The sequence below is a fragment of the Cnephaeus nilssonii genome, assembly GCF_951640355.1.
Source record: "Cnephaeus nilssonii genome assembly, chromosome: 3".
Taxonomy (NCBI): Eukaryota; Metazoa; Chordata; class Mammalia; order Chiroptera; family Vespertilionidae; genus Cnephaeus; species Cnephaeus nilssonii.
In genome coordinates, this window is record NC_137074.1 from 109,801,291 (window position 1) to 109,873,379 (window position 72,089).

Genomic DNA, 72,089 nt, shown 5'->3' on the forward strand with positions numbered 1-72,089 from the left:
CCTGGGACTCCTGACTCACAGCACATTCACACTAAGAGCCATCGACCCCAATTGTTGGTGCATGCACACACAGGGACCCTGATTCTCAAAGAGAAACTGCACAAGGGAAGAGAGACTCTGACACTCGATTCTTGGTGCAGACACAGGGAAACTCTTGACTCCTGGCACATGCTAAGGATCTCATTTTCAGCACATACCAAAAGTGTGGTGCAGACAGGGCCCCTGATTCTAAGCGTGCACACGAGACCACATGGAACACTGGGGACACTGACCCTGGGTAAGTCTGTTTCCCACCAACCAAAGGCAGCCACACGTCCTAGTGTCAGAGCACTTCAGTGAAACTCGGGTGGAGTGGAGTCCCCACAGCACACGGCCCAGGTCCACGCAAACTGAAGCTTGAGCTTTCTGGTGATAGCCAGAATGGGGAAACGAAATAACTCACAGAGGAAAGAAAAAAAGGAGTCGCCAAGAAAGGAAATTAGTGAAACTCAAGCTTGCAACATGACCGAAAAAGAGTTCAGAGTAATGGTCGTGGAATTTATACATTGGATGGATGAGAAAATCAACAACTTATGCAAGAATCAGGAAGAAATGAAAAGTGATATAGCTACAATCAAAAACACCAAGGAAAGTTTCAACAGTAGACTACAAGAAGCAGAGGACTAAATTAGTGAGTTAGAAGATCAGGTATATAAACAAGCTCAATCTGAACAGCAATTGGAGAAAAGAATTAAAAAGCAGGAGGAAAGCCTAAGGGAGCTTCGGGACAACATGAAACGAAGTAACATGTGTATAATAGGGCTGCCAGAAGGACAAGAAGAGCAGCAGGGATTAGAAAATCTATTTGAAGAAATAATGACAGAAAACTTCCCGGATATGGGAAAGATAAAAGTTACGCAAGTACAGAGAGTCCCAAGCAGGATCAACACAAAATAAACCCACACCAAGACATGTCATAATTTCAATGGTAAATATAAATGATAAAGAGAGAATCTTAAAGGCGGCAAGAGAGAGACAGAGAGTTACCTACAAAGGAACACCCATCAGATTGTCAAATGATTACTCAACAGAAAAACAACAGGCTAGAAGTGAATGGAAGGAGGTATACAAAGTGTTGCAAAGCAAAGGACTGAATCCAAGAATACTATATCCAGCAAGACTATCAATCAAAATTGAAGGGGAAATCAGGAGCTTTGCAGACAAAAAAAGGCTCAGGGAGTTTATCACCACCAAACCAGCAACGCAAGAATTGCTAAAGGGAATACTGTAAAAAGAAGAAATAAACAGGTAAGAAGGAATACAGACACAAAAATAGATATGACTACGAACAAATACCTTTCAGTAATAACTTTAAATGTAAACGGACTAAATGCTCCAATCAAAAGACATCGAGTGGCTGAATGGATAAAAAAACATGACCCATATATATGCTGTCTACAAGAGACCCACCTCAGAACAAGAGACTCACACAGATTGAAAGTGAAGGGATGGAAAAATATCTTTCAGGCAAATGGAAATGAAAAAAAAGCTGGGGTAGCAATACTTATATCTGACAAAATAGACCTCAAAGTAAATGCCATAACAAGAGATAAGGAGGGCCACTTCATAATACTAAAGGGAGAAATCCAACAAGAAAAAATAATTCTGGTAAACATATACGCTCCCAATATAGGAGCACCCAAATACATAAAAAAACTCTTGGAGGATATCAAGGGAGAGATTAATAGCAATACAATCATAGTAGGAGACTTTAATACACCAATATCACCATTGGACAGATCCTCTAAACAAAAAATCAGCAAAGAAACAGCAATCCTAAATGACTCACTAGACCAGATGGAATTAATTGACATCTTCAGAACATTTCACCCCAAAGCCACAGAATATACATTCTTCTCAAGTGCACATGGGTCATTTTCAAAGATAGACCATATGCTGGGTCACAGGCAAAGTCTCTTCAAATTCAAGAAGATACAAATTATATCAAGCATCTTCTCAGATCACAGTGGCATAAAACTGGAAATCAACTACAATAAATGCAATCCAAAGAAATCAAACACATGGAGACTAAACAGCATGTTATTAAACAAGGACTGGGTCACCAGAGAGATCAAGAAAGAAATAAAAAACATCATGGCAACAAATGATAATGAAAACACAATCCAAAATCTATGGGACACAGCAAAAGCAGTCTTGAGAGGGAAGTTCATAGCTCTACAAGCCTATTGCAAAAAACAAGAAACAATGGTAATAAATTACCTAACCCTACAACTCAAAGAGCTAGAAAAAGAGCAGCAAGAAAAGCCCAGTGTAACCAGAAGGAAGGAAATAACAAAGATCAGAGTGGAGATAAATGACATAGAGACCAAAGAAACAATACAAAAGATCAACAAAACCAAGAGCTGGGTCTTTGAAAGGATAAACAAGATTGATGGACCTCTAGCCAGGCTCACCAAGAAGCAAAGAGAGAGGACCCAAATAAACAAAATCAGAAATGAAAGAGGTGAAATAACAACAGACCCCGTTGAGATACAAAGGATTGTTACAAAATACTACGAACAACTCTATTCCAACAAACTGGACAACCTGGAGGAAATGGACATATTCCTAGAAAAATATAACCTTCCAAAAATCAATCAAGAAGAATCTAAACAGCTCAATAGGCCAATAACTATGGAAGAAATTGAAGCAGTCATCAAAAAGCTTCCAGCAAACAAAAGCCCGGGGCCTGATGGCTTCACAGGAGAGTTGTACCAAACATTCAAGGAAGAACTAAAACCTATCCTCCTCAGACTATTCCAAAATATTCAAGAAGAAGGAACACTTCCAAGCTCCTTCTATGAAGCTAGCATTACCCTAATACCAAAACCAGATAAAGACAATACAATGAAAGAGAATTACAGACCAATATCCCTCATGAACATAGATGCCAAAATCCTCAACAAAATTCTAGCAAATCGGCTCCAGCAGTACATCAGAAAGATCATACACCATGACCAAGTAGGATTTATCCCAGGAATGCAAGGATGGTACAATATCCGCAAATCAATAAAAGTGATACATCACATAAACAAATTGAGAGATAAAAATCACATAGTCATATCAATTGATGCAGAAAAAGCATTTGACAAAATCCAACACCCTTTCTTGATAAAAACTCTCAACAAGGTGGGAATAGAAGGCTCATACCTCAACATAATAAAAGCTATATATGATAAACCCACAGCAAACATCATACTCAATGGACCAAATCAAAAAACATTTCCCCTAAGAACAGGAACAAGACAGGGATGCCCACTCTTACCACTCCTGTTTGACATAGTACTGGAAGTATTAGCCATTGCAATGAGACAAGAAGAAGAAATAAAAGGCATCCAAATTGGAAAAGAACAAGTAAAGCTGTGTTTATTTGCAGACGACATGATATTGTACATAAAAAATTCCAAAGACTCCATTAAAAAACTAATAGACTTAATAAATGAATTTGGCAATGTAGCAGGATACAAAATTAACGCCAAGAAATCTATGGCCTTTCTATACACCAATAGTGAACTTACAGACAGAGAGACTAAAAAGGCAATCCCATTTACCATCGCACCAAAAAAATTAAGATACCTAGGAATAAACTTAACTAAGGAGGTAAAAGACCTATACACGGAAAACTACAGGACACTGAAAAAAGAGATAGAGGAAGATGTAAACAGATGGAAGAACATACCATGTTCATGGATTGGTAGAATCAACATCATTAAAATGTCCATACTACCCAAAGCAATCTATTGATTCAATGCACTCCCCATTAAAATACCAACGGCATATTTCACAGACCTTGAAAGAACTCTCCAAAAATTCATCTGGAATAAAAGAAGACCCCAAATAGCCACAGCAATCCTGAGAAAGAAGAATAAAGTAGGAGGGATCTCAATACCAGATTTCAAGCTGTATTACAAAGCCACTATTCTCAAAACAGTCTGGTACTGGCACAAGAACAGACATATAGATCAATGGAATAGAGTAGAGAATCCAGATATTAACGCAAACCACTATGCTCAATCAATATTTGACAAAGGAGGCATGAACATACAATGGAATAAAGACAGTCTCTTCAATAAATGGTGTTGGGAAAATTGGACAGATACATGCAAAAAAATGAAGCTAGATCACCAACTTATGCCATACACAAAAATAAACTCAAAATGGATACAGGACTTAAACATAAGACGGGAAACCATAAAAATACTAGAGGAATCCACAGGCAGCAAAATCTCAGACATATGCCAAAAGAACTTCACCGATACTGCTCCTAGGGCAATGGAAGCTAAAGAGAAAATAAACAAATGGGACTACATCAAAATAAAAAGCTTTTGCACAGCAAAAGAAATGATCAACAAAACAACAAGAAAGCCCACTGCATGGGAGAACATATTTGCAAATGGCATCACTGATAAAGGTTTAATCTCCAACATCTACAGGCAGCTTATACAACTTAATAAAAGGAAGATAAATGATCCAATAAAAAAATGGGCAACGGACCTAAATAGAATCTTTTCCAAAGAAGACAGAAGGAAGGCCAAGAGACACATGAAAACATGCTCAACGTCACTGATTACCCGAGAGATGCAAATCAAAACAACAATGCGGTACCATCTCACACCTGTCAGAATGGCTATCATCAACAAATCAACAAACGACAAATGTTGGCGAGGATGTGGAGAAAAAGGAACCCTCGTGCACTGCTGGTGGGAATGCAGACTGGTGAGGCCACTGTGGAGAACAGTATGGAGTTTCCTCAAAAAACTGATAATGGAACTCCCATTTGACCCAGTAATCCCACTCGTAGGAATATATCCTAAGAAACTGGAAACACCAATCAGAAAGGATATATGCACCCCTATGTTCATAGGAGCACAATGTACAATAGCTAAGATCTGGAAACAGCCTAGGTGCCCATCAGCAGATGACTGTATCAGAAAACTATGGTACATCTACACAATGGAATATTATGCTGCCATAAAAAAAGAAGGAATTCTTACCATTTGCAGCAACCTGGAGGGAATTGGAGAACATTATGTTAAGTGAAATAAGCCAGTCAATGAAAGAAAAATACCATATGATCTCACTCATTTATGGATAATAAAGAACATTATAAACTTGAACAAAAAGATAGATACAGAGGCAGTAAAGCATCAAACAGACTGTCAAATTACAGCAGGAAGGTTAGGGAGAGGTGGGGAAGATAAGAGATCAATCAAAGGACTTGTATGCATGCATATAAGCATAACCAATGGATGCAAAACCCTGGGGGGTGAGGGCATATATGGGAGTGTGGTGGTGGGGGGGGGCAATGGTAAGATATGTACACACATAATAGCTTAATAAAAAAAATTGGAAAAAAAATAAATAAGTAAAAACTCAAAAAAAATACCCCATTAATAACACTGGATAAATACTCTAGTCAAAAATTAGCAAAGAAACATCAATCTTAAATGACTCAGTAGATCAGATGGAATTAATTGACATCTTTAGAACATTCTACCCCCAAACTACAGAATATGCATTCTTCTCAAGCACACATGGGACATTTTCAAAGATAGACCACATATTTGGACACAGCAAAGTCTTTCCAAATTCAATAGGACTGAAATCATATAAAGCATCTTCTCAGATTACAATGGCATAAAATTAGAAATCAATTACAGTGAAAACAATCACAAAAATCCAAACACTTGGAGGCTGAATACACACTATTAAACAATGAGTGGGTTACCAAAGAGATCAAAGAAGAAATAATACACATCCTGGAAACAAACAACAATGAAAATGGAACAACCCAAAATCTTTGGGACACAATGAAAGCAGTCCTGAGAGGGAAGTTCATAGCATTACCTCAAAAAAACAAGAAAAACTGGTAATAAACCATCTAACTCTGCAACTTGAACAATTAGAAAGGGAGCAAAAAGAAAAACCCAGTGTGATCAGAAGGAAGGAAGTAATAAAGATTGGAGTGGAAATAAATGACATAGACAAAAAACAAACAAACAAAAAAAACCAAAAGATCAATGAAACCAAGAGCTGATTCTTTGAAAGGATAAACAAGATTGTTGAACCCCTAGCCAGGCTCACCAAGAGGCAAAGAGAGAGGACCCAAATAAACAAAATCAGAAATGAAAGAGGTGAAATAACAACAGACCCCATAGAAATACGAAGAATCATAAAATAAATAAATAATACTATGAGCAACTCTACTCCAACAAACTGGTCAACCTAGAAGAAATGGACATATTCCTAAAAACATAGGACCTTCCAAAACTCAGCCAGGAGGAATAAAAAAAATCTGAATAGGCCGATAACTATGGAGGAAATTGAAGCAGAAATCAAAAATCTTCCAACAAACAAAAGCCCTGGACCAGATGGCTTCACAGGGGAGTTTTACAAAACATTCAAAGAAGAACTAAAACCTATCTTCCTCAGAATATTCCAAAAAATTCAAGAGGAAGGAGCACTTCCAAGCTCTTTCTACAAAGCCAGCATCACCCTAATCCCAAAACCAGATAAAGACACCACAATGAAAGAGAATTACAGGCCAATATCCCTCATGAGCATAGATGCCTAAAATCCTCAACAAAATTCTAGCAAATTGAATCCAGCAATACATTAGAAAGATCATACACCATGACCAAGTGGGATTTATCCCGGGGATGCAAGGATGGTACAATATCTGCAAATCAATAAATGTGATACACCATATAAACAAACTGAGAGATAGAAACCATATAATCATATCAATTGATGCAGAAAAAGCATTTGACAAAATCCAACACCCTTTGTTGATAAAAACCCTCATCAAGGTGGGAATAGAAGGATCATACCTCAACATAATAAAAGCCATATATGACAAACCCACAGCCAACATCATACTCAATGGGCAAAAACTAAAACCATTTCCAGTAAGAACAGGAACAGGAAAAGGATGCCCACTCTCACCACTACTGTTCGACATAGTACTGGAAGTACTAGTCATTGCGATCAGACAAGAAGAAGAAATAAAAGGCATCCAAATTGAAAAAGAAGAAATTAAACTGTCCTTATTTGCAGATGACATGATATAAGTTTTGTGTGGACATGTTTTCATTTCTTTTGGGTGTATACTGGAATTGCTGGATCATATGGTAACTCTGTGTTCAATTTGAGAAACGACTTGAGTGTTTTCCAAAGTTCCTACACTATTTTACACTCCCACTGCAGTGTATGAGGGTTCTAATTTTTATACATGCTTGTCAACACTTGTTGTTATCTGTGTTGTTGTTTTTTAATACCTGACCTAGTAGGTAGGAAGTGGTATCTCATTGTGGTTTTGATTTATATTTCCCTGTGGCTAAGGATATTGAACATCTTTTATATGCTTGTTGGTGTATGACATGTTCTAATATTTAAGACAAACTTATCTGTCTTTCCTAAAAATTATAATTATTATAGATACACTTCTCATTAATTTAGGTTTTATGTTCAATGTATTTGTATGTCTAGATTCACCACTAAAAGTTCATTTTAGGGTCCTATCTAATCTTGCCAAAATGGACATTTAAGCCAGTATGAGAAATGTGATCCAATAGAGACTTATTAAGTCACTATCAGAGACTTTTCTGATAACATCTTTCAAAAGTCTATGTATTACTTTTGTTGCAATATTTCACTAGCTTAGAACATGGACATAAGTTTTGTATGCTGGAGCAAATATTGAACTACCAAGATAATGGAGGAAGGTAACTATGCCATTTTCTAAATTTTATTTTTTGTTGAATTTCCTAGTGTTTATACTCTTGTACAAATATAAACAGGTGAAGCATTCTAGATTATGATTTGCATGAGAATTTTTTTCTACATTAAAACAACTAAAAGATAATCGAGGCTTTTTTCTATTTACAATGTGACATCCCCATTAAAGGTCCAGTTCTTGTAACATTTTCTCAGTAGTACTGCCCTTTGTGGATATCAGGCTAAACTTGTTGAGCAGTTTTATCACATCTCTTCCTTTGCTTTTCAAGTTTTATATTGGAAAACCAATTCAGGTCAGCAGTTTCAGGGACATTACAGTGATAAGCCTATTCATGCACATGCATTTCCTTTGGTAGGAAAGGAGCAATTAAGATTCGTAAATGCTGAGGTATCCTCAGAACCTAGCAATGTGCCTGGCTATGGGAAGCATTCAGTATCTATTTGTTGAATGAAAGCAGCTTAATTTTTAATCTTTTTAGGACTATTTAGTGTCTGCTCATGGTTGTGATATCTTAATGGAGGACAACACAGTTGTGTAAGTTCTTTTGATAGATTCTGCATTGATTAGTTTACTCAACCAAATTAATTTTTGTTCAGCACTCTCAAAGGAGGTGAAATTTTTTAAATTCTGAAGATATTTTCTAATCGATATTCCTTTGTAACACAACGGCCCATTTGAAACTCGGTTTAATGTCCAGTCACTATTCTGGTAAACTTGGCAATACATGATGGTAGATTTCGGAAACCCTGGAATTAGAGGATGGGACCTGTCAGTGTGCCAGCTGAGTTCCTCTGGGGAGCAGATGGAGGCAGAGGTAAGAGGGAGGGAGGCTCACTGGGTCAGCATCTGTGCAGGAGCAGGCGCTTCTTCCACTACTTCCCAGTCACCTGAGGACATCAACCCTGCGATGCGGACAGAAAGCAGGCAACGTTGGACAGGAGAGAATGGCACTGAAACAGATGCCCAGCAACAAATGCTTTGGGCTTGGCAGAAAGGTTTTGAACATGACAGTGTTGAGCTGAACTGCACAATGATATCTTTTGCGGGCTACCTCAGAACATGACCTTGTTGTCACTGCTCCAGGTATATTGATATCGTGGCTGTGATATTAAAGAGAAGGTGAGAGCAGAGACACTGGCACTGGTGCTGGGCTTTGTGTGGATACCACCAAAGGTCCTTGGAAAACCAACTACAGAATGTACTCTTAGGAAGTGGGGGAGCTACTCCAACTCACAAATGCCAATATTTCCCAGTGGACCCCAAAGCATATCTGTTTTGGCTACTCAGTGGGAGACCAAGGAGCTCTGACTGTGCTTTAAAGAATCCTGGAAAATACAAATCTGTGTCAGCATTTGCTCCAATTTGCAATCCAGTGCTCTGTCCTTAAGGCAAAAAAGCATTTTAGTATTTCCAATTTAGGGCAGTTTTATAATCATAGCATTGAAATTTTATTTTATATATGTGGAAAATACTCTTGGCTGAAACTTCCTAGTAAACTACTTTAATTCTTGTTTTTTCAGGTGCCTGATCACAGATGCAAACGTTAAATTAAAGTATCAACATTTAATAACAATAGCTTTGTAGAGGTAAGTGATTTCTCTTAAGTTTTCCTTTTTTAAAAATCAATTCTGTTTATTAATAGAAATATTAAAGTTTTATATAAAATATTCTGGACAATAAGAGACACTTTTATCATAACATGGGTTGTGATACCTATTGTGATGTTAATGACAGCTTCAAACACCTGGGCTACCGGTTCTGCCCCCACCTGGTGCCATTCACCGGAGTTCCCCAGACTTCACACCCTGCTCGGTGCATCTGGGGTGTATGGGTCTGCAAGGGGTCAGACTGTGTGCTCATTACAGCAAGATGGGAGGGAGGCAGTTCTGCCCTTCCAGTCACTTTAGACACTATTGGAATGTTCCAAAAAGCAATATTTTAGGTCCAAAAATGTTTTAAAGTTTGGTAAAATAGTTCTTTTGGGTGTTGGTTACACATTGCTCTTCCTCCCAAGGACCTGAAGGTGCTCTCAGCGGTTAGATAACAATCCCCATCCTGCACTCCCAATGCTACTTCCTTCCAATCACTGCTAAAGGCCTCTTTGCCAGGCCTGGCTTGCTCAGGCAGGCTTGTGGCCTTAGGATGAGATCTCCCTCTGTGCATAGATCTCTGTCAGGACATTCATCCATTCCCCTACATGGAGGTCCTTAAATTTGGTAGTGACACAGGTTAAATCCTTTCCCAGGCATCTCTTCAACCCTCAAAAAAATAGGCTTGATATGGTAAAGCTCAAGCTTTAAGAAAATCCACTTGATATAAGCCAAACCTCAGGTAAACCTGTAGAGAGGTAGTTGGCCAAAAGTAGGAGGAAGGAAAAATATAAAGAAAGTGTAGAAGCTTGATAGTTATTTCTCCAAAATCCATTCCCTCCTTTCGAAATTATGAAGGTTCTGCTGAGCATGAGGCTGCCCAGCCATGAATACATGGCCCTTACTCCCTTGTACCCAGGAGTCACCATGTGGGCTGAGTTCTCACCAACAGAACAGGAGCAAAAGTGGTCTGTGAAATACCAGTGCCATTCACTTAAAATGAAATCTATACTTCCTCTCTCCCCTCATTCCCACTGAGAAACCAAGCTTCATCCAAAGGAAACAAAGATATGGGAAGGAAGGAAGAGAGGGAGGGTAGGAGCAAGGGAGAGAATGGGAAAGAGAGTTGCTTTCTTAAGCACCAGAGTTTATGGATTGAGATGAATACCTACCTACCACAACTGCTTATTAAGAGACAATGTTAATAATACTGTATTATATACCTGAAAGTTGCTAAGAGAGTAGATAAATGTTCTCCCCCCCCCACCCACACACACAGTAATTATGTGTTAACTATTAACAAACCATTTTGTGTTAACTAACTATATTGGGTTGTTAACTAATCATATTGTGGTAATAATTTCTCAATATATGCTTGTATCAAATCATGTTGTAAACCTTTAACTTACACAATGTTATATGTCAATCATATCATAATAAAACTGGAGGGGGAAGAAAGAGACACCACTGCAATCACAATGAGCTAGATCAACAAAAGTGTAAGAACATCTCATGAGAGAAAACCTCTTTCCCTGGAAGTTGAATATATGTGCTATTGATTCTTAAACTCCAATGTGAGTGTGGATCAGCTGAGGAGATTGTTAGCACAGATTCTGAGCTTCATCTGGAAATTCTGATTTTAATTCATCTTTGGTGGTGGTTTTAGGAGTACATTTCTAAAACACTGTTCTCACCCTTGCTGGTTTGGCTCAGTTCATAGAGCATTAGCCTGAGGACTGAAGGGTCCTGGGTTTGATTCTGGTCAAGGGCACATGCCTGGGTTGTGAGCTCGATCCCCAGTAGGGGGCATGCAGGAGGCAGCTGATCAGTGATTCTCTCTCATCATTGATGTTTCTATCTCTCTCTTTCCCTCTCCCTTTCTCTCTGAAATAAATAAAAATAAATATATTTTCTAAATAAATAAATAAATAAATAAATAAATAAATAAATCACTGCTCTCAGTAACCACAGCTACACCATCTAATACCCAAAAATGTCTGCGGTGGCTAGATTAATATTTCTATAATATTTCTATAGGTGGTTTCAGATGGAACGTGCACTGATTTCTTTTGAGGGTGTGTGTATACTCATAATTAAGATTTTTATCTTTATTAGATACAGCCAATGGTTTTCTAAAGCATTCAGCTCTTTGCAACAGGAAACCCACTAAGACTGGCTTCACTATATAAAGTTTCTTGTTCCACATAACAAGACTTTGAGAAAAGGGTGTCCTGGGCAGGAATAGCACCTAAGCAATGTCATGAGGCCCACCCCCATGTATCTTAATGTGCAAGCCTTCATCTTCATCCTCATGGTCACTAGGTAGCAGCTTTCACTGCCAGGTAATCAGTCTCATTCCAGGTGGGATGAAAAAGGAAGTGAAGTGTGAGGTCTGACCAGTAGTCCCAGAAACATCATTGTGAAATTTTATAGCATAATTTAAAATGAAAAAACTAAAACAGTGTGAAATCAGTTGGCTTTCTCTAGGTGACCCATCTAGTTATATTTAGATCAAGAGTAAGTCCTTTTAGTCCTTGGGCTGATGCCATTGCTATTGCACCCATCACTTTCTAGCTGTTGGATGGGCTTCTTTGGAACACCAACGATGATAATATTGGTGCCTCTCCATACCCTGAAGGAGAAAGGTTAGGAAAGGGTTGGGTCACTGACTCATAAGAATCTTTAAGTGTGGACACCAGACCCGTGGGACATCCTGCTCTATAATCCCATCTTTCTCCATCATCCACAGAATCAGCTCCTGGATACTCAGCATTGATAGGCCAGAGCATAAAGAAGTCTTGGGGAAGAGCAGTGGTCACAGCTCTGATGACCATTGTGGTGAGTGTGGTGGAGGCTGTCTGGTGAAGGGAATAGGAAGTGAAGGTTTGAATTGGAGAAAAGAGAATCAAATTAATTTTAAAATATGGAGGTTCTTGCTATCTTTTTCTCAGTTTTGTACAGAGACTGATGCAAAGGTCTTATTTGACATCCTATTACTACACAAAAAGAGAAGAGAGCTCATAACTATAATTAAAATTATAGAGATGGCATAAAGCTTTAACCACTACCAAACAGCTGACTGGTTTGACAGAGACCAGCACCAAATTCCTTTTCCTGGTATCAGAAGTGGGTCATGCTGCTCAGTAGGATGAAATAAGTTGAGAGGAGCCATGCAGTTAGTCAGAATTCTTCCTGAGAAGCCAAAACACATGCCCTGTGTGCCAGGACAGATGGCCTTAGCATGCCTCCATGCTTGTCAGGATGGTGTGATTCAGAGCCAAAGAAGCTGCTGTAGAGCTAAGACCATCGGAAAACACAGATATTTACATTACGATTCATTAACAGCAGCCAAATTACAGTTATGAAGTAGCAATGAAAATAATTTTATGGTTGGGGGTCACCACAACATGAGGAACTGTATTAAAGGGCCGCGGCATTAGAAAGGTTGAGAACCACTGATAACCGTTCATAGTCTCAGTGCAGGCATGGGTCTGTGGCTGACGGGGTGGGGGTCAGACCAAAACAAAACAGCAGAAACACCCTGCCCACCTCAGCGGGTGCAGCTGCAGTCCACGCAGGCCTGTGCAGTATCTAACTGCCAGTCTCCCGGGTCCTGTGCTGGCACCGCCGCCTCATTCACCCTCAAGCCCCCCTGAGTCCTGACAGGGAAGTGTGTAGGGCATCCTGCAGGAGTTGTGCTGTTCTAGGTGCTTTTGCCCAAAGACACCCTTTGGGATGAATTCAGAGCCACATCTCACTTCCCATGAGACTGGAAGAACCATGTAAAAGTGGAACAAAAGCTTTCCACATCTCTGTTTATTCTTTTGAATCCATAAAATAACCTTAAAAAAAGCATTCAGGCCACCTAAGGGAGAATGCACTTTCTGGCCAGAGCATGCAGGATTCTTTTGCCCAACAGGTTAAAGGAAGCAGAGAGCTGGCACAGTGGAAATGGCCCTGGTGCCCTATGAGGAGACGTGGGAATGGGGTTGCAGAAATTCCACAAGCCTCTTGCCATCTTCTCCTTCGCAAACCACACCATCCAGATCCGCCAGGACTGGAGGAAACTGGAGGTCGCAGCTGTGGTTTGGGACACGGCAAGCAAATGCTGGGGGGCCTCTGAAAACATCTGCAATTGATTATAAGACTGGTCTTTATTTAAAAAGAAATAAAAGAACAGCTTTGTTGAGATATAATTCATATATTGTACATATCACCTAAAGTGTGCAATGAACTGGTTTTTTAAAGTAAATTCAGAGTGGTACAACCATCATCATGCTCAATTTTTAAATATTTTCATGACCCCAATCCCCTCCAAAAAAAACTTCTACCCACTAGAATCACTTTCCTGATCATCTTCCCCAAAATAGATTGTATTTTAAGGATGGGTAAAGGAAAGTTGAGGGAAGTTAAAATACTGCACAAAGGATATTGTAAAATGACAAAGCCCACAGTGAAGATCATGTGTTTTCTTTTTTAAAAAATATTTTTTATTTATTTCAGAGAGAAAGGGAGAGGGAGAGATAGAAACATCAATGATAAGAATCACTGATAAGCTGCCTACCACAGGACCCTTACTGGGGATCGAGCCTGCAACCCAAGCATGTGCCCCTGACCAGAATCAAACCTGGGACCCTTCAGTCCACAGGCCGATGCTCTCTCCATTAAGCCAAACTGGCCAGGGCCATGTGTTTTCTTTAAGTTCTGTGTGGTTGTAATGGTCCCCAATCTGTACTAATAAAAGGGTAATATGCTAATTAGAGTGGACGTCTTCTGGAAGTCCTTCCAGACAAAGCTGCAGTGGCAGCAAGGGCCTAGGCTCAGGCAGCTATGGGCGGCTGTGAAGCGCTGAGGCTCAGGCTGACAGTGGCAGCAACAGCAGGGTAATGGGGGCGGTGCCTTCCCCTGATCCACCAGGTCACCTCCCTGTAAATTTTGGAGATTAAACCCTATCTGAGATAGCATTGGCAAATATGATCTCCCATGCAGTGGGATTTTTTGTTGTTTTGTTGATGGTTTCTTTTGCTGTGCAGAAGCTTTTTATTTTGATGTAGTCCCACTTGTTTATTTTCTTCTTAGTTTCCATTGTCCTAGGAGCTGTATCGGTAAAGATATTCCTATGACATATGTCTGATATTTTGCTGCCTATGGAGTCTTTTAAGATTTTTATGGTTTTCCACCTTACATTTAAGTCCTTTAACCATTTTCAGTTTATTTTTGTATATGGTGTAAGTTGGTGATCTAGTTTCATTTTTTTTGCATGCATCTGTCCAATTCTCCCAACACCATTTATTAAAGAGACTCTCTTGACTCCATTGTGTACGCTTACCTCCTTTGTCAAATATTAATTGAGCATAATGACTTGGGCCAATATCTGGGTTCTCTGTTCTGTTCCACTGGTCTATATGTCTGTTCTTGTGTCAGTACCAGGCAGTTTTGAGAACCGTGGCTTTGTAGCATAGCTTGATATCTGGTATTGTGATCCCTCCAACTTTGTTCTTCTTTCTCAGGATTGCTGTGGCTATTTTGGGTCTATTTTTATTCCAGATGAATTTTTGGAGAGTTTGTACTAAGTCTGTGAAATATGCCATTGGTATTATAATGGGGATTGCATTGAATTTATAAATTGCTTTCGGTAGTATGGACATTTTAATGATGTTGATTCTACCAATCCATGAACACGGTATGTTCTTCCATTTGTTTATGTCTTCCTCTATCTCTTTTTTCATAGCAGCACAATTTACAATAGCTAAGATTTGGAAACAGCCTAAGTGCCCATCAGCAGATGAGTGCATTAAAAAACTGTGGTACATCTACACAATGGAATACTACACTGCTATATAAAAGAAGGAACTTTTACCATTTGCAACAGCATGGATGGAACTGAAGAGCATTATGCTAAGCGAAACAAGCCAGCCAGAGAAAGATAAATATCAGATGATCTCACTCATATGTGGGATATAATGAACAACATAAACTGATGAACAAAAATAGATCCAGAGACAAAGAAACACTGAACAGACCATCCAACCTCTGAGAGAAGGCAGGGGAGGGGGGCGTTGTAAGAGATCAATCCAAGGACTTGTATGCATTCATATTAGTATAGCCAATGGACATGGCCACTGGGGCGGTGGGGGCTTGTTCTGGGAGGTGGGAGTGGCGGAGGAGGTCAATTGGGGGAAAAAGGAGACATATGTAATTCTTTAAACAATAATAAATAAAAGTAAAACAAACAATATGTATAGTATTATCTCATGTGAAAAACTAAAAAAAAAACCAACAACACCTTATTACCTATAGTTATTAAAATGTTATGATCAGATGCTATTCATCATCACTCAATATGCTTTCCTTTCATATCATTATTTGTATTAGTGAAAGCCATTTAAAAATGAAATCCCATTTCAATTTATCTTTGTCTTTAAATTGTTAGTCTAATCTAAGAAGAACAAAAAAGTTTAATCCCCTTACAAATGAAAATTGCCTTCCTGTGTTCTGAACTAATTTAATCTAAATTGTTAGCTCTGCAGAAGGTACATTCAGAAGAGAGAAATCTCATCCCAAGAGCTATAAGGGTAACAGGTTTGTCTTACTTGTGCCCTAATTTGTGAAGACTATGAAACTCTAGACTTGACCACTCATAGCTCACAGCCAGCAGCAGGCCCCTTTGTTCAATATATTCTGCAGTGTCAAAACATAAGCTCAACCCAAGGAAGTGTCCAGGACAAATACAGACTAAATGCCAGAGCTAAGAGAAACCTTTAGGAATGGGAAGGGAGTAGCTGTTCAATATCATGCAAGTGCCTGGAGTTGAAGTCTGGGAGGCAGGAGGAAGGGGACTTGCACTGCGTGGATAGCACTTTCACTTTGCCAGCTTGTGAAGGGAAAGGCAGCTTCCATTGCAAACTGATCCTAGTCCTAAGTGTGAGTCTGCTAGTCCTACATAAAATGGCTGAAATCTATTTACCAGTAGTTATGGGTTTTAGACTCACATCAGCAAAAATAAACACATAGCCAGTAAAGTTTTATGTTTGGAGAAAAATACAGTAAAACCTCGATGTAACAGACTAATTTGGGTGAGGGTTGTCAAATAAAGTTGAAAGTCCATTATATAATAAAGTGGGCTTTCCTAATGCATATGTTAAAAACTTAACAAATTGGTGTCGGGTTACACTGGCTCAGCCCGCCCTGGAGTGACATCCACACGTGCCCGGCCCAGGCTCTGATTCTGAGTGAGACCGACTCCGCCCAGGCTGGAGGAACTGGGTGCTCCTGCCCTCTCTCCCCTCACGCCACAGGACTAGTCTCAGAGCTCCGTGTCCAGCATCTCCCAGTGCCGACTCATTGCCTATAGAAGAAATAGTCAAGTTAATGAAACTCAATGTAATGGGTGCACCAAGCCAGCTGTAGTTCTTGACATAAAATAAATGATAAAATCTCTTTATGTTATCGGAGAGAGAGAACTACATAACCAGACGCCTGGAGAAGAGAGACCATGGGGAGACAAAGAAACAGCCCGCATATGAAAGAAAAGCAGGCATCATCAGAAAAGGAAGTAAACAAAATAGAGGCAAACAACCTGTCAGAGAAAGAATTCAGAGAAATGGTCATAAGGTGACTGAAAAGAATGGAAGACAAATTCGACAATATGAGTAAGAACCAAGAGGAAATGAAGAAGAACCAAGAAGAAATGAAAAATGACATCGCTGCTTTAAAGAACTCAATAGGAAGCATCAAGAGTAGACTAGAAGGAGCAGAGGACTGCATCAGTGAGCTAGAAGACAAGGTAGGAAAAAATAACCAAGTAGAGCAGCTTCTAGAAAAAAAAATTAAACAGCAGGAGGAAAGCCTAAGGTAAGGTGACCAGACGTCCCGCTTTTGGCGGGACAGTCCCGATTTTTAACAATTTGTCCCGCGTCCCACAGCATTTTAAAAAAGTCCCGATTTTTGGAAAGAATGCACGACAACCTAGGGAACAGCGGGAGAACGGGGAGGGAATATACGGTTTTTGGCGGCCATGTGGCTATTTAGCCAGGATATGAGATTTATATTATTTTTCTTAATTTTATAATGTTAAACTTTAATAATAACAAATAATTGTTGAGAACTGATTATAGAGAACTGCTTACAAAGTTTGCATTGTCGATCAGTTGTTAGAATTTGAACACCATTGTTTGGACTTAATGAACAATGGCATTTTTTGGGATTGGCAACAACGAAAACATTTTGTAACTGTCTCTCAGATGATACACATCGTACTGCATGCTAGTAAGCTAGTTAAACAAGTGATGTCATTACAAATCAGCTATTCAGATAATTTAGGTAAGTAATTTATTTATTTATTTCATAAATACATAAATTTTCTTGAATTTAGCAGACAGTACTCGTATTATTTATATTTTATAGTGGCGGCAAAAAGTCTAGCACTGGCCTTGAAAGTGACACTTACGACTTACGTTATGGCAAATTCAGAGGAAAAATAATACAAGTTAGTATTGTTATTATTTAGAAAGAAATATAGGATTAAAATAATTTTTAAATTTATAACAAATTAATTTAATTTATAAACTAACAATAAAATATGTTCATATAATTACGTACCTGCTGTGTTTTTAAGCAATAGGTATATAATAATTTATAATATAATTTTAAATTATTTTTTATTAGATTTTTAACATAATGAGTAAGAAAAGAGGATGAAAATTCAGCGATGATCTAAGAAGTGAATTTCCTTTTATTAAAAAAACCAAAAGCGATTACAATATAGACCAAATTTTTAATCAAGAACCCCCTCCCCGGGCCGAAACCGGTTTGGCTCAGTGGATAGAGCGTCAGCCTGTGGACTCAAGGGTCCCAGGTTCGATTCTGGTCAAGGGCATGTACCTTGGTTGTGGGCACATCCCCAGTAGGGGGTGTGCAAAAGGCAGCTGATCGATGTTTCTCTCTCATCCATGTTTCTAACTCTCTATACCTCTCTTCCTCTATGTAAAAAAATCAATAAAATTTATTAAAAAAAAAGAACTCCTCCCCCCCCCGCCCCCTCCCCCCGGTCAATGGTGTCCCACTTTACCAATGTTAAAATCTGGTCACCTTAGCCTAAGGGAACTTTGGGACAACACAAAACAAAACAACATCCGCATAATAGGGCTTCCAGCAGGAAAGGAAACTGAGCAAGGAATAGAAAACCTGTTTGAAGAAATAATGACAGAAAACTTCCCTGATATAGGGAAGAAAAAACCCACACAAACCCAAGAAGCTCACAGAGTCCCAAGCAAAATGAACCCCAAAAGACCGACACCAAGGCATATTATAATTAAATTGGCAAACGGCAACAACAAAGTAAGAATCTTAAAAGTGGCCAGAAAGAGACAGAAAGTTACCTAAAAAGGAACCCCCATCAGACTAGCAACTGATTTCTCAACAGAAACTCATCAGACCAGAAGGGAATGGAATGAAATATACAAAGTCATGCAAAGGAAGGGTCTGAATCCAAGAATACTGTACCCAGCAAGGCTATCAATCAAAATTGAAGGTGAAATCAGGAGCTTCACAGACAAAAAAGAACTAAGGGAATTTATTACCACCAAACCAGCAAAAAGAACTGTTAAAGGGTCTGCTGTAAAAAAAAAAAAGAAATAGGAAGCGAAGAAGGAACACAGGGGTAAAGAATAAAAATGGTGACAAATAAGTACCTATCAATAATAACTTTAAATGTAAATGGATTAAATGCCCCAATAAAAAGACACAAGGTAACGGGTTGGATAAGAAAGCAAGACACATATATCTGCTGTCTACAAGAAACCCACCTCAGAAAAAAAGATGCCCACAGACTGAAGGTGAAGAGATGGAAAAAGGTTTTCCAGGAGAATGGAAATGAAAAAAAAACTGGGGTAGCAATACTTATACATGACAAATTAGATCTCAAAGTGAAGGACATAACAAGAGATAAGGAAGGCCACTTCATAATACTTAAGGGAGCAATCCAACAAGAAGAAATAACTCTGGTAAGCATATATGCACCCAATACAGGAGCACCCAAATACATAAAAATACTCCTGGAGGATATCAAGGGAGAGATTGACAGCAATACAATCATAGTAGAAGACTTTAATACCCCACAATCACCACTGGACAAATCCTCTAAACAAAAAATCAGCAAAGAAACATCAATCCTAAATGACTCACTAGACCAGATAGAATTAATTGACATCATCAGAACATTTCACCCCAAAGCCACAGAATATACATTCTTCTCAATTGCACATGGGTCATTTTCAAAGATAGGCTATAAGTTGGGTCATAGGCAAAGTCTCTTCAAATTCAAGAAGATAGAAATCATATCAAACATCTTCTCAGATCACAATGGCATAAAACTGGAAATCAACTACAATAAATGCAATCCAAAGAAATCAAACACATGGAGACTAAACAGCATGCTATTAAACAATGACTGAGTTACCAGAGAGATCAAGGAAGAAATAAAAAAAATCATGGCAACAAATGACAATGAAAACACAACAATCCAAAATCTATGGGACACAGCGAAAGCAGTCTTCAGAGGGAAGTTCATGGCTCTATAAGCCTACTACAAAAAAAAAAAAAAAAAAAAAAAAAAAAACAAGAAACAATGGTAATAAATAACCTAAACCTACAATTCAAAGACTTAGAAAGAGAGCAACGAGAAAAGCCCAGTGAAAGCAGAAGGAAGGAAATAATAAAGATCAGAGCGGAGATAAATGACATAGAGACCAAAGAAACAATACAAAAGATCAACAAAACCAAGAACTGGTTCTTTGAAAGGATAAACAAGATTGATGAACCTCTAGCCAGGCTCACCAAGAAGCAAAGAGAGAGGACCCAAAAAAACAAAATCAGAAATGAAAGAGGTGAAATAACAACAGACCCCACTGAAATACAAAGGATTGTTAAAAAAATACTATGAACAACTCTATTCCAACAAACTGGACAACCTGGAGGAAATGGACATATTCCTAGAAAAATATAACCTTCCAAAAATCAATCAGGAAGAATCTAAACAGCTCAATAGGCCAGTAACTATGGACGAAATTGAAGCAGTCATCAAAAAGCTACCAGCAAACAAAAGCCCGGGGCCTGATGGCTTCACAGGAGAGTTTTACCAAACATTCAAGGAAGAAATAAAACCTATCCTCCTCAGACTATTCCAAAAAATTCAAGTGGAAGGAACACTTCCAAGCTCCTTCTATGAAGCCAGCATCACCCTGATACCAAAACCAGATAAAGACAATACAATGAAAGAGAATTACAGACCAATATCCCTCATGAACATAGATGCCAAAATCCTCAACAAAATTCTAGCAAATAGGCTCCAGCAGTACATCAGAAAGATCATACACCATAACCAAGTAGGATTTATCCCAGGAATGCAAGGATGGTACAATATCCGCAAATCAATAAATGTGATACATCACATAAACAAATTGAGAGATAAAAATCATATAGTCATATCAATTGATACAGAAAAAGCATTTGACAAAATCCAACACCCTTTCTTGATAAAAACTCTCAACAAGGTGAGAATAGAAAGATCATACCTCAACATAATAAAAGCTATATATGATAAACCCACAGCTAACATCATACTCACTGGACAAAAACTAAAACCATTTCCCCTAAGAACAGGAACAAGACAGGGATGCCCACTCTTACCACTCCTGTTCGACATAATATTGGAAGTATTAGCCATTGCAATTAGACAAGAATAAGAAATAAAAGGCATCCAAATTGGAAAAGAACAAGTAAAACCGACCTTATTTGCAAATGACATGATATTGTACTTAAAAAACCGAAAAGACTCCATCAAAAAACTAATAGACTTAGTAAATGAATTCGGCAACGTAGCAGGATACAAAATTAATGGCAATAAATGTATGGCATTTCTATACACCAAGAGTGAACTTACAGAAAGAGAGACTAAAAAATCAATCCCATTTACCATACACCAAAAAAATTAAGATACCTAGGAATAAACTTAACTAAGGAGGTAAAAGACCTATACACGGAAAACTACAGGACACTGAAAAAAGAGATAGAGGAAGAAGTAAACAGATGGAAGAACATACCATGTTCATGGATTGGTAGAATCAACATCATTAAAATGTCCATACTACCCAAAGCAATCTATAGATTCAATGCACTCCCCATTAAAATACCAACGGCATATTCACAGACCTAGAAAAAACTCTCCAAAAATTCATCTGGAATAAAAAAGACCCTGAATATCCACAGCAATCCTGAGAAAGAAGAACAAAGTAGGTGGGATCTCAATACCAGATTTCAAGCTGTATTACAAAGCCACTGTTCTCAAAACTACCTGGTACTGGCACAAGAACAGACATATAGACCAATGGAATAGAATACAGAATCCAGATATTGACCCAAACCACTATGCTCAATTAATATTTGACAAAGGAGTCATGAACATACAATGGAGTCAAGACAGTCTCTTCAATAAATGGTGTTGGGAAAATTGGACAGATAAATAGAAAAAAATGAAACTAGACCACCAACTTATACCGTACACAAAAATAAACTCAAAGTGGATACAGGTCTTAAAACATAAGACGGGAAACCATAAAATTACTAGAGGAATCCACAGGCAGCAAAATCTCAGACATATGCCAAAAGAACTTCTTCACTGATACTGCTCTTGGACAATGGAAGCTAAAGAGAAAATAAACAAATGGGACTACATCAAAATAAAAAGCTTTTGCACAGCAAAAGAAACCATCAACAAAACAACAAGAAAGCCCACTGTATGGGAGAACATATTTGCAAATGTTATCACTGATAAAGGTTTAATCTCCAACATCTAGAGGCAACTTATACAACTTAATAAAAGGAAGATAAATGATCCAATAAAAAAATGGGCAACAGACCTAAATAGAATCTTTTTGAAAGAAGACAGAAGGCCAAGAGACACATGAAAACATGCTCAAAGTCACTAATTATCCGAGAGATGCAAATCAAAACAACAATGCGGTACCATCTCACACCTGTCAGAATGGCTATCATCAACAAATCAACAAACGACAAGTGCTGGCAAGGATGCGGAGAAAAAAGAACCCTCGTGCACTGCTGGTGGGAATGCAGGCTGGTGCAGCCACTGTGGAGAACAGTATGGAGTTTCCTCAAAAACCTAAAAATGGAACTCGTATTTGACCCAGTAATCCCACTCCTAGGAATATATCCTAAGAAATTGGAAACACCAATCAGAAAGGATATATGCACCCCCATGTTCATAGCAGCACAATTTACAATAGCTAAGATTTGGAAACAGCCTAGGTGCCTGTCAGCAGATGACTGTTTCAGAAAACTATGGTACATCTATCTACACAATGGAATAATATGCTGCCATAAAAAAGAAGGGATTCTTACCATTTGCAGCAACCTGGATGGAACTGGAGAGCATTATGCTAAGTGAAATAAGCCAGTCAATGAAAGAAAAACACCACATGATCTCACTCATTTGTAGATAATAAAGAACATTATAAACTGATGAACAAAAAGATAGATACAGAGGCAGTAAAGCATCAAACAGATGGTCAAATTACAGCGGGAAGCTTAGGGAGAGGTGGGGGAGATTAGAGATCAACCGAAGGACTTGTATGCATGCATATAAGCATAACCAATGGACGCAAGACACTGGGGGTGAGGGCATGTATGAGGGTGGGGGACAATGGGAAGATATGTACACATGTAATACCTTAATAAAAAATGGAAAAAAATAAAGAAAAAACTTAACAAATTTAACTAAAACTACTTAAGAATAACAGTTAATTAATAAGAAAAAATAACCTGTTAATTTAATTATAAGCAAATCTTGGTTAAAAGTGTTTTATTCAAAGAAGAACTAAAACCTATCCTCCTCAGACTATTCCAAGAAATTCTAGAGAAAGGCACACTTCCAAGCTCTTTCTATGAAGCCAGTATTACCCTAATCCCAAAACCAGATAAAGACAATACAAAGAAAGAGAATTATAGGCCAATATCCCTCATGAACATAGATGCCAAAATCTTCAACAAAATTCTAGCAAATAGGATCCAGCATTATATTAAAGGTCATACACCATGACCAAGTGGGATTTATTCCAGGGAAGAAAGGCTGGTACAATATCCACAAATCAAACATGATACAGCGCATAAACAAATTGAGAGACAAAAATCACATAATCATATCCATTGATGCAGAAAAAAGCATTTGACAAAATCCAACACCCTTTCTTGATAAGAACTCTCAGCAAACTGGGAATAGAGAGGTCATACCTCAACATAATAAAAGCCTTATATGACAAACCAACAGCCAGCATCATACTCAATGGGCAAAAACTAAAACCATTTCCACTAAGAACAGGAACAAGACAGGGATGCCCACTTTCACCACTTCTGTTCAACATAGTACTGGAAGTGCTAGCCATAGCTATCAGACAAGAAGAAATAAAAGGCATCCAAACTGGAAAAGAAGTAAAATTGTCATTATTCACAGATGACATGATATTTGTACACAGAAAACCCCAAAGACTTTATCAAAAAAACTACTAGACTTAATAAATGAATTTGGCAATGTAGCAGGATACAAAATTAACCCCCAGAAATCTATTCCTTTCTTAAACACCAATAATGAACTCACAGAAAGAGAAACTTTAAAAATTCCACTTACCATTGCAACAAAATAATTAAGATACCTAGGAATAAATTTAATGTAGGAGGTAAAGGACCTGTACTCAGAAAATTACAGGATGCTAAAAAAAAGAGATAGAGGAAGACTTAAACAAATGGAAGAATATACTGTGTTAATCGATTGGTAGAATCAGCATTATTAAAAGGTCCAGACTACCCAAAGGAATCTATAGATTTAAAGCAATCCACATTAAATTACCAACAGCATATTCACAGGCCTAGAGCAAACTCTCCAAAAATTCATCTGGAATATAAAAAGACCCGGAATAGCTACAGCAATCTTGAGAATGAAGAACAAAGTTTGAAGAATCACGATACCAGATATCAAGCTGTGCTACAAAGCCACAGTTCTCAAAACTGCCTGGTACTGGCATAAGAACAGACATGTAGACCAATGGAACAGAACAGAGAACCCAGAGATCGACCCAAGCCATTATGCTCAATTAATATTTGACAAAGGAGGCAATAGCACACAATGGAGTCAAGACAGTCTCTTCAATAAACAGTGTTGAGAAAATTGGACAGATACATGCAAAAAAAATAAAACTAGACCACCAACTTACACCATACACAAAAATAAATTGAAAATGGTTAAAGAACTTAAATGTAAGGTGGGAAACCATAAAAATCCTAGAAGAAGCCATAGGCAGCAACATCACAGACATTTGTAGTAGCAATATCTTTACCGATACAGCTCCTAGGGCAATGGGAACTAAAGAGAAAATAAAAAAAGTGGGACTACATCAAAATAAAAAGCTTCTGCACAGCAAAGGAAACCATCAACAAAACAACAAGAAAGCCCACTGCATGGGAAAACATATTTGCCAATGTTATCTCTGATAAGGGTTTAACCTCCAACATTTATAGGGAACTCATACAGCTTAACAAAAGGTAGATAAACAATCCAATCAAAAATGCACAAAGGACTTAAGACACTTTTTGAAAGAAGACATACAGAAAGCCAAGAGATATATGAAAACATGCTCAAAGCCACTAATCATCCAAGAGATGCAAATCAAAGGGACATTAAGGTACCATCTCACACCTGTCAGAATGGCTATCATCAACAAATCAACAAATGATAAGTGCTTGCGAGGATGCGGAGAAAAAGGAACCCTCCTTCACTGCTGGTGGGAATGCAGACTGGTGCAGCCACTGTGGAGAACAGTATGGAGTTTCCTCAAAAAATTAAAAATGGAACTTCCATTTGACCCAGTAATCCCACTTCTAGGAATATATCCCAAGAAAACAGAAACACCAGTCAGAAAGGATATATATCACATGATCTTATTCACTTGTGGAATATAATGAACAATATAAACTGATGAACAAAAATAGATCCAGAGTCATAGAAGCATCAAACAGACTGTCCAACCTATGAGGGAAAGCAGGGGGTGAGGGGGTAAGAGATCAACCAAAGAACTTGTATGCATTCATATGAGCATAACCAATGGACACAGACGGGGTCGGGAGGTGGTTTGAGGGCATGTGCTGGGTGGTGGGGGCGGCCGGGGAGAGGTCAATGGGGGAAAAAGGAAACTTATGTAATACTTTAAACAATAAAGAATTTTTTAAAGGGCATTTTAAAAGCAACAGGGTGTTAATTTTCACATATGGCATACGAAGCAGAAATTTTGTTCATTAAATCCAAAATCTGTTTATTCAAACTCTGCAAAATTGAGGATTTACTATACTGAAAGCTCTCTTAAAGGAATCCACCCAAGATCTATTTCTTAGTTAGGTGTCCAAAGAAAGCCCCACATTGGTGCCAGCTCACTTTTTCCCACTCTCCATGGAATGCAGCATTCTATTTGGGATTCAGAAACCAGGTCCTGACAGGCATTTAAACAGCGTCAACACACCTCTGATCTCTAGGGAATCAGTTCCTTGCATGCTTCCTCTTTTTTTATTTTTATTTTTTTATCTATTTTGTTCATTAGTTTGTTTTGTTCATTAGATTCCACATATAAGTGAGATTTTATGGTGCTTTATCTTTCTCTGACTGGCTTACTTCACTGAGCATGCCACTCTTCCTCTTAAAGCTTAGCCGGTGACACAGAAAATCAGAAACCCCATTTGACCAGAATGTAGTAAAAGATTTCCTCATAACTTGTTTTCTAATTTCAATATTGAATTGAAGGACACATAGCTAAAATTTTCCCCACACCTAGACCTTAAATGAAGTGTCATCCCAGGCAAGTTTGTTCCTGCCTCAATGCTTGTTTCATGGCCCTGGAAAAAGATCTGTCAAAATAATGCTGTTGGGCAAATTCATGGTTAAGAGCCTTGGTAACTCCACCTCCAGAAGCAATCATGGCAGCCACTACAAGTAATGCAGAGAGCCAGCAAAGTGAGAGCAAGAATGAGCACTTGGAATGTTCCTGCTCCCTGTGGGCAAGATAACTGATCAACCAGATAACCAAACTCCTGAATACTTGACTAACTGAAGCAGCTCAAGGATCAAGTGAGAAAATATTTGATGTGCTTTATCCCCCAGGCTGGGGTATTTAAGGAAGTCTACATTCACCCATGAATTCAGTGTAGGCAGGCCTGTCATGATACCAGCTGGGTCAGAGCATCCAGGAGAGCTGCTCCTGCTCAGCAGATAGCACAAGATCAGGGAGGTTACAAATATAACATGATGTGATTGCTGAAAATTGAGATTGTTAAAGCTTCTGCTACTTGGACATGTTTTTAAGCTCTTACAAATTTCCTCATCTGAGAAATATGGACAATAGTACCTCATGAGATTGTTGCCAGGAGTAAGTAAACTAACACACAAAGTATTTAGCACAGTGTCTCATTTACAGAAGGTGCTCTACAAACCTCCCTCCCTATCCACATTAAATAATCCTCCTCTTTCCCATGGGAGGCTCAACAATGAACCCTCCAAAAGGTATCTGTATCTTAATGCTTGGAGCCTATAAATGTAAGGGTTTTCTATAAAGAGTCTTTGAAATTGGAATGAAGTTAAAGATTTTGAGGTGAGATTTTCCTAGATTAGCAGGGTTGGTGTTAATCCCAAATAGCCTTGTAAAAGAGAGTCAAATGGAGAAGACATAGAAGAGGAGGTGGCAACAACCACAGAGATGGAAACAGGAATGCTGCAGCCACCAGAAGTAGGACTTGGAGCCTCCAGAGGAAAAGCAGCCAATATTTGGCCAGTTGAACTAATTTCTGATCTGGGCCTCCAGAACTGTGAGCAAACACATTTCTGTTGTTTGAAGCCACTAAGTTTGTTACAGAAGCTATCCTAATATATAAAAAACCAGGGTCCGTAACATCCAAATGATTGAAGGCTCAACAGGCCAGAAGTCAGTGCTGGATTGCCGTGGTGACCCAGCACTGACTACCCGCCACTGTGGGCACTGCGATTCAGCACTGACTGCTGAGAGGACTGTGGATCAGGCCCTAAGAGAGGCCTGGAGAGAGAAGCAGGGTCTGATCCGTAGCCTCTGTGGCAGCTGTTGATCAGCCCTTGCCTCGTTCTTTCTCTCGGGTCCTGGCCATCAGCCACGCCTCTCTTTCTCTCAGGCCTCCACTGGGGCTGCTGACCAGCCCCACCTCTCTAATCAGGCCCATTGATAGGCCCAGAGATGCTGACTGGCATAGAAACTGACCAATCAGAACCAAATCTGGGTGAACTGTGAGGAGCCAATGGCTGCCTAGGAGGCGGAGCTTTTGATGCTGACTGGCATAGAAACTGACCAATCAAAACCTAATCTGGGTGAACTTCAAAGGCAGAACCTAAGGTAGGGGCTGAGGAGGGGTTTTAAGGGCAACAGCTGTTTGGTGTAAGGTGTAAGAAAGCAGTTCAATTTTTTAATGACCAGTTTGGCAGTATAGTGCATATGGCTGGCTATCAGTCCAGATATAAGGATTATGTATTTTTGTCTGCCAAGAGCATCTCCTTCTGATAAAAAAAGGCTTTCTCCTCCCATTTAAGCAACCCTATTCTATATAATCTATCTATACTACTAAAGGGGTAACATGCTAATTAGACTGGGTCAACTGGCCATCTTCTGGACGTCTGACTTCCTTCCGGACAAAGCCATGGTGGTGGGGGCCAAAGAAGAGGCTGTTAGGAGCAATCTGGCCAGCAAGGGAGGGCAGTTGGGGGTGAGATCAGGCTGGAAGGAGAGAGCAGTTGGGGGTGAGATCAGGATGACAGGGGAGGGCCATTGAGAGCAAGATCAGGAAAGCAGGTGAGGGCAGTTGGGGGCAACCAGGCCTGCAGGGGAGGGCAGTTGGAGGTGATTAGGCTGGCAGGGAAGGGCAGTTGAGGACCATTGGGCCAGTAGGGAAGGGCATTTGGGAGCAATCGGGCTGGCAGGGGAGCAGTTAGGCATCAATCAGGCTGGCAGGGGAGTGGTTAGGGGGCAATCAGGCTGGCAGGCATAAGCAGTTAGGGTAAATCAGGCAGGCAGGCAACAATTTATTGAAATTGGCTCATAACAGTTTAACAGAATAAAAAAGCCCTGGAGACATGCAGAAGTTACTTCATTTAAAAAAATTAACCCTGAATTTATACCACTGGGATTTAATAACCAATGGTAATGCTTGCCCAAAATATACAAGATCAAAAAAGCACCATATGGAAGGAGTGAAGAGAGGTGGAGGAGAGTATAGGAGGGTAAATGGTGATGGAAGGAGACTTGACTTGGGGTGGTGGACACACAATACAATATACAGATGATGTATTATAAAATTGTACACCTGAAACCTATGTAATTTTATTAACCAACATCACCCGCAATGAATTCAATAAAAAAGAATGACATGTCAAAATAAAGCCCCCCATGCATTCAATTAATAAAATTAATTCATTCAAATTATAGGGAACCCAGGCTTAAAGAAACTATTAATTTATGTTTGTATGGACTTGAACATCTATGGACAGATTCAGCTTTAAACAAATATCTAATGATTCTTATCAGATTAAAAATATCAGTTAAACCACACATAAAAAAAGTATCATGTGGCTTGATTATAATCATCAATTAGGAGAGATTTGGGAAGTAATGGAAACAAAGAAGTTTAGGCATGGCAGCATTGTAACAGATCCCTTCATCTAATTTCTCCAGTTTATTCTTCCCAATTCCCCATTGCTTTATCTCCCCAAAATTAAAGTCCTTTATCTAGGCTACATATTTAAATATTATAGCTGAAAGTCAATATTCCAGTTCAAAGTACAAAAAAAGGAGAAACCAAGATGGCGGCATAGGTAAACACTTGAACTTGCAGCCTCACACAACCACTTCAAAACTACAACTAAAAGACAAATGGACATCATCCAGAACCACAGGAAGGCTGGCTAAGTGGAAATTCTACAACTAGAAGGTAAGAGAAAAGCATACTGAGACTCAGAGGAGCTGCAGACCTAAAGTGCAGAGGTACAGAAGCACGAGTGCACAGAGAGGGCTGGCAACTGAGTACGCAGCTGGCTTTTTCAATCCGCAGGGAGACACAAGCTCCCAATTGCTCTGAACTCCAGTTCCAGGTGAGACTCTGGGGACTCAGATTCATACGGGGAGAAACTGGACTGTCTGGCATTGGGCAGAACTCAAGGGCGGCTTTCTCTCAGAGGTGCTTGCAGCGATTACTGCAGGACACTGAGACCCAGGGGCCTCTTAGGGCAGGGCTGATAGGAAGCCATTGCTGTTTGCTCGGCCCTGAGACTCTGCCCCATCCAAGCTGTGAGCAGAGGCTTTTGTATATGAATGGCCTGGTCCTTTGAAATCTAAACTTAACTTATAAACTGCAGCTGAGTCAGACAGACCAAGAACATCCAAAAGAAAGCCCAAGGCCCCACAGCAGTTTGCATTGCTTCACAGCTGGGCCTCATCTGGGCACCTCCAAAACACAAACAAAGAAGAGGAATCTGCAGATCTCTCCATAGCTCCTGCTGGGTGGCCTCAGGCAGAGGCTAAATTAGCACCTCCTTGGAGATCCAAGAGCCAGTGTACCCAAGGGTGAGAGTAGGACCATCCAGATTACAACACCTCAGATCCATAAGGGACACACTCAGGGGGCAGACTCAGTGAGCACCAAAGCCCCACTGAAACAAGTCTTGCCTCATAAGGGTGTCTCCAGCATAGAAGTTCTCCCATCATAGACACAGCTGATCCTCATAGCCAAATGGCCTGGAGGTAAATTCCTCACAGTGATACCAACAACAATCAAGGCTTAATTACAACAAGATTGTGCACACAGCCCACAAAGGGGTGCACCAAGAGTGTCCACCTCAGGTAACTGGGGAGGCTGAGCCACTGGGCCCTATAGGACACCTAGAACACAAAGTCACTCTATCAACTCAGGGAAGCAGCCAAAATGCGGAGACAAAGAAACAGGTCACAAATGACAGAAATGGAGGAAAGCAAACTACTGGATACAGAGTTCAAAACCAAGGTTATAAGGTTTTTCAAGAATTTTCTAGAAAAGGCCGATAAATTTAATGAGACCCTCGAGGATATGAAAAAGGACTAACTAGAAATTAAGCATACACTGACTGAAATAAAATATAATATACAGAGATCCAACAGCAGACTAGAGGATTGCAAGAATCAAGTCAAAGATTTGAAATACAAAGAAGCAAAAGACACCCAACTGGAAAAGAAAAAACAATCCAAAAATATGAAGATAGTGTAAGGAGCCTCTGGGACAACTTCAAGCGTACCAACATCTGAATTATGGGGGTGCCAGAAGAATAGAGAGAGCAAGATACTGAAAACCTATTTGAATAAATAATGACAGAAAACTTCCCCCACCTGGTGAAAGAAATAGACTTACAAGTCCAGGAAGGGCAGAGAACCCCAAACAAAAGGTATCCAAAGAGGACCACACCAAGACACATCATAATTAAAATGCAAAGAGCAAAAGACAAAGAGAGAATATTAAAAGCAGCAAGAGAAAAACAGTTACCTACAAGGGAGTACCCATACAATTGTCAGCTGATTTCTCAACAGAAACTATGCAGACCAAACGGGAGTGGCAAGAAATATTCAGAGTGATGAATAGCAAGAACCTACAACCAAGATTACTCTTCCTAGCAAAGCTATCATTCAGAATTGAAGGTCAGATAAAGAGCTTCACAGATAAGAACAAGCTAAAGGAGTTCATCACCGCCAAACCAGTATTATATGAAATGCTGAAAGGTATTCTTTAAGAAGAGGAAGAAGTAGAAAAAGGTAAAAATCAAAATTATGAACAACAAATACATACCTATCAATAAGTGAATCTAAAAATCAAGTTAATAAAAATCTGAAGAACAGAATAATCTGGTGAACATAATAGAATCAGGGACATAGAAAGGGAGTGGACTGACAATCCTCTGGGGGAAAGTAGAATGGGGGATGTGGGAAGAGACTGGACAAAAATCATACACCTATGGATCAGGATAGTGCAGGGGGAGTAACAGTATGGGGTGGGGTGGGAACCGGGTGGAGGGGAGCTATGGGGGGAAAAAAAGAGGAATAACTGTAATAATCTGAACAATAAAGATTTAAAAATAAATAAATAAATAAATAAATAAATAAATAAATAAATAAATAAATAAAACAAAGTACAAAAAAAAAGACAAAAGAAATTCTAATGGGTGGTAATGCAGGTCTGACCCGCTCTGGTTTGGTCCTGAATCCAGAACCTAAATATGTATTACATAAGATGAAGAGGCTAATATTCTTTTTGTTATTACTTTATTGATTAAGGTATCACATATTTGTCCTCACCCCCCCCCATTCCCATCCCAAACCCCTCCCCACACATGTCCCCATCCCCCTGTTGTCTGTGATCACTGGTTAGGCTCATATGCAAGCACACAAGTCCTTTGGTTGATCTATCTCCCTTGTCCCCACCCTCCCCTACCTTCCCTCTGAGGTCTGACAGTCTGATCGATGCTGTTCTTGTTCTTCAGTCTATGTTGTACATCTTTCCCCTAGGTGAGTGAGCTCATGTGATACTAGGAATACTCTTAAAGGAACCGAAAATGAGACAAGCAATAATGGTTATGCTGAGAGGCAAATGAATCAGTCTATAGTGAGTTTCTTTCTGGGCCAACAGTTCTTTTGAGTCCCAATTTCTATGTCCAACAGTTCTTTATGTGTACATAACAGCAATGATATCTCAGTTCTGGATGGTGGACAAATGGTGGTAATGCAGGTCTGACCCGCTCTGGTTTGGTCCTGGGAAATCTGCAGTGACGCACATCTGCTGACTGCTAGTATGGCAAGGCATCTTCAGCGTCTTCCATCTCTGGACTGTTTCTCTTCTGTCTTCATGGTTGGAGCAGTCCTGTCAATTCCTCTCTGTTGCAGGAATCCACATGGTCTCGGAAATGTTTTCTGAAAATATACAAACATATTCTCGACCAAAAGTTAATAAAGGAATCTTTTCTATAAATTTGACTTGTGATCCTTTTTCATTTTTTGCCCAAACGATTTTCCTTTGGCTTGTTTTGACACCATGTATGTTTTACATGGGTGACTTGCTGTTAGCATTACAAATGAAAGTTAATTTTCTAAAGTAAAAATTCTCTAGATGTAATTTATTTACAGGATATTTTTCCTTACATGATATTGTTCTACCATCCCCCCTTTTTTGGTTTAAATATTAGGAGGCTTTTGGAAATTTTATGCTGTAATCTTGATAGCTTTTAAATTTTACTTTTTTGCACTAAAATGTGAATGCTTTAGGTTCATTATATGTTATGCAATTTTACCATGAGATGAACTACCAATAAAAATTTTAGTTAACACTTTAGGAACAGCTTTTTGGTCCAGTACAATTTATTTTTCTAGAATATTCACTTATTTCAATTCGCCAATTTAAATTGGCCTGAAAACTTGACTACTATTTTACTGTCAAATTTAATACTCTAACAACCATCTTATTTACCCTGTAAATATTAGTGGAAAGGATTATTTGCCTTCATGAGTAGGCCCTGAGCATTCCTGGTGCTAGGCTGGGTTTAGATATCAAAAACTCCAGTTCCCTGCATCATGGGTACAAGATATCTCCATCAAGTCTTGTTGCAGTGAGAGGGCATCTGTTGTTGACCAAATCTCTGTCTGTTACCTGGGTCCCGATTTGAGCTGGGCATGGGAAGCTAAGCAGCCATGGGAGCAGGAGACTTCCCTCAGCTGGGGTGAGGGTTCAGGCCCCTGCAAAGTTAGGGGGGTGAGGGTCTGTGCCCCACCTCTGTTGACCCCCAAGTTCTCTCCTGATCGACCCTCTGCGACTGTGCCTGTCTTAGGATGTTCCTTCCCTGAGGAATCTTACCCGTCTCTGGCTAACCAGCCATCCTCCGGGGCCAAGCAGGGTGATGTGAGGTTTAGTTCTGTCTCCTTGGTAGCCTACGCCCCCATGGCCTCCACACCCAGCACCTGCCTTGGGATCCCCTCGCCTACTGGCAGGGCCCCAGCACTGATCACATATATTGGGAACTCAGGTTTCTTCTCCAAGGAGGCCCAGCTCACCCCACTGGGCAAGAGACAGGTCCATGGTACTAGCCATCATGCGGCTTCAACCTCGGCATGAACAGAAAGCTCAGGCAACAGCTGTGGACAATTGGATTGTGACAAGAGGGTCCCTCTTGTCCAAAAGGACAAAAGGGGCCAATATAGAATGAAGAGGTAATATTCTTATTACATAAATAATTCCCTACTAATAATTACAAAATAAATAGCCCAAAGGGGAAATAGAGAAAAGATATTAATTGGCAATTCAAAGAAGAATCCATAGGAATTCTTGAAAAATGTTCAATTTTAATAGAAATCAAAGAAATGAAAATGGAGACAGTAAAATTCCATGTTCACCTATCCACTGAAAAATATTTTTTAAAAGGTTAATATTCAATATTGCTGAGGGTTATGAAAATGGGTTCTTCTATAGGCTGCTAATATTCATGAAAACCTGTATAAACTTTCTGAAAAGCAAGTTAACAATATGTCAAAATTCTTTTAAAAAGGGCATGTCCTTTGGCCTACTAATTTAATTTCTAACCATTTATCTTAAGAAAGTAATTACACCAATAATTATTTAAAAGGATGTTTATTGCAATGTTATAGTATTAAAAGCTGGAATCAATCTAAATGTCCAATAGTAAGGATGGCATAAGCACGTTTGTAGATTTTATTTACTTGACTGCTACCCAGCAATCAGGTCTGTGACAAAGTAAATTTAATGCTACAAAATGTTTACAAAAATATTAGGTTATATAAAAAAGGTACAGTGTGATTTAATAAGATAATATATCAATAAAATATGTTTTGAAAAATGAAAACTAAATATCAAAATTTTGAGCAATTTCTTTTCTTTATTATTTTCCATAACTCTAAAAATCTTTACCAATGAACATGCATTACCTAAGACAGAACCTAAACAATTCAAATGACAACACAGAATCTATGAAGATAAATCTTGTTCACAGCTAGGAAGCAGACTTTTATAATCTCTAGGATCCCTTCCAAGGACATCATTCTATAGTTCAAAACTGATCTTTCAGAAAACCACACACTCGAATGAATTCTGCTTCAATGAGAATAAGGCAAATTATTGCACATAGGCAAGCATGTGCATACATGCAACACAAACACACACAGGGAATTATTTTAATACTTTATTTAACCTTTGGAGGTGTTGGGAGATGGGGGTTAGGGAGAAGGATTCAGTGTCCCTTTAAATCTCAAGCATCACTTTGTAATTTCATGGCATGGCTGAAACAGGGTGTCTGGTTTAAATGCCTTTAGCAACTGATTAGCTAGTAATCAGAGAAGAATTCAACAGCGTTTCTGCTTCTGAGCTAGTAATCATCATTCTAACACAGAATTCAACTTTTGGTAGGCATCAGGCATGCTGCTATCACTATTATACTCCGCTCCACACTCCAATTCATTTGCAGTTTCTGTCTGGGAAAAATGAAAAAGTACCCTAGTGAAGATTTTACCTAGACCAGACTGTTGCTGGATTTGTTTTTGTTTTGTTTTGTTTTGTTTCTTTCACTGCCTCTGTATTCATGGGTGATGTAATTTATTATTGATGAAAGCAAAGATAATCTTTTAAAAACTAGTGTGTAGCTGAGGAAAATATTAAGCATTATTAAACTAATGTCATAACTATAAAAAAAGAGGGGATTTTGAAAAGACTATTGTTTTGTAAGAAAGATCCCCAAAGTAGCATAGGAAAATTTGAAGAGCTGATTTTCTCCTTTCCAATTTTGAGCATTGTGCCTGCAATCAAACATGTGTACCAAACTTTCTAAAGCTATTAAGGGTCCTTTGGGAAAACACTAGTAATAAGTCAATTGCCATTCACATTTGGAATGCAAGTAACCATATTGCCACTGTAAGCCCATTCTTCCACTCCCAATATTGAATTGTGCCCCCCCCCCCCGAAAAAAAGGTAAGATAATCACACAAAAAATCTTAAAATTCTTGCTAATGAAAGGATGGATAAAGCCATACACTTATGAATACACAAACAAGAAAACAAACAGACAAATACAGTGCATTGTGGGAACTCTGTATTGCATGGGTGGTCTTGACCTGTGCTGAACCTCTAGAGTGAGGCCGCTTCTCATTATAGTGCCATACCTTTGTGCCCACTGACATTTACTGTCTTCTAATTACAATCCTTATATATGGAGAGCCAGGCTTAAGAAGCATTTTTTTAAAGTAGTGCAAGCAATTTCAGATTCTGTGATGCAAATGTTCCTTTACAAGCCTTTAAATAGATATCCTGTAAACGGCCATTTCCCCTTTCTTTCTGATGCCTGAGAGAGAGAAGGAAGTATATGTGTGAAGTCCTATGTCAGTGCAGCAGCGACATCTCAGGAGTCGGTGCCAACGTTCAGCAGGGTGACTGTGCCTTTGTGTACAAGTATAAGACAAAGAGTGTGAGGATGAGGTAAACAGGTTTTCTCGGGATCTGGCATGGTATTTATTAGGATTACTCTTAAAAATGCTCAGAAGGTTGTTAAAAAGAATTTTTGGAGTTTAAATTATTGTAGCAGTGAAGACGTCAGAGACATACCACAGTAGTCAGCATAGTTTATAAAGCATGTCCAGTTTTCCATCTTCCAGGAACTTTCAGGAATCTCCATGGGTAGAGCCATGGGACTATTTTTAGTCAGTGAGACACATGATCAAAGGAAATGTGCCATTTCCAGACCAGACCAGAGCATTAATGGTCAGTGGGAGACACCCAAGATTCCTTTTCCCTCTGGCATTGGTGGTTGGCCACATTCTAGATGGCAGCTACTCTCTCAATGTGTGTTCCTAAAGAGTTATTATGAATCCAACCCCTAGGGATTCACAATATATATTATTGAATGAGAAATAGAAATTGGTTATTTGATGCCACAGATATTTTGAATTGTTACCCAGCATAACCCAATATTCTGACTGATATACAGGGTGCCCAAAAAATGTATACACACTTTGAATAATGATTAACTCCAATGGGTTAAATCTGAAAAGAAATAAACATCAATTGAGCTGCCAGGTGTTAAAGTTTGGAATACTCTGTATATAGACTTTCAAATACATAAAGCTGAAAAATAAAGCTTTTACTGGCCATTCAAGAAATCAAATATGTAATAAAAGTCATAAAAAGATACAAACGCCATAAAGATCCTAGAACAGTAGAAGTGAACGATGTAAACAATCAAAAAACAGCAAAGCATTTCAGGGGTAATCTGCTGGTGGAGAGAAGTGGGGAATGAAGAGCTTTAAGCACAAAACCAATAATTAGAAATGTCCTTATGTTTGTTACAGTTCTTCCAGCAAAATTAAAATGGTACATAAAATCATGTATTTTCATAAGCATTCAGACATAATTTTCTTACTTTTGGTACATGGTTCTACACACTAAATGCACCATTCCATTACTCTGACTCTTTTGACATTTTTTTGTGAATTATCAATTGAAAGCTATAGGATCATGTTTTTATTATATAGACAAAATAAACAAATTTTCACAAAATATTTATTTATATTTTTCCTTAATAACAAACAGTCTCTATAAATTTTGAGAGAGAGAATTTGTACTACTTAAATTTTGTGCCCTCAGCATAAAAGTACATAAAACTATGACATCTAGGACACTCTCATTTTATAAGTGAAGAGAGTAGCATCATGAAGCCAACTAAAATACATTTAGGGATCCAGCTTTCAGTATTATTAAAAGTTTCTAAAATACTTGACATTTATTTGGTCACTCAATAAATATATAATGAGCACTTACCATTCACCAGATATTGGGCTATGTGAGCAAGACACACTCTAATGGAAAAGGCAACCATCAATGAGTTATTAAAAAACAGAATAGAAATCCCTATTCTTGAAGTGAGCGGTGTGGCCACACAAAAGGCCCTGAAACCCGGGGATAGGGGACCAGGGAAGGCTTCCTAGTCATGATTTCTAAAATGAGACCACACTAAAGTGGCTGAGAGCATAAACTTTCTAGGAAGAATAAAAAAGAGAGAACCATATGAAAGACCTGAAGCAAGAGAGAGCATGGTGGGCCTTGGGTCAGTAAGTTGGGATCCTCAAAGCAATCTGAGAGTAGCTGAAGTTAAAACCAAGAGATTGATTTGACAGGATTCAGATCTGAAGCTCCTTTTAGATCATCTAAATGGGGTTGTGTTTTTTGATAAAAACCAGTAAGCCATTGAAGTATTTTAAAGCAGAGAAATTACTATAATTATATTTGAGGTTCAGCAAGTTCACTCTGTGGTACAGAAAATGAATTGGACAGAGTAAGCCTGAAAGCAGAGTGGATGGTTGGGAAGTATTTTATTTTATTTATTTTTGATTATTTATTTATTTATTTTCAATTTTTTTTAAGGTATTATATGTGTACATATCTTACCATTGCCCCCCCAACCCACTCCCATATATGCCCTCACCCCACAGACTTTTGCGTCCATTGGTTATGTTTATATGCATGCATATAAGTCCTTTGATTGATCTCTTATCTTCCCCACCTCTCCCTAACCTTCCCGCTGTAATTTGACAGACTGATGCTTTACTGCATCTGTATCTATCTTTTTGTTCAACAGTTTATAATGTTCTTTATTATCCATAAATGAGTGAGATCATGTGGTATTTTTCTTTCATTGACTGGCTTATTTCACTCAGCATAATGTTTTCCAATTCCATCCAGGTTGCTGCAAATGGTAAGAATTTCTTCTTTTTTATGGCAGCATAGTATTCCATTGTGTAGATGTACCACAGTTTTCTGATCCAGTCATCTGCTGATGGGCACCTAGGCTGTTTCCAGATCTTAGCTATTGTAAATTGTGCTGCTATGAACATAGGGGTGCGTATATCCTTTCTTATTGGTGTTTCCAGTTTCTTAGGATATATTCCTAGGAGTGGGATTACTGGGTCAAATGGGAGTTCCATTTTCAGTTTTTTGAGGAAACTCCATACTGTTCTCCACAGTGGCTGCACCAGTCTGCATTCCCACCAGCAGTGCACGAGGGTTCCTTTTTCTCCACATCCTCACCAACACTTGTCATTTGTTGATTTGTTGATGATAGCCATTCTGACAGGTGTGAGATGGTACCACATTGTTGTTTTGATTTGCATATCTCAGGTAATTAGTGACGTTGAGCATGTTTTCAGTGTCTCTTGGCCTTCCTCTGTCTTCTTTGGAAAAGATTCTATTTAGGTCCGTTTCCCATTTTTTTATTGGATCATTTATCTTCCTTTTATTAAGTTGTATAAGCTGCCTGTAGATGTTGGAGATTAAACCTTCATCAGTGATACCATTTGAAAATATGTTCTCCCATACAGTGGGCTTTCTTGTTTTGTTTTTTTTCCAATTTTTTTTTATTAAGGTATTATATGTGTACATATCTTACCATTGCCCCCCCTACCCCACTCCCATACATGCCCTCACCCCCCAGAGTTTTGCGTCCATTGGTTGTTTGTATGCATGCATACAAGTCCTTTGATTGATCTCTTATCTTCCCCACATCTCCCTAACCTTCCCGCTGTAATTTGACAGACTGTTTGATGCTTTACTGCCTCTGTATCTATCTTTTTGTTCAACAGTTTATAATGTTCTTTATTATCCATAAATGAGTGAGATCATGTGGTATTTTTCTTTCATTGACTGGTTTATTTCACTCAACATAATGTTCTCCAATTCCATCCAGGTTGTTGCAAATTGTAAGAATTCCTTCTTTTTTATGGCAGCATAATATTCCATTGTGTAGATGTACCATAGTTTTCTGATCCAGTCATCTGCTGATGGGCACTTAGGCTGTTTCCAGATCTTAGCTATTGTAAATTGGGCTGCTATGAACATAGGGGTGCGTATATCCTTTCTTATTGGTGTTCCCAGTTTCTTAGGATATATTCCTAGGAGTGGGATTACTGGGTCAAATGGGAGTTCCAGTTTCAGTTTTTTGAGGAAATTCCATACTGTTCACAGTGGCTGCACCAGTCTGCATTCCCACCAGCAGTATACGAGGGTTCCTTTTTCTCCGCATCCTCGCCAACACTTGTCCTTTGTTGATTTGTTGATGATAGCCATTCTGACAGGTGTGAGATGGTACCGCATTGTTGTTTTGATTTGCATCTCTCGGGTAATCAGTGACGTTGAGCATGTTTTCATGTGTCTCTTGGCCTTCCTTCTGTCTTCTTTGGAAAAGATTCTATTTAGGTCCGTTGCCCATTTTTTTATTGGATCATTTATCTTCCTTTTATTAAGTTGTATAAGCTGCCTGTAGATGTTGGAGATTAAAGCTTTATCAGTGATGCCATTTGCAAATATGTTCTCCCATACAGTGGGCTTTCTTGTTGTTTTGTTGATAGTTTCTTTTGCTGTAAAAAAGCTTTTTATTTTGATGTAGTCCCATTTGTTTATTTTCTCTTTAGCTTCCATTGCCCTAGGGGCAGTATCGGTGAAGAAGTTCTTTTGGCATATGTCTGAGATTTTGCTGCCTGTGGATTGCTCTAGTATTTTTATGGTTTCCCGTCTTATGTTTAAGTGCTGTATCCATTTTGAGTTTATTTTTGTGTATGGCGTAAGTTGGTGATCTAGCTTTATTTTTTTGCATGTATCTGTCCAAATTTCCCATCACCATTTATTGAAGAGACTGTCTTTATTCCATTGTATGTTCATGCCTCCTTTGTCAAATATTATTAATTGAGCATAGTGGTTTGGGTCAATATCTGGATTCTCTATTCTGTTCCATTTATCTATATGTCTGTTCTTATGCCAGTACCAGACTGTTTTGAGAATAGTGGCTTTGTAATACAGCTTGAAATCTGGTATTGAGATCCCTCCTACTTTATTCTTCTTTCTCAGGATTGCTGTGGCTATTCGGGGTCTTTTTTTATTCCAGATGAATTTTTGGAGAGTTCTTTCAAGGTCTGTGAAATATGCCGTTGGTATTTTAATGGGGAGTGCATTGAATCTATAGATTGCTTTGGGTAGTATGGACATTTTAATGATGTTGATTCTACCAATCCATGAACATGGTATGTTCTTCCATCTGTTTACGTCTTCCTCTATCTCTTTTTTCAGTTTCCTGTAGTATTCCGTGTATAGGTCTTTTACCTCCTTAGTTAAGTTTATTCCTAGGTATCTTAATTTTTTTGATGTATGGTAAATGGGATTTCCTTTTTAGTCTCTCTGTCTGTAAATTCACTATTGGTGTATAGAAAGGCCATAGACTTCTTGGCATTAATTTTGTATCCTGCTACATTGCTGAATTAATTTATTAAGTCTATTAGTTTTTTGACGGAGTCTTTCGGATTTTTTATGTACAATATCATGTCGTCTACAAATAAAGACAGCTTTACTTGTTCTTTTCCAATTGTGATGCCTTTTATTTCTTCTTCTTGTCTAATTGCAATGGCTAATACTTCCAGTACTATGTCAAACAGGAGTGGTGAGAGTGGGCATCCCTGTCATGTTTCTGTTCTTAGGGGAAATCTTTTATTTTTGGTCCATTGAGTATGATGTTTGCTGTGGGTTTATCATATATAGCTTTTATTATGTTGAGGTATGAGCCTTCTATTCCCACCTTGTTGAGAGTTTTTATCAAGAAAGGGTGTTGGATTTTGTCAAATGCTTTTTCTTCATCAATTGATATGATTGTGTGATTTTTATCTCTCAATTTGTTTATGTGATGTATCACGTTTATTGATTTGCGGATATTGTACCATCCTTGCATTCCTGGGATAAATCCTACTTGGTCATGGTGTATGATCTTTCTGATGTACTGCTGGAGTCGATTTGCTAGAATTTTGTTGAGGATTTTGGCATCTATGTTCATGAGGGATATTGGTCTGTAATTCTCTTTCATTGTGTTGTCTTATCTGGTTTTGGTATTAGAGTGATGCTGGCTTCATAGAAGGAGCTTGGAAGTGTTCCTTCCTCTTGTATTTTTTGGAATAGTCTGAGGAGGATAGGTTTTAGTTCTTCCTTGAATGTTAGGTAAAACTCTCCCATGAATCCATCAGGCCCCGGGCTTTTGTTTGCCGGAAGCTTTTTGATGACTGCTTCAAGTTCGTCCATAGTTATTGAGCTGTTTAGATTCTTCTTGATTGATTTTTGGAAGGTTATATTTTTCTAGGAATATGTCCATTTCCTCCAGGTTGTCCAGTTTGTTGGAATAGAGTTGTTCGTAGTATTTTGTAACAATCCTTTGTATCTCAGCGGGGTCTGTTGTTATTTCACCTCTTTCATTTCTGATTTTGTTTATTTGGGTCCTCTCTCTTTGCTTCTTGGTGAGCCTGGCTAGAGGCCCATCAATCTTGTTTATCCTTTCAAAGAACCAGTTCTTGGTTTTGTTGATCTTTTGTATTGTTTCTTTGGTCTCTATGTCATTTATCTCCGCTCTGATCTTTGTTATTTCCTTCCTCCTGGTTACACTGGGCTTTTCTTGCTGCTCTTTTTCTAGCTCTTTGAGTTGTAGGGTTTGGTAATTTATTACCATTGTTTCTTGTTTTTTGCAATAGGCTTGTAGAGCTATGAACTTCCCTCTCAAGACTGCTTTCGCTGTGTCCCATAGATTTTGGATTGTGTTTTCATTGTCATTTGTTGCCATGATGTTTTTTATTTCTTCCTTGATCTCTCTGGTGACCCAGTCCTTGTTTAATAACATGCTGTTTAGTCTCCATGTGTTTGATTTCTTTGGATTGCATTTATTGTAGTTGATTTCCAGTTTTATGCCACTGTGATCTGAGAAGATGCTTGATATAATTTCTATCTTCTTGAATTTGAAAAGACTTTGCCTGTGACCCAGCATATGGTCTATCTTTGAAAATGACCCATGTGCACTTGAGAAGAATGTATATTCTGTGGCTTTGGAGTGAAATGTTCTGAAGATGTCAATTAATTCCATCTGGTCTAGTGAGTCATTTAGGATTGCTGTTTCTTTGCTGATTTTTTGTTTAGAGGATCTGTCCAATGGTGATAGTGGGGTATTAAAGTCTCCTACTATGATTGTATTGCTATTAATCTCTCCCTTGATATCCTCCAGGAGTTTTTTTATGTATTTGGGTGCTCCTATATTGGGAGCGTATATGTTTACCAGAATTATTTTTTCTTGTTGGATTTCTCCCTTTAGTATTATGAAGTGGTCTTCCTTATCTCTTGTTATGGCATTTACTTTGAGGTCTATTTTGTCAGATATAAGTATTGCTACCCCAGCTTTATTTTCATTTCCATTTGCCTGAAAGATATTTTTCCATCCCTTCACTTTCAATCTGTGTGAGTCTCTTGTTCTGAGGTGGGTCTCTTGTAGACAGCATATATATGGGTCATTGTTTTTTTAATCCATTCAGCCACTCGATGTCTTTTGATTGGAGCATTTAGTCCGTTTACCTTTAAAGTTCTTACTGAAAGGTATTTGTTTGTAGTCATATCTATTTTTGTGTCTGTATTCCTTCTTACCTGTTTATTTCTTCTTTTTACAGTATTCCCTTTAGCATTTCTTGCATTGCTGTTTTGGTGGTGATAAACTCCCTGAGGCTTTTTTTGTCTGCAAAGCTCCTGATTTCCCCTTCAATTTTGATTGATAGTCTTGCTGGATATAGTATTCTTGGATTCAGTCCTTTGCTTTGCAACACTTTGTATACCTACTTCCATTCACTTCTAGCTTGTTGTGTTTCTGTTGAGTAATCATTTGAGTAATCCTTTGTAGGTAACTCTCTGTCGCTCTCTTGCCGCCTTTAGGATTCTCTCTTTATCATTTATATTTGCCATTGAAATTATGACATGTCTTGTTGTGGGTCTTTTGGGGTTCATCCTGCTTGGGACTCTCTGTACTTGCGTAACTTTTATCTTTCCCATATCTGGGAAGTTTTCTGGCATTATTTCTTCAAATAGATTTTTCTAATCCCTGCTGCTCTTCTTGTCCTTCTGGCAGCCCTATTATACGCATGTTACTTCATTTCATGTTGTCCCGAAGCTCCCTTAGGCTTTCCTCCTGCTTTTTAATTTTTTTCTCCAATTGCTGTTCTGGTTGAATTTGTTTCTGTACCTGATCTTCTAACTCACTAATCCGGTCCTCTGCTTCTTGTAGTCTACTATTGAAACTTTCCATGGTGTTTTTGATCGTAGCTATATCACTTTTCATTTCTTCCTGATTCTTGTATAAGTTGTTGATTTTCTCATCCATCCAATGTACAAATTCCACGACCATTACTCTGAACTCTTTTTCGGTCATGTTGCAAGCTTGAGTTTCACTAATTTCCTTTCTTGGCGACTCCACATTTTCTTTCCTCTGTGAGTTATTTCGTCTCCCCATTCTGACTATCACCAGAAAGCTCAAGCTTCAGTTTGCGTGGACCTGGGCCGTGTGCTGTGGGGACTCCACTCCACCCGAGTTTCACTGAAGTGCTCTGACACTAGGACGTGTGGCTGCCTTTGGTTGGTGGGATCCAGGCTTGCCCAGGGTCAGTGTCCCCAGTGTTCCATGTGGTCTCGTGTGCACACTTAGAATTAGGGGCCCTCTCTCACCACACTGTTGGTATGTGCCAAAAATGAGATCCTTAGCATGTGCCAGGAGTCAGAGTTTCCCTGTGTCTGCTCAAGAATCGAGTGTCAGAGTCTCTGTTGCCTCGTGCAGTTTCTCATTGAGAATCAGGGTCCCTGTGTGTGCATGCACCAATAATTGGGGTCACTGGCTCTTAGTGTGAATGTGCTGTGAGTCAGGGATCCCAGGCAGCTGTGTCCTGCATGCCAAATTCCCCAAAGGGGAGCCCCTCTGTGTGCGCTCTAAGATTCCCCAAAGGGGAGCTGTGTCCCGCAAGCCAAATTTCCCCAAATTCCTCGAAGGGGAGCCCTCTGTGCACGCTGTCAGATTTCCCCGAAGGGGAGCTGTGTCTGTCCCGTGCACCAAATTCCCTAAAGGGGAGCACGTCTGTGCGCGGGCGCTCTACAGCTTGGGTGAGGGGCGGGTCTATCAGTTACTATGGCGCTATCCACAAGCCTGCGGGGAGGGAGAAAGGCTCTTTGACTCACAGAAATCTGCTGCCAGGAAGTCTGGATTCTTGTTGTCTGTTGGTCTGAAGCTGTGATAGCAGTTCTCTGTGCCAGTGGCTGCAGGGTCCTGGTTTGTGTCTGAAGCCAAGATCCTATTCTCAGGCAGCTCTGTTTCTCAAGATGGCGTGGTCTCCGCCCGCACCAGCTGCTCAGACGTGTCCGCTTTGTGAGCGGGGCTCCGCCGTCTAGGACTGCCCGGTTAGGCAGCCCCTTGGAAGACCTGCAGAATCTAACTGACCCTAGCTCATACACACACACACACAGCACACATGTCTACACTCTCCTCTATGGGTTCCTCACTCACACACTCTCTCTCCCTACCTTCCTGCCAGTCGCCATCCGCTTGGTTTCAACTTAGTCTTTCGGGAAGTATTTTAAATACTCCTTGTGAAATAAGTGTCCTCCAAATTAGGACAGTAGCAGCAAGGTAGAGAATTTAGGACAGCTTAAGAGAGAGAAAATAAAGTCAAGAGAATGTTCATTGATCAAAGGATGGGAAGAAAGGTCAAGGACATCTCCCCCAGTGGTTCTGGGCTCACTTGCCTGGCTTGGTACCAATTATTACTTAGTGACCTTGAGGACCTTTTCCCAATCTCTTTTGCAATAGTCTCCTCATGTAACAAATAGAAATAAAAATCATACTTGCCTTATAGATTGATTTGAAGTGAGTGGTCCATTAAGGTCTAACACATAATAAGTTCTCAATAAATATTAGCTATAAGGTTGCGAAGGAAATTAAGTAGAATAGGATTGGAAATATCCATTAACTTAATGACTTTGGGGAAAGTATCATTGGGGCGTGAGAAGTGAAACCATATTGGAGTGATCTAAGGAGTAAAAGAGACAAAGAGGAGAAATGCAAGTGTGGATTAGTCTTGGAAGAAGAGGGGATAAAAGGTAAATGATTTCCAGAGGGAAATATGAGACCAAAAAGGACTTTTTAAAATATATATTTATATATTTTTATTCATTTCAGAGAGGAAAGGAGAGGTAGGGAGAGATAGAAACATCAACATGATCTGCTGCCTCCTTACATGTACCCCTTCCCCAAATGAGAATCAAGACCTCAACTCAGGCATGTGACCTTACTTGGAATTGAACCATGACCTCCAGGTTCATAGACCAAAGCTCAACCACTGGACCACACCAGCCAGGCATATTTTTTTTTAAGAAGGTGATATCAGTGTATGATTAAGAACTGACAGGAAAGAGACAGTAGAGAGAGTGAGTTAGAAGGTTCAGGAGAGCAAGGTCATGTATGATGGTAGGAGCTCCACTAAAGGAGAAATCAAGGTCCAGAGCACAGCTGGAAGAGGAAAGCACAGGGAAGAGAAGGGTGCTCCTTCAGATCTGAAAACACCTCTTCTTTGCCCTCCCTAAGACAGCTGTTTACACAATCAACAGAACATTTTGCTGTATCTCATCACTAAGACATGGAACACATATTGCTTAACTAAAAAAATCACATAAATGTAAACAAAGTGAACAAGCCGAAACCGGTTTGGCTCAGTGGATAGAGCATGGGCCTACGGACTGAAGGGTCCCAGGTTCGATTCCGGTCAAGGGCATGTGCCTTGGTTGCTGGCACATCCCCAGTAGGGGGTGTGCAAGAGGTGGCTAATCGATGTTTCTCTCTCACTAATATTTCTGGCTCTCTACCACTCTCCCTTCCTCTCTATAAAAAAAATCAATAAAATATATTTTTTGAAAAAAAGTGAACAAACCAGGATTATAGTTTCCTTCCAGCCCCATCCTGCCAGCTTCCACCCAGGTCTTCTGCACATCACTGACAGGATAACATTAGGTCGCTGCTGAAGGAATCCTTGTGAGGTCAGGGAGAGGAGCCAATCCTGGATTATTGAGCAGCCAAAGGGACTCGGCAATTTATCAATTGCCAGACCAAGAAATATATATAGATCCAGAAATTAAACTCAGAAAGCAAGGATTTATAATATCAAGAGAACAAAAGGCTTAGATACAGTGAAGGGCTAGGACAAGAACCAAGGTGGACTCATGTACAAAATTATTTCTCTATATGAAACATTTATCAATATGAAAAAGTCTATATTTCCTCAAAAAAATACTCTACCAGTCCTTGTTAAAAAAGCCAAGGCTCTTAGTAAGCCTAGACTCCAGGGTCAACACTATATCAGGAAAGCTATTCACTGAAACTCAGGCTTGGTCATCTGCAAGCCTGTTGGCAGTGTAGCAATACAAAAGCCAGTGGTATGCAATTGCTTTTCAAGACCAGAGAGACATATGACAAACCTCACTCCTTATACAGGACTCTTTTTTTTTTTTAATCCTCACCTAAGGATATTTTTCTATTGATCTTTTAGAGAGAGTAGAAGATAGAGGGAAAGACAGAGAGAAACATCAATGTGAGAGAAACACATCAATACATCAATTGGTTGCTTCCTGCATGCTCCCTGACCAAGGCCTTTGCCCAAGCCAGGGAAGAGACTGCAACCAAGGTACATGGCCTTGACTGAAATCAAACTCAGGACTCTTGGGTCCATAGGCCGACGCTCTATCTACTGAGCCAAACTGGCTAGGGCCAGGACTCTTTCTGATTCCTCTATAATGCACATGTTAGAAAACTACTTGAATAAACTTGTTTTATATTTTTCATAATTTTTTTCTAGTGGATCTCTCCTTGAATTATGAGGGAAACATGAAAAATGTCCTTTACAATGGTAACAACACAAAAATAATTATAACTTTGGAATTTTAAAAGACCAAAGGGATTAGAATCACAGAAGTATTATAAGTAATTTTTTTGATAAGTTATTGTACTCATAACTGTTAACAAATTTAAAATCAAGTTAATGATATGCCTGCTAACTTATTAGGGATGAAACATACTAATATCTGCAACTTCTTTTGAAGTGCATCAAGAAAATAAGATGTTTTGGTGGATAGATAAAACAAAAAGAGGGAATTTAGCAAAATATTAATTGTAGAATATAGGTGACAGATACATGACTGTTGACTTCACAGGTTTTTAACTTTACTGCATGTTTTAAAATTTTTATACTAAAATTTTGTAAAAATAAAACACTTATGAGTAACATTTCACTCAAGTTCTTGGTTTCATCAGCTACCATACTCTCAAGGGTCTTGTTTTATCAATTACCTCCTTTTGGTTTCTGTCTTATACTACTTTCTCCCTGCTAGATTTTTCTTCCTTTCAGCACTCTTGAGAGAAAGAAAGAGAGAGAATCTGTGGGGTGTGTGTGTGTGTGTGTGTGTGTGTGTGTGTGTGTGTGTATAAAAAATAGAAACTTATTCCAATTAGCCTTAGAGAAGAAAGGTTTGTACCACTCACAAGTTCAGAACTAACACAATCTTACTTAAGCAGAAGTAAGTGAACCCATGAGCTTAAATCATATAAATAATCCACCTTTTCCTATCTCTATGCCCTTCTTTTACTATGTTGGTGTCTTTTCAGCCACTGTAAGATTATTTGATAAGCAGTTGTGTGAGGGGTAGGATTATAATATTATCTGACATGCTTATTTAAAAATCCTCTTAAATTCTGGAAAAATTCCACCCTTTAGCTGTCTCTCTTTCTAGCTATCACAATAATAAGTACGACACATTTTTAAAGCTTCGTCTCTATGCATTCGTCTTCCTCCTCACCTCCAAACCCCTGCATTCTCTACAATCTGGATCCTGCTGCCATAGCCTCACTGAGATTGCTTTTACAAAAGTCACTGATACCTTCCATGTCCAGGAAGCTGGGAGACTTCCAGTTCTTACCTCACTGGTCCTCTGGGAAGCATTTGACCACTTACTCTGTTCTTACTTTGGATTATCCAAGTAACAGACCCTGAGACCAGGATTTGGATCTGAGTTGTTAATTTAAAAGATAGTCTCAAGGAGCACATGTAAGAAATAGAAATATGTGACGGGGAATAGACAAATGCTAACAGAAATGCATTTATAAAAACAGATCTTCATCAGTTTTCCTCTGGACTGTGACAACAGTCCCCTAATGGGTCACACTTTGCCTGGGTGTTTGTTGCCTCTCTAAATCTATCCTTCAACCTGCAATCAGGAAAATCTACAGAAATCTGACATCCTTCTCCCCCCAAACAAGTCTTCATTGTTCCTTACCAGGAACAATCCAGTCTACTTAGCACTCAGCACAAGACTTCCTCCCACTTATCCCTTATTTGCCTTTCTCATCACTTCTTACCCTAGCCTCCACCTGTAGTTTTGAATTCCAGTACTCAACTACTGCAAGACTGTCGAAAAACCATGCTCTTTCACATCATCTTGTCTTTGCCAAGGATATAGATAGCCGTCTGCCTGGAGTACTCTTCCCACTCTCCGTGCCTGAAATGTGTTTTGCGTCCTTCATGACCGGATCAGACAGTCTTCCTCTATGCCCCACTGCATCTTGAGCAAACCTTTACATTGGCTTAATTCCATGTTATTAGAGCAACACAATCTTCTCCCTTTTCCATAGCCCATACCAGACCATAAGGACCTCAAAGGCAAAGCCATTTATTATTGGGTAGGCAATTAAATCTTGAATCATTACTAATGCCTCTAAATTCAAGCATATAAAATCGATTACAATTTCTTTTTGGACATAAAATTACAAGAGCTATTTACTGAAGGACAAAGAACACAGCAAGGAAAACTGTTATACTCTGCATGATAGTACGTTGGAGCTAGCCAAATGGCTATGGTGATATGTGGCACCAGTGAAGTGAAGAGGCCAATAAACCCCTCTGTACTCCTTGGCACCTCTTTGGAGAATCTGTTAGGGTTTCCAAGATCTGAAACTGGCATCAAGCCCCTGGGCTGAATATTTGCTGTCATAATGGATACCAAGAATTGAAATTGCCTAACTAGAAGTTATCTTCTACCACAATGGGGCACTTGATCTTAGCTGTGGAGTTTCTCAGAAGTCTGTTAGTAGAGAACTCTTTAGTCAATATTCATTCAAGTAATAGTTTGTTTTGTTTTAGTTATTATTTGAAAAATAAAATATTTATGTGTTATAAATATTTTGTTTTAATTTTTTTATTAAGGTATTATATGTGTACATATCTTACCATTACCCCCCCACACGCCACTCCCATATATGCCCCCACCCCCCAGAGTTTTGCGTCCATTGGTTATGCTTATATGCATGCATACAAGTCCTTTGATTGATCTCTTATCTCCCCCACCTCTCCCTAACCTTCCCCTTGTGATTTGACAGTCTGTTTGATGCTTTACTGTCTCTGTATCTATCTTTTTGTTCAAGTTTATAATGTTCTTTATCATCCATAAATGAGTGAGATCATGTGGTATTTTTCTTCCATTGACTGACTTATTTCACTTAACATAATGTTCTCCAATTCCTCCCAGGTTGCTGCAAATGATGAGAATTCCTTCTTTTTTATGGCAGCATAGTATTCCATTGTGTAGATGTACCACAGTTTTCTGATCCAGTCATCTGCTGACGGGCACCTAGGCTGTTTCCAAATCTTAGCTATGGTGAATTGTGCTGCTATGAACATAGGGGTACATATATCCTTTCTAATTGGTGTTTCTAGTTTCTTCGGATATATTCCCAGGAGTGGGATTACTGGGTCAAATGGGAGTTCCATTTTCAGTTTTTTGAGGAAACTCCATACTGTTCTCCACAGTGGCTGCACCAGTCTGCATTCCCACCAGCAGTGCACGAGGGTTCCTTTTTCTCCGCATCCTCGCCAACACTTGTCGTTTGTTGATTTGTTGATGATAGCCATTCTGACAGGTGTGAGATGGTACCGCATTGTTGTTTTGATTTGCATCTCTCGGATAATTAGTGACTTTGAGCATGTTTTCATGTGTCTCTTGGCCTTCCTTCTGTCTTCTTTGGAAAAGATTCTATTTAGGTCTGTTGCCCATTTTTTTATTGGATCATTTATCTTCCTTTTATTAAGTTGTATAAGCTGCCTGTAGATGTTGGAGATTAAACCTTTATCAGTGATGCCATTTGCAAATATGTTCTCCCATGCAGTGGGCCTTCTTGTTGTTTTGTTGATGGTTTCTTTTGCTGTGAAAAAGCTTTTTATTTTGATGTAGTCCCATTTGTTAATTTTCTCTTTAGCTTCCATTGCCCTAGGGGCAGTGTCAGTGAAGAATTTCTTTTGGCATATGTCTGACATTTTGCTGCCTGTGGATTGCTCTAGTATTTTTATGGTTTCCCGTCTTATGTTTAAGTCCTGTATCCATTTTGAGTTTATTTTTGTGTATGGCGTAAGTTGGTGATCAAGCTTCATTTTTTTGCATGTATCTGTCCAATTTTCCCAACACCATTTATTGAAGAGACTGTCTTTATTCCATTGTATGTTCATGCCTCCTTTGTCAAATATTAATTGAGCATAGTGGTTTGGGTCAATATCTGGATTCTCTATTCTGTTCCATTGATCTATATGTCTGTTCTTGTGCCAGTACCAGGCTGTTTTGAGAACAGTGGCTTTGTAATACAGCTTGAAATCTGGTATTGAGATCCCTCCTACTTTATTCTTCTTTCTCAGGATTGTTGTGGCTATTCGGGGTCTTTTTTTATTCCAGATGAATTTTTGGAGAGTTCTTTCAAGGTCTGTGAAATATGCCGTTGGTATTTTAATGGGGAGTGCATTGAATCTATAGATTGCTTTGGGTAGTATGGACATTTTAATGATGTTGATTCTACCAATCCATGAACATGGTATGTTCTTCCATCTGTTTACGTCTTCCTCTATCTCTTTTTTCAGTGTCCTGTAGTTTTCCGTGTATAGGTCTTTTACCTCCTTAGTTAAGTTTATTCCTAGGTATCTTAATTTTTTTGGTGCGATGGTAAATGGGATTGCCTTTTTAGTCTCTCTATCTGTAAGTTCACTATTGGTGTATAGAAAGGCCATAGATTTCTTGGCGTTAATTTTGTATCCTGCTACATTGCCGAATTCATTTATTAAGTCTATTAGTTTTTTGACGGAGTCTTTCGGATTTTTTATGTACAATATCATGTCGTCTGCAAATAAAGACAGCTTTACTTGTTCTTTTCCAATTTGGATGCCTTTTATTTCTTCTTCTTGTCTAATTGCAGTGGCTAATACTTCCAGTACTATGTCAAACAGGAGTGGTGAGAGTGGGCATCCCTGTCTTGTTCCTGTTCTTAGGGGAAATGTTTTTTGATTTGGTCCATTGAGTATGATGTTTGCTGTGGGTTTATCATATATAGCTTTTATTATGTTGAGGTATGAGCCTTCTATTCCCACCTTGTTGAGAGTTTTTATCAAGAAAGGATGTTGGATTTTGTCAAATGCTTTTTCTGCATCAATTGATATGACTATGTGATTTTTATCTTTCAATTTGTTTATGTGATGTATCACGTTTATTGATTTGCGGATATTTTACCATCCTTGCATTCCTGGGGTAAATCCTACATGGTCATGGTGTATGATCTTTCTGATGTACTGCTGGAGCCGATTTGCTAGAATTTTGTTGAGGATTTTGGCATCTATGTTCATGAGGGATATTGGTCTGTAATTCTCTTTCATTGTGTTGTCTTTATCTGGTTTTGGTATTAGGGTGATGCTGGCTTCATAGAAAGAGCTTGGAAGTGTTCCTTCCACTTGAATTTTTTGGAATAGTCTGAGGAGGATAGGTTTTAGTTCTTCCTTGAATGTTTGGTAAAACTCTCCTGTGAAGCCATCAGGCCCCGGGCTTTTGTTTGCCGGAAGCTTTTTGATGACTGCTTCAATTTCGTCCATAGTTATTGGCCTATTGAGCTGTTTAGATTCTTCTTGATTGATTTTTGGAAGGTTATATTTTTCTAGGAATATGTCCATTTCCTCCAGGTTGTCCAGTTTGTTGGAATAGAGTTGTTCGTAGTATTTTGTAACAATCCTTTGTATCTCAGCGGGGTCTGTTGTTATTTCACCTCTTTCATTTCTGATTTTGTTTATTTGGGTCCTCTCTCTTTGCTTCTTGGTGAGCCTGGCTAGAGGTCCATCAATCTTGTTTATCCTTTCAAAGAACCAGCTCTTGGTTTTGTTGATCTTATGTATTGTTTCTTTGGTCTCTATGTCATTTATCTCCACTCTGATCTTTGTTATTTCCTTCCTTCTGGTTACACTGGGCTTTTCTTGCTGCTCTTTTTGTAGCTCTTTGAGTTGTAGGGTTTGGTAATTTATTACCATTGTTTCTTGTTTTTTGCAATAGGCTTGTAGAGCTATGAACTTCCCTCTCAAGACTGCTTTCGCTGTGTCCCATAGATTTTGGATTGTTGTGTTTTCATTGTCATTTGTTGCCATGATGTTTTTTATTTCTTCCTTGATCTCTCTGGTGACCCAGTCCTTGTTTAATAGCATGCTGTTTAGTCTCCATGTGTTTGATTTCTTTGGATTGTATTTATTGTAGTTGATTTCCAGTTTTATGCCACTGTGATCTGAGAAGATGCTTGATATAATTTCTATCTTCTTGAATTTGAAGAGACTTTGCCTGTGACCCAGCATATGGTCTATCTTTGAAAATGACTCATGTGCACTTGAGAAGAATGTATATTCTGTGGCTTTGGGGTGAAATGTTCTGAAGATGTCAATTAATTCCATCTGGTCTAGTGAGTCATTTAGGATTGCTGTTTCTTTGCTGATTTTTTGTTTAGAGGATTTGTCCAGTGGTGATAGTGGGGTATTAAAGTCTCCTACTATGATTGTATTGCTATTAATCTCTCCCTTGATATCCTCCAGGAGTTTTTTTATGTATTTGGGTGCTCCTATATTGGGAGCGTATATGTTTACCAGAATTATTTTTTCTTGTTGGATTTCTCCCTTTAGTATTATGAAGTGGTCTTCCTTATCTCTTGTTATGGCATTTACTTTGAGGTCTATTTTGTCAGATATAAGTATTGCTACCCCAGCTTTTTTTTCATTTCCCTTTGCCTGAAAGATATTTTTCCATTCCTTCACTTTCAATCTGTGTGAGTCTCTTGTTCTGAGGTGGGTCTCTTGTAGACAGCATATATATGGGTCGTGTTTTTTTATCCATTCAGCTACTCGATGTCTTTTGATTGGAGCATTTAGTCCGTTTACATTTAAAGTTATTACTGAAAGGTATTTGTTTGTAGTCATATCTATTTTTGTGTCTGTATTCCTTCTTACCTGTTTATTTCTTCTTTTTACAGTATTCCCTTTAGCAATTCTTGCATTGCTGGTTTGGTGGTGATAAACTCCCTGAGGCTTTTTTTGTCTGCAAAGCTCCTGATTTCCCCTTCAATTTTGATTGATAGTCTTGCTGGATATAGTATTCTTGGATTCAGTCCTTTGCTTTGCAACACTTTGTATACCTCTTTCCATTCACTTCTAGCTTGTTGTGTTTCTGTTGAGTAATCATTTGACAATCTGATGGGTGTTCCTTTGTAGGTAACTCTCTTTCTCTCTCTTGCCGCCTTTAGGATTCTCTCTTTATCATTTATATTTGCCATTGAAATTATGACATGTCTTGGTGTGGGTCTTTTGGGGTTGATCCTGCTTGGGACTCTCTTTACTTGCGTAACTTTTATCTTTCCCATATCCGGGAAGTTTTCTGTCATTATTTCTTCGAATAGATTTTCTAATCCCTGCTGCTCTTCTTGTCCTTCTGGCAGCCCTATTATACGCATGTTACTTCGTTTCATGTTGTCCCGAAGCTCCCTTAGGCTTTCCTCCTGCTTTTTAATTTTTTTCTCCAATTGCTGTTCAGATTGAGCTTGTTTCTGTACCTGATCTTCTAACTCACTAATTCGGTCCTCTGCTTCTTGTAGTCTACTGTTGAAACTTTCCTTGGTGTTTTTGAATGTAGCTATATCACTTTTCATTTCTTCCTGATTCTTGCATAAGTTGTTGATTTTCTCATCCATCCGATGTATATATTCCATGACCATTACTCTGAACTCCTTTTCGGTCATGTTGCAAGCTTGAGTTTCACTAATTTCCTTTCTTGGCGACTCCACATTTTCTTTCCTCTGTGAGTTATTTCGTTTCCCCATTCTGGCTATTACCAGAAAGCTCAAGCTTCCATTTGCGTGGACCTGGGCCGTGTGCTGTGGGGACTTCGCTCCACCCTAGTTTCACTGAAGTGCTCTGACACTAGGACGTGTGGCTGCCTTTGGTTGGTGGGAACCAGACTTGCCCAGGATCAGTGTCCCCAGTGTTCCGTGTGGTCTCGTGTGCACATTTAGAATCAGGGGCCCTGTCTGCACCACACTGTTGGTATGTGTCGAGAATGAGATCCTTAGCATGTGCCAGGAGTCAGAGTTTCCCTGTGTCTGCACAAAGACTCGAGTGTCAAAGTCTCTGTTGCCTTGTGTGGTTTCTCATTGAGAATCAGGGACCCTGTGTGTGCACGCACCAACACTTGGGGTCGCTGGCTCTTAGTGTGAATGCGCTGTGAATCAGGGATCCCAGGCAGCTGTGTCCGGCGTGCCAAATTCCCTGAAGTTGTGCTGCGTCCTGTGTGTGCTCTCGCTACTGAGCCAAACCGGCTAGAGCGCACATTCTTAAAATCCTGAAGGTGAGCTGGCTCAGTGAACTCTCCCAGAGTCCCGGAAGGGGGGCGGAGTCCGTCCTGCGTGCCAAATTCCCCAAAGGGAAGCCCCTCTGTGCACGCTCTAAGACTCCCCGAAGGGGGAGCTGTGACCCGCTAGCCAAATTCCCCCAAATTCCCCAAAGGGGAGCCCTCTGTGCGCACTGACAGATTTCCCCGACCGACGGGGAGCTGCTTCTGTCCCACGCGCGTGCGCACGCGCCAAATTCCCTATGGAGGAGCGCGTCCCTGCGCAAAGCTCAGCAGCTTGGGCGAGGGGCGGGTCTATCAGTTACTATGGCGCTATCCACGTGCCTGCGAGGAGGGGGATAGGCTCTTTGACTCACGGAAATCTGCGGGGAAGTCTGGATTCTTGTTGTTTGTTGGTCTGGAGTTGTGATAGCAGTTCTCTGTCCCCAGTGGCTGCAGGGTCCTGGTTTGTGTCAGAAGCCAGGATCCGAGTCTCAGGCAGCTCTGTTTCTCAAGATGGCGTGGTCTCCGCGTCCGCACCAGCCGCCGAGAAGTGTCCGCTTTGTGCGCGGGGCTCCGCCGTCTAGGGCTGCCCTGTTAGGGAGCCCCTTGGAAGACCTGCAGAATCTAACTGACCCTATCTCATACTCACACACACACCACACACATCTACACTCTCCTCTATGGGTTCCTCACTCACACTCTCTCTCTCCCTACCTTCCTGCCGGTCGCCATCTTTTTTCGTGTTATAAATATTAAATGGTAAGAAAAGGATCCATGTTATCTAAAATATTATTCTGTAATAACAGAAATGTTCTGTGTCTGTGTTGCCTGGTACAGCAGCACTATCCACATGTAGCTAGTAAGGCTTGAAACATGGCCAGTACAACCAGGGAATGGAATTTTTATTTTATTTCATTTTAATTAAGTTATATTTAAATAACTTCATGATACTAGTGCCCAATGCTTTAGATCATGCAGGAAAGACAATAAAATCTCTTTCCCACCCAGCCAGTATGGCTCAGTGATTGAGCATCGACCTATGAACCAGGAGGTCACAGCTCAATTCCCAGTCAGGGCACATGCCCAGGTTGTGGGCTTGATCCCCAATGGGGGCATGCAGGTGGCAGCTGATTAATGATTCTCTCTCATCATTGATGCTTCTATCTCTCTTTCCCTTTCCCTTCCTTTCTGAAATCAATAAAAATTTAAAACAAAACAAAACACTTCTTTTCCTTGTGCTTCCCCTCATGCACCAAGTTCCTCTCCTCAGGTGTATCTATTACTATCAGATTCTTGAACACATTTCCAGTGATATTCCATACAGTTACAGTTATAGATGCACTAGAGGCCTGGTGCACAGATCTGTACACTGATGGGTCCCTCAGCCTAGCCTGTGCCCTCTCATAATCCAGGACTCCTGGGAGGATGTAGTAGTGCACAAAGCAGCAGGTGGCCAGAGAGGAGCCCCAAGCCCGGGCCAGGAGCCTCACTGCTCCTGCTCATCTAGGCCCCACTGTGCCTGATGCCACTGCTTGGTAAGCTCACTGAGTGGTGCTCCCACTGTGGGAGTGCACTGACCACCAGGGGTCAGCTCCTGCATTAAGCGTCTGCCCCCTGATGGTCAGTGTGCGTCATAGAGACCGGTTGACCAGTCAATTGGTCAACCGGTCATAAAGGTCACTTAGGCTTTTATATATATAGACTAGAGGCCTGGTGCACCAAATTCGTGCATGGGCGAGGTCCTTCAGCCCTGCCTGCACCCTCTCCAATCTGGGACCCACAGGGATCGGGCCTAAACCAGCAGTCAGACATCCTTCTCTCAATCCGGGACTGCTGGCTCTTAACCGCTCACCTGCCTGCCTGCCTGATCACCCCTAACCCCTATGCCTGCTTGCTGATTGCCCCTAACTGCCTCTGCCTGCCAGCCTGATCACCCCTACCTTGCCCCCCTGCCAGCCTGATCACCCCTAACCACCTCTGCCTTGGCCCCCGGCCTAAGCTGCAGTCTGGCTTCCTTCTGCAGGAGGTGACCTGGTGGATCAGGGGAAGGTGCTGCCTCATTACCCCGCTGCTGCTGCCACTGCAGACCTGAGCCTGGGCCCTTCACAGCCACTGTGGCTTTGCCTGGAAGGATGTCTGAAAGGTCATCTGGAAGACATCTGCTCTAATTAGCATATTACCCTTTCATTAGTATAGATATGTGTGTGCAGTGAAGATAATTTATAATGCATATTTCACAAGTCCCCAATCCTATATAATAAAGAGCTAATATGCAAATGGTCATCACACCCTCACGCTGTCATGCCCTAAGGGCTCAGACACTCAACACTGGGGAGAGAGGAATGGGGACCAGCCAGGCACAAATGAGCTCATGAGAGAGGAGTGGGGACTAGCCAGGGACAAATGAGCTTGCAAGAGAAGAATGGGGACCAGTCAGGCACAAATGAGCTCACGAGAGAGGGATGGGGACCAGCCAGGGACAAATGAGCTCTCAAGAGAGGAGTGGGGACCAGCCAGGCTGTGGCCTGGGAGAGAGACAAGCCACCAGCCCTGCAGTCTTGGACGCCAGTGGCTGTGCCTGTGGCCTGGGAGAGGGACAAGCCACCAGCCCCATGGTTCTAGGCACCAGTGGCTGGGGCTGTGGCCCAGGAAAGGGACAAGCTGCCCACCCCATGATCCCAGGCAACAATGGCTGCACCTGTGCCTACAGCCCGGGAGAGGGTTAAGCCACCTGCCCTGTGGTCCCGGGCGCCTGCAGCCGGCCAGAGGGAGGGAAGCCCAGGTCCCAGGTGCCTGCGACTGGCCAGATGAGGGAATCCTGGGTCCCAGGTGCAGGGTGAGGCAGAGGCAGTTAGGGGTGATCAGGTCAGGAGGGGAGCAGTTAGGGGCAATCAAGCTGGTAGGGGAGCAGTTAGGGGCAATCAGGCAGGCAGGCAGAGGGGTTAGGGGCAATCAGGCAAACAGGCAGGCAGGCGAGCCAGCGGTCCCATATTGCGAGAGGTAGTTGGACATCCCCCAAGGGGTTCCAGATTGGAGAGGGTGCAGGCCGGGCTGAGGGGACCCCCCCCCCCCTCCGTGCATGAATTTCATGAACTGGGCCTCTAGTATCTTCATATTTCCTAATCATCAATATAGTTGTGCTCACAGCTAAGATTTCTCACAGCTGAAAGATACATCAAGGGGAAAGATACAAGTAGAGTCTGGAGAAACCCCAGGCTTCCGGTGTTCCCTTCCTCCTATAGAGGACACCAGCGTGTGGCATCCCTTCAGCAGCCAAACCTGCAATAGCATGTGCCCTGCCTCTGACCAGAGAAACCCATGAGAGACTCCATGCCAAGGTTTTCACTGTGGACTGGTCACATAGATCCTTCCTGCCTAGCAACTATCAAAATTCTAAATTTCCAGAAGGAAAGCAGTCATTCATTCCCCAAGTGGGTAAAAGAGAAAATGTTTCATATCAGTGTAGGGAACCATTTACCAGCCAAGTTTCCAGATACCTTGTAAGCAAGCCCTTCTAAACTAGCAGCCCAACCTGCTAGGTTAACTGTTTTCTGCCCAATGAATATTTTTGCATATACCTGATTTTTCACATGTGCAACTATATCTTATACTCCTGTATGAGGCAATCCTGATAAGAAAATATTGACAAAATATCTTGTTAAGGGGAAAACCAGGATGTGGAGTGGTTTGTATAACTTGTATGCAGCTATTTTTCATGTGTGCAACTATGGGGTAAATACCTAGATGCAGAAATGTTACCAGGAAACCCCTGGGTGGCTCAGGCTGTCTGTCGCTGTGTCTAATAACAAAAGCAGACTTGAATCCTATAAGGCGTTTATTGAGAAGGCTAGGCAACCAAGAAGACAGCGTGCTTACAAGCATTCAAATCCTGTCTTACAGCAAGGTGCAGGAGACAGGATTATATAGGGCAGTGATGGCGAACCTATGACACGCGTGTCAGCACTGACACACGTAGCCATTTCTGATGACACGCGGCCGCTGAGGTGGCTGCATGCCGAGGATGAAACATTTGCGAAATAATGTTTTTTTCTCAAAGTGACACACTACCCGAGTTATGCTCAGTTTTTTGGCGAAGTTTGACACACCAAGCTCAAAAGGTTGCCCATCACGGATATAGGGGAAGGTCTAGGGTGAGGCTGAGAACGGAATGCAGCTGCATGCAGTCCTGGAGGTCCCCAGGTGTCAGCTATTGTCCTTAATCATCAGTCGGTGAGATAATGTGATGAGATGATGTTTTGACTCCTGGTGGGTCAGTCTGACCATGTTTATCGGTTCTGCTTGCTGGATTCATAGCTGAATCACCTCCCTTCACCTAGAATGTAGGTTTCTGCCTACATTCTATAGGAAGGAAAGAAGAAATGAATAAGTAAATGAGTAAGTGAACAAAATAACTTCAAATAATGGTAAACCACATGAAGAGAGTAAAATTAGATCACACTGGCCTTGAAATGGAAACTTAAGAAAAACTTAACCCCCTATCTATAATAATAAAAGCGTAATATGCTAATTAGACTGGACGTCCTTCCATCCTTCCGGACAAAGCCAGGGCTGAGAGGGAAGCCTGGGTCCCTGACAGCTACTTGAGGGAAGCCTGGGTCCCGGGTGCCTGCTGGTGGCCAGAGGGAGGGAAGCCAGGGTCCCAGGTGCTGGAGGGAAGCCCAGGTCCTGGGTGCCAGAAGAAAGCTAGTGCCGGCAGCCGGGGGAAGAAAGGTCTACTCTTGCACAAATTTCATTTCTAGTTCATATATAAGAAACTTAACCCCCTATTCCAGTGGTCGGCAAACTCATTAGTCAACAGAGCCAAATATCAACAGTACAACTATTGAAATTTCTTTGGAGAGCCAAATTTTTTAAACTTAAACTTCTTCTGACACCACTTCTTCAAAATAGACTCGCCCAGGCCATGGTATTTTGTGGAAGAGCCACACTCAAGGGGCCAAAGAGCCGCATGTGGCTCGCGAGTCGCAGTTTTCTGACCACAGCCCTATTCACATAAGTATATGTGTTCTAAGATTTAAAATAATATGATTATTTTTCAAATTAATTCAGGTGCTCTATCAGATTATGTCCTCCTATCAGAAATGCTGCATCAAAGAGAATGCACATTTCTAATATTAACAGACATTGCTGAACCGCAGCAATTTATTCTTGCACCTGCAGTGTAGGAGACTGTTTCTCTAAATTTCACAAATGTGGTGAAACAAATATTTTCAAATAGTAACTATGTACAAGGCAATGTTCTAGGCACTGGGAATGTAGCACAAGTGAACAAAATAACTTCAAATAATGGTAAACCACATGAAGAGAGTAAAATTAGATCACATAATATATCAGGGGGAGACTATTTTGGATTTAGTAGGAAGTTTTCTCTGATGAAATGATCCTTGAGATGAGATTTCAATTATGAAAAAGAGACAACTGTCCCAGAGCTGGAAGCAGAGCCTTATCAGACAGGCTTGAGGAAATAGTCCACAGGCCCCAAGGCAGGACCACAGTGAAGATCTCTATGGCCAGAACACAGTATGGGATCAAGGAAGAGAGTCGTTCAAGTGGAAATCAGAGAGAATAACAGGGGCTTTCTATGTCAATGCAAGAAGTTTTGGTTTCATTCTGAGTGCTATTGGGAAAGGTAGTCTCATGCATACAATCCTTTGACCCCCTCTAGCCACATAAGAATGGACCCTGGGCCTGGAACCCTTCTTTACCAAGAGCCAAAGAGTTTCCATAACCTCACAGCCTGTGCTGGGCTTATCTTTCCCTGTTTCAGACTCAATGTGAATTCCTTTGTTCTGTTCAAGTGTGTGTGTGTGTGTGTATGTGTGTTGGCATCTGTTCAACCCCATTATTATTATCTGTCCCCTGTGGGGAGGGGGCAGGGTTCTTCTGCGGCAGCAAAAGAAGGGTACATGCAAGCCAACTGCTCTGTGTCCGATGGCAGGAGGGACTTGCCGGCAATGGGGTATAACACCCACGACTGAAGCTGATCCTGCTCTCTCTTCTCTGTGTGAGTGAAGTGCTGTTTCTTCCAGTGCTCAGACTGGGTTGTTTTCCTTGGTGACTCCGATGCTTAGATACATGCTCAGACTTGTACTCTTGGTGATAGATGGCACATGCTACTTGGATGACAATACAATGTCAAACTTTTGGAATATTTTAAGTAAGGGACCAAGTGACCAGTTAGCAACTATGTAGAGAATGGATTGTGTATGCATACAAGTTCATTGGTTAATCTCTTTCCACCCACCCACCCTCCCCTGCCTTCTCTCTGGGGTTTGACAGTCTGTTTGATGCTTCTATGTCTCTGGATCCAGTTTTGTTCATCAGTTTATATTGTTCACTAGATTCCACACATGAGTGAGATCATGTAATATTTATACTTATATGACTGAACTATTTTACTTAGCATAATGCACTCCAGTTACATCCGTACTGTTGTAAATGGTAAGAGTTCTTTCTTTTTTACAGCTGCATAGTATTCTATTGTGTAGATATACCACAGTTTTTTTAATCCACTCATCTGTTGATGGGCACTTAGGCTGTTTCCAAATCTTAGCTATTGGACACAGACAATAGAGGGGTGAAGGCCTTGGGTTGGGGGGAAGGGACAGGCTGGGAGAAGTCATTGGGAGAAAATAGAGACATATGTAATACTTTCAACAATAAAGATTTTAAAAATAAATAAATAAAAATATTATTTAATATTTTAACACTAGAGGCATGTAATTAGAGAGAAAAACTTCATCTTTTTAATATTAGAGATGTATTGTTTTTAAAATGACTTTTACTTGTACATTTGGTCTTTTCATCTCATAAATGTTCTAACAAAAGGATTGTGCCAGTAATTTTAGTATATTTCATTATTCATATAAGACCCAGCAATTTCAATATACAGAGTAGAAGCTACATAGAGAATGTTAATATTACTCATATACTTTTATATGACATATGCATGTCAAGATTTATCTTTTGGTTGTGATCTTCCTCTAAAACATTATTTATTATTCATAATAGCTATGAAGGTGTTAAAGATAACAGAGATAAAAAGGGAAAGTATTTCTTGTAAAAAAAAAAAATAACACAGTCAATAAAATTCCTAAAGAAAAGAAGATTACTCAGCCCAGGTCCTGAAACCCTGTAAATATCCTCCCTTCTGAGATACTGTTGAGATTGTTAAAGTAGCTTTCTACTTTACTATGGAAGGGCTAATATGCTTAGCTTTGCTTGATCAATAGCTTTCGCATAGTGTCTTTTGTAGAGTTGGAAGTCCAGAGTTTATTGGGACAAAGGGAGGAAGAAGCAAAGAAAGTGTTATGGAAGATGACTCACCTACCTTTATCATTTTAAAGTTCCGAGACTTAGCATGAGATCCAAGTAGAATGAGTCCTAGATTAAAATTCAAAGTGCGTGGTCTATGGCAAATCCATTGACTTAAGCCTCTCAGTGCAAGATTCTATTCTACTAATTAATGTAAAAATAAAAATATTAAACTCCGATCCACCTTCAAAAATATAAAGTAATATTTGTAAAACATTGAGTAGTTGAAGGGAAAATTTAACTTCATAAAGTAAAGAACTGTATTATTTTCTGATTAAAGTGGAACTTTTAATTCACAAACAACCATCTATCCCTTTGAAGTACCAGATGAGATTTTCTGATTCCTCAGGAAGTGCCTTGAAACCAACCTAATTATGCTTTACATTAATTTAATAGACATAATCCTAAATTACACAGAATAATGATATATAAAAGAAGGAGTACATATATTGGATGATAACCATACAAGGCTTTATTTGGGTTATACAAATTGAATTTTAAAATATTGCTTTTCTCAAAAGACCCACAGCATGCTTGTTGTCACAGATATATTAAAATTCTGCTAACTTTGAAATGCATAGAAATTTATTGGTTCAAAAGAAGAGAAAATACCTACACTTCTCTCTGGTTTGAATTTCCCTTCGGTGATTATTTTCTCATCATCTATTTGTTATTTCCTTATACATTGCATGGACCAGTGCTACAACATACCAGTATAAATATTTCCAGTAAAAACCTAACAGACACTCAGAAAATGAGGGTCTAGAAACCATAAGTTGTGCCGTACCATCTTGCAAAATCTAATAGAGTGCTGGGTCAACTCCTTGAGGTCACTAAATAGAACTGTTGGCAACTCCAGACAATTACTTTTTGTATTTTTCTCCCTGACCACTTTGACCATCTGTCTTCATGCCTGATCTCCCCAATCACTGTAAACAGTTCAAAAATGGAGGAAGGAAAAAAACTGGCAAGCCCATATGCCAAACTAAATCATCCAGGAGGTCAAATGCCTTCGGAATCCAAAAAATGGTTATTTATAGACTTGTAATTAGTGATTAAAACTCCAGGGAGTATTTTGCTTTCCTTTTAACCTAAACTCCTCTTAGCTCCCATGTACTCACACTCTAAATGTGATGCCATACACCTGTGCCACTAAGCAGGAAGCAGCCTAGAAATTACTGTATGAAATGTGTCCTTCACAGCATGTCTACTTTGCCTTGTGTTTTTAGTGGCTAATTAATCTTTAAAATAAGATCAGAACCTAATTCTATATGGTCAACAATCAGAAACTTCACCATGTAGAAATTAGAACATACATTAAAAATGAAAGCAAGTTTGAATTGGCAGTGATATTTCTGGCATATTTAAGCTGAAATGGTAATATCTAAGAAATGAGTATTCAAGTAGGAAAACCAGTCAAGCATTATTACATTACCACAGATTTAATAAATGAGAAGTAAGTTATATTAAAAGTACACTTCTCTATTAAAATTATTCTGAATATTTAACTATTCAAAGACTATACATTTGCTTAATTAAAATTTGTTCAATATAAACAGGCACTTCACCTCTAGCATTGAAAAATAGATATCAGAAAACAAAACAAAATAATAATGATTTGAGATCCATGCAATTTATTTTCAAATAATTTATGTAGATGCTCTGCTGTCAAGGAGAAGGAACATAATGCCCATGGCTTCTGTGTGGGCTGTATGTGTGACTTCCTCGCAAAGAGCCCAGAATGGAAAGGGGGAACTAGAGAGTAACTTGATGGTGGAGAAACCTGACAAATACCACCTCAGCCAGGTACCCAAGCCAATGTCAACAGTGAAGATGCCTATTGATGGTATGTACACTTAATGTGATATGATGAAATAACACTGCACTTTGGATATTACATCCCCAATCCATAACCCCAATCTAATTATGATAAAAACATCAGACAAATTCTACTGGAGAGACATCCTAGAAAATTCTTCAAAACCATTAAGGTCATCAAAAACAATGAGGAGAAATATGGCAGCTGATAGGATGGCAGGGAGGAGAGAGTGTGAGTAAAGGAGTGTGATGGGCATGTGTGGACCTGTGTGGTGTGTCGGGGGTGGGGAGTGAGGGAGAGTTAGACATAACAGGAGTCTGGGGGACTGGTAGATCAGGCTCTCCCGGATGGGAAGCCCCTGCTACCGCCACACACACTCTCAGGCCAGTGCTGCTTTAGCGCAGAGCCCATACCATCTTGTAGAAAGCAGCAGTGGAAGCCAGAAGTGTAGCCACACCAACACCCACAGCAGCTTTGGACACCACCCCCCAACTTGTGCAGGGAGCTGGTTGCCAGCCATAACCCAAGTGGAACCACCACCATGCCCCAGGCAGTGAACAGTGTGGTACCACACCTGGGGCCCAGATATCTGCAATGGGTGCACACCAGGGAAACCTCTCAACTGTGCCTCCAATTCAGAGCCAAAACCCAGCATCTCAGGATCCTGAGCTACAACTCCCCACACTATGAGTGCAAACCAGGGATGCCCCACACCCCCCTGGTCCCCAAGTCTGATTTCAGAGCCCAAGATCAGTGCATGCCATGCCCCTCCCAAGGACAGACAGAGCTTTTGGGCAGGCTCATGCTCTGAACCCGGAACAGATAGAGCCTTTCTGCTGGTGCAGGCTCTGCCCCAGTCACAGACAGGGCCTTCAGGAGGCCCTGACACAGACAGAGCTGTCACCAGGTGCATGCCCTACCCCTGGCCCAGCTCAGAGCTGCTGGTGCAACCTGGTGTGCCCAGCCACAGGTCACAGGACCATGCTGCATGTGCACTGCCAGAGGGTCATAGGACACCATCTTGCCTTGGGTGCCAGGGCTGCACAGTGAATTGCATGCCAGAGGGCTCTGGGCCCTCATAGGGAGTTGAACACAAGAAGAACTGTGCAAGTGCCCCACCGACCCCAAGAAACTAAAGTGGGCAATTGAGGGACCACAACCATAGTAAAAAGGAGTACAACTCAGAGCAGAGATAATAAAGGTGTGAAACTCAAGGCAGATGCACCCTCTGGATTAGCAAGTACCAGATAATTGAGCCACTAGGGGCTTTAACCCCATGGACCCCAAGCAGGGAGCCCAGGGCCAGAAAAAGACAGCAAAAATGGGGAGACAAAGAAACAACCCCCAAAGGAAAGAAAAGGAGTTGCCAGAAAATAAAACTAAATGAAATGGAGGCAAGAAATATGTCAGAGAAACAATTCAGAGTAAATGTCATGCAGTTCCTAAATATGCTGGATGAGAAAATCAACAACATATGTAAGAGGAAATGAAGAATAAATAACAATAAAAAAACAAAGGACAGTTTCAATAGTAGACTAGAAGAAGCTGAGGAACAAAGCAGCGAGCTATAAGACAGGGTAGAAAAACACACCCAATCTGAACAGCAATTGGAAAAAAAATTAGGAAGCAGGAGGAGAGCCTAAGGGACATTTGGGACAATATGAAATGAAGCAACATCTGTATAATAGGGATGCCATAATGAGTCAAAAGGAGGAGCAAGGATTAGAAAACCTATTTGAAGAAGTAATAAAAGAAAACTTCCCTTATTTGGGGAAGAAAAAAACTCACAAAACACAGAGAGTCCCAAACAAGATGAAGCCAAAAAGACCCACACCAAGACATATAATTACAATGGCAAACATTAACAACAAAAAGAGAATCTTAAGGGCTGTAAGACAGAGACAGAGACTTAGCTACAAAAGATCTCCCATTAGATCAGTGATGGGCAACCTTTTGAGCTTGGTGTGTCAAACTTCGCCAAAAAACTGAGCATAACTTGGGTAGTGTGTCACTTTGAGGAAAAAACATTATTTCGCAAATGTTTCATCCTCAGGAGCAGCAAATGTTTCATCCTCGGCATGCGGCTGCCTCAGCAGCCGCGTGTCATCAGAAATGGCTACGTGTGTCAGTGCTGACACGCGTGTCATAGGTTCGCCATCACTGCATTAGATTATCAAAAGACTTCTCAACAGAAACACATCAGACCACAAGGAAATGGAATGAAGTATACAGTGATGCAAAGCTAGAAACTGAATTCAAGAATACTCTATCTAGCAAGGCCATCAGTCAAAATTGAAGAGGAAATCAGGAGCTTCGCAGACAAAAAAAAAGTCCAAGAGAGTTATTACCACCAAGTCAGCAATGCAAGAAATGCTAAAAAGACTGTTGTAAAAAGGATAAATAGAAAGGGAAGAAGGGGCATAGGCCATAAAGGATAAAAATGGCTACAAACAAGTACCTATCAAGAATAACCTTAAATGTAAATGGATTAAATGTTCCAATCAAAAGACATAGGGTGGCTGAATGGATAAAAAACATGACCCTGTCTACAAGAAACCCACCTAAGAACAAGGGACTCACACAGACTGAGAGTGAAGGAATGGAAAAATATCTTTCAGACAAATGGAAATGAAAAAAAAAAAGCTGGGGTAGAAATAATTATATCTGACAAAATAGACCTCAAAGTGAAGGCCATACAAGAGATAAGGAAGGAAATTTCATAATACTAAAGAGATGGATACAACAAGAGGATATAGCTCTGGTAAACATATACACACCCAATGCAGGAACACCTAAATACATTTTAAAAAAAAAACTTCTGAAAGATATCAAGGTAGAGATAGACAGCAATACAATCATAGTAGGGGAATTTAATACCCCACTGACATCACTGGATAAATCTTCTAACAAAAATCAACAAAGAAACAGCAATCCTAAAGGACTCACTAGATCAGATGGACTTAATTAACATCTTCAGAATATTTCACCCTAAAGCTACAGAATATACATTCTTCTCAAGTGCACATGGGTCATTTTCAAAGATAGACAACATATTGGTACACAGGCAAAGTCTCTTCAAATTCAAAAAGATTGAAATCATATCAAGCATCTTCTCAAATCACAGTGGCATAATATTAGAAATCAACTACAATAAAAACAATAAAAAATCAAACACTTGGAAGCTAAATAGCCTGTTATTAAACAACTAGAGGCCAGGTGCATGAAATTTGTGCACAGGGGGGGGGTGTCCCCTCAGCCTGGCCTGCACCCTGTCACAATCGAGACCACTGGCTCCTAACCACTCACCTGTCTGCCTGCCTAATGCCCCTAATTACTCCCCTAACTGCCTGATTGCCCCTAACCGCCTCTGCCTGCCTGCCTGGTCACCCCTAACGGCCCTCCCCTGCCGGCCTGGTTGCCCCCAACATGCATATGACTGGGATCCCTCAGCCCAGCCTGTGTCCTCTCATTGTCTTGGAGCCCTCAGAGGATGTCCTAAGCCAGCAGTCAGACATCCTTAGCTCTGCTAAGGAGGCAGGAGAGGCTCCCGCCACCACTGCTGCGCTTTCCAGCTGTGAGCTCAGTTCAGGGCATCTGGTTGAGTGGCACTCCCCCTGTGGGAGGGCACTGACCACCAGGGGGCAGCTCCTGCATTGAGTGTCTGTCCCCTGGTGATCAGTGTGTGTCATAGCAACTGGTTGTTCCACCGTTTAGTTGATTTGCATATTAGCCTTTTATTATATAGGATGGGAGGGACTGACAGAGGTCAGAGGGGAGGGGGATGGACATAGACAAAAGTGTGGTGATGGCCAGAGGTGGGGGGCTGGGTGGAGGAGTGTAAAGGAGGGGGGAAGGGAAACATCTATAATAGTGTCAACAATAGAATAAAAACAACAATGATATACCACTAACACTCCACACCTATTAGGGGGAAAAAAGATACATTATGAACTATGTATTTACTACTTTGATAAAGTTAAAATATTTAAAAAGAAAGAATTTTGTCCAGAAAGGAGTATTGCTGAAATTTTTTGTTGGTGGTGGTGGTAGGGGGGGGGGGGTTTGTTGTTGTTTTTGTTTGTTTTATGGTAAGCTAAGGAAGCTTCAGAGGGCTGGATTTGTTCTGGGGGAGATAGCAAGCAAGTTGCAACCAGCAGCATTTTGGATAACCTGCCTGAAATGATTTAAAAGTGAAAGGGACAGATTCCCCAAGCCTACAGTTATTTGTAATTTATTTTCATATTCTAAATAAAGTCATTTTTGAACCTTATTAACCCTCCCCCCCTAAAATTAGTCCTTCAGATTCAGTAAACTTTAGGCCTCACAAAACCTGTGTTAGTCCCTGAGTGTTGGGGTCCCCAAAGGAGTTCGAATTCATTCATTATATTTATTTGCTCCTTTTAATTCTTGTTCTAGAGGGAGAGTGAGGACAGTCTTTTATTCAGTAATTTTTATAATAAGAATTGTATTGGAACCTGCTCCTCCTTTGGCTGTTTACGGGTTTACCTTACCAAGAACTCACAGAGACTTTAAGCCCTTTGAAGATGGGGACAGAGCTGAATTGTGTTTCTATAATACAGGCACAAAGTTAATACAACTTTTATAAATATTTGTTGAAGAAACTGATAAATTTCAGTGCCATGAGGCATTACTTTTCCTTCTGTTCCATCTCTTTATTGAGACTTTTGTGCAAGCATAAGGCTAAGGGGATGAGCCAGTAGAGTGGAGAAATGTTGCTTTTTCCAAACCCTAGATACCATACTTTGATTTTACATAGTAGATGCATTTCTGAATGACATTTTGAATTGGGTATATTAGATTTTGCTAATATCAATCCCTTTACTCATAGAGATAATTTTTAATGATGTTTAAACATTTCATACTATGAGGTGCAAAATATTTTGCTTATTTCAAGAATCTTTGCATTCTTTCTGTAGTAAAGTGAATTATCAACATGGTAAGCCTGTTTGGGGGGTCTGCTTAAAATGGGGCACACCAGTACTAAATTCGGCTCTAACAATGACTAATTCACACACCACGTGTGGAGTTAGATGGCTATTGTACGTAACCATTTTTTTTTTTTTGGTCCCTTTGCTCCCACAGCACCTGCTATAACAAGAAGCAGTGTCTTGACCCTCCATGACCTCTTTGTCATGGCAACTGGGGGGCGTCTACTGCCTGAGGCCTTGGCAGTCAGCCAGCCTTTGACCTTCCCAAGATGGCAGCAACCCTGACAAAAGCTCATCAGGGTCAGGGTCCCATTGGCACAGGCGGGGCAGGGAGGCACCTGGGGAAAGTTTTCGGGCAGACTGGCTGAACCATATAGAGTCACACCAACAGCTTCCCTCCTCCTCTCCTCTCCTCCCATGTGATGGGCTGATGGCTAAGGGGAGAGGCAGCCACTGGCGAGGGCAGGTGCAGGTTCACAAGGGTGGGGAGCCTGAGGTGCTGGTCCTGGCTGGGCGGGTGGGCAGGCACTTCTTCCAGGGTTTTGGAGGGTGTTGGGGGCTGGAAAGGAGGGAGGATGCTCTCTTCCCCACTGCTAGGTGGGACGTTGGGAAGGAGGGGTGAGCAGCTGCCAAGAGCCGCCCCACCCCGCCACTGGGAGGAGCAAGCAGCCCCGCCCAGCCCCACTGCCAGGAGCCAGGAGTCCACCGACTTTTCCCAGCAATACCTCCAGTCAGCACTGAGGACATTGGGCAAGCTGGAGGAGGAACACATGGTGATCATTCTAGTGAGAGACACTGCCTAGCTTGGACTGCTTTTCCAGTTCCACATTTGTGTCACAAAAGCAGTTATTTTAAAATCTGATCTGCTGCCTCAGTCCTACACCCTTGGTTTTAATTTTCTGTACCTGGAGCCATGAGCCATTAGCCACCCTGCCCCACTGCCAGAATCTGGGAGCTGCCCCACCCCGCCCCACCTCGCCACTGGGAGCCGCCACTCACAGGCAGGGGGGTGAGGGGGGAGGAGAAAGGAAAGGGGGGAGGGAGGGTGGGACCAAGAGGTGCTCAATGCACCTATTGGTGACTGGTCGTCCTCTGGTTGTTGTGGTCATTAAGGACACTGGTGGAGGGGTGCAGGCTGGGCTGAGGGACACCCCCCCGCATGCATGAATTTCATGCACTGGGCCTCTCACAATCCAGGACTGCTGGCTCCCAACCACTCGCCTGCCTCTGCCTGATTACCCCTAACCACTTCTGCCTGCCAGCCTGATCACCCCTAACCAAACCCCTGCCAGACTGATCGACGCCTAACTGCTCCCCAGCAGGCCCGATTGCCCCTAACTGCCCTCCCCTGCAGGCCTGGTCCCCCCCAACTGCCCTCCTTTGCTATCCCAGTCACCCCTAACTGCCCTCCCTGCTGGCCTGATCACCCTCAACTACCCTCCCCTGCAGGCCTGGTCCCCCCCAACTGTCCTCCACTGCAAGCCTGGTCTCCCCTAACTGCCTTCTCCTGCAGGCCTGGCTTCCCCCCAACTGCCCTCCCCTGCAGGCCTGGTTTCCCCCAACTGCCCTCCCCTGCAGGCCTTGTTTCCCCCCAACTACCCTCCCCTGCAGGCCTGGTCCCCCCCAACTGTCCTCCACTGCTGGCCTAGTCTCCCCCAACTGCCCTCCCTTGCAGTCCTGGTTTCCCCCCAACTGCCCTCTTCTGCTGGCCTGGTCACCCCTAACTACCCACAACTGCCCTCCCCTGCAGGCCATCTTGTGGCGGCCATCTTGTGTCCACATGGGGGTGGCCATCTTGTGTCTTGGAGTGACAGTCAATTTGCATATTACTTTTTTATTAGATAGGATGAATGGGTTACCAAAGAGAGCAAAGAAGAAATAAAAAACATCTTGGAAACAAATGACAATGAAAACACAGCAATCCAAAATCTATGGGACATAGTGAAAGCAGTCTTGAGAGGGAAGTTCATAGCTCTATAGGCCTACCTAAAAAAAAAAGAAAGAAAGAAAAACTGGTAATAAATTATTTAACTCTACAACTTAAAGAATTAGAAAGAGATCAACAAGAAAATCCTAGAGTGAGCAGGAAAGAAATAATAAGGATCTGAGTGGAAATAAATGATATAGAGACAAAAAAAAAATACAAAAGATCAATGAAAACAAGAGATGGTTCTTTGAAAGGATAAACAAGATTGATGAACCTCTAGCCAGGTTCACCACCAAGCAACGAGAGAGGACCCAAATAAACAAAATCACCAATTTTATAACAGAGATAACTTAACAACTTTCAGTGGCTTTAATGTGAAAGTATTATTTTATTTTCCTTTATAAAACAGGAGTGCCCCCCTCCTTCACTACGAGAGGGTACTTCTACAGATTTGTTCCTCCCAGTGTTATTGGGGAAAATAGGACATTGGGGACTAGTTATTGTTATGGGAAATATTAATTATGCTGTTAACCATGATTGGCCTTTCTGTTCAAAGAAAAGTTGTATTAACCTGGCTGGGAGTCATACGCCCCCGGGGACCTGGGAGTCAACCTTTGATTGTGGTCCATTCTTATTCAAGAATTGCACATTTATTACAAAAACATTAACCTTGTTGCCCAACCCAACCTGCATAGCTTACTTCCCCATGCCTGTAATCTCTACTTCCCCATGTAATCTTTGTCCCTATATTCATAAACTAGGGAAGAGCAAACCAAAATCACTAAAAGGTAGAAAGCCAAAATTACATTGCAGATATACAGACAGAAATCCCACTAGCTGTTTCTGGTGGCTGAAGCCCTGAGAGGAAGAGCAAGAAGAGCCCCCAAGATGAAGAATTCTTGGCAGCTGCTGGGACATTCCTGCAATCTCTCTCACACTTTCAACCTCACCACACACAACTAGG